General features: G+C 44.2%; 3 protein-coding genes and 1 long non-coding RNA gene across 8 annotated transcripts in view; 3 read left to right on the top strand and 1 right to left on the bottom strand.

Annotated features, from left to right (window-relative positions):
- Positions 1 to 27684: 27684 nt before the first annotated feature.
- Positions 27685 to 51333, top strand: LOC133890078 (phospholipid-transporting ATPase 2). 5 transcript variants are annotated; one of them, XM_062330524.1, is made up of 26 exons: positions 27685 to 27844; positions 29095 to 29218; positions 30457 to 30670; positions 30902 to 31018; positions 32356 to 32448; positions 32532 to 32706; positions 34471 to 34637; positions 41566 to 41670; positions 42225 to 42322; positions 42414 to 42556; positions 42928 to 43024; positions 43116 to 43225; positions 43307 to 43471; positions 43742 to 43896; positions 43974 to 44054; positions 44150 to 44270; positions 44907 to 45013; positions 46407 to 46538; positions 47298 to 47451; positions 48782 to 48899; positions 49030 to 49203; positions 49340 to 49391; positions 50053 to 50180; positions 50275 to 50425; positions 50510 to 50666; positions 51194 to 51333. In XM_062330524.1, exons 2-26 carry the CDS (start codon positions 29097 to 29099, stop codon positions 51238 to 51240), a joined length of 3183 nt encoding a protein of 1060 aa, XP_062186508.1. In that variant the 5' UTR covers positions 27685 to 27844; positions 29095 to 29096; the 3' UTR covers positions 51241 to 51333. The 5 variants fall into 5 exon arrangements, with proteins under 5 accessions (XP_062186508.1, XP_062186505.1, XP_062186506.1 ...); XM_062330521.1 differs by lacking the exon at positions 51194 to 51333 and having other exon boundaries at positions 27687 to 27844; positions 50510 to 51062; XM_062330522.1 differs by lacking the exon at positions 51194 to 51333 and having other exon boundaries at positions 27687 to 27844; positions 29027 to 29218; positions 50510 to 51062.
- On the bottom strand, positions 51324 to 54001 carry LOC133890079 (uncharacterized). Its single transcript, XR_009903990.1, has 3 exons — positions 53739 to 54001; positions 52269 to 53139; positions 51324 to 51500 (listed from the first exon to the last, which is right to left on the bottom strand). It is a non-coding gene; the product is annotated as an uncharacterized LOC133890079 (long non-coding RNA).
- An 8631-nt stretch (positions 54002 to 62632) lies between these two features.
- LOC133890976 (GDSL esterase/lipase At4g10955-like) lies at positions 62633 to 64155 on the top strand. The gene is made up of 2 exons (XM_062331643.1): positions 62633 to 63077; positions 63214 to 64155. The coding sequence occupies exons 1-2, from the start codon at positions 63010 to 63012 to the stop codon at positions 63932 to 63934; spliced, it is 789 nt and encodes a 262-aa protein (XP_062187627.1). The 5' UTR covers positions 62633 to 63009; the 3' UTR covers positions 63935 to 64155.
- A 7624-nt stretch (positions 64156 to 71779) lies between these two features.
- Positions 71780 to 72089, top strand: part of LOC133891036 (protein EFFECTOR OF TRANSCRIPTION 2-like) — a 3428-nt gene continuing 3118 nt past the window's right edge. The window contains exon 1 of the mRNA XM_062331725.1: positions 71780 to 71987. Coding sequence (XP_062187709.1) covers positions 71904 to 71987 — 84 coding nt within the window. The 5' untranslated portion in view covers positions 71780 to 71903. The remainder of the gene's footprint in view (positions 71988 to 72089) is intronic.

Below are 72089 nucleotides of genomic sequence, written 5' to 3'. Positions count from 1 at the left end.
ATTCAGCTGAACATAGGCAGATCCTGTGTCCATATTCGTGTTTCGAACACAGCTAACCTTTCGTGTCAACCAGTCTGCAGCCTGTGTCTACCTGTCGGGCCTAGAACACATATAGAGAGGTCGTATCGCTACCATACAGAAACTACACTGCATGATCGCTCTTGTGTTCTTTCCCTTTTGGGCTGAACTAGGATCTGATCGCAGGAAATTGCACCGCAAGTGGCCTTCAGAATAGCAGAGAGATCCGATCCGCAAGAAAAGCAGCAGTGAGCTGTATTCATACTGCAAGCGTATCTGCCTCCGTATGTATTCAACTCGTGCTCATGGAGGCGACATGGGGCAGTATAATGTCTCGAAGATGAAGCTGCAAACGCGACGAAATTCTCATACTTTGTACGCTTCCGTAGCGTACATGCCCATATCATGAACTGCGCTGTTTGCACCCGGTATGGCACGAAAATCCCACTGCACATGCCATGTACGTATTTTCAGTACATCCTGGCACCCAGCAAACAGAATTTTCCGCCCAATTATTATCCGCGTGCCCTGGCTAGCTTCCATATCCAATTTGGATTGGCACAAAAGATCTCCAAACCAACAAACAGGAATGAGAAAAAGACCCTGATCAAGAAACGCAACGCAAGCAGGGCCGGTCCGGAGAGGGGTTGAGCGGTGCGACCGCTTCGGATCACTAAAATCTAAATGCTTTATATGTATATGTATACTGTGTATATCGGTCTAAAAGAAAATTAAAAAAATTAGATCTGAACGATTTATATTTAATAATAAGATCTTATTTTTAATCTCGTTCCGAACCACCAAAATATCAGAACCGGACCGATCACCAAGCAAAGTTCGGAACATACGAGCTGGCGTATTAACGTTTTGCCAGAATCAAGTGCATCGACCTCAATTTGATGAAAACTAAGACAGCTTTGGGGTCCAATCATGGCGAGAATCTCGCGAGTGGATTCACCCCACCGGCCTTTTTCAGGAACTTTTTCTGAATGCAGTCCACGCATCGCCGACCGATGCGGCACTAGCTTCGGCTGCCAATCTGCCATCGATGCCCATGCACGCCGCGAGCTTCTGTTTTGAATCGATCCAAGCCCAACGCGGAGGCCGAAGTACGGCGACACCATCATCATCGCGCGCTTGTCCCGGCGCCCGACGCAATCATGCCAGCCCATATAATAACACTGCAGCCGAACCGCGCGTCTTTTTCCATCGTTTTGTCTTCTCCGCTCCCCCGTTCGCCGATGTTCAACGACATCATCCACCAGCTTTTCCTCCCGCCGGCCGGAGACCCGCGGCGGTGGGGGCTAAAGAACCGCACGGTTTACTAAAGCTCTTGCGCATGCATCACCTGTTCTGAAAAATATCTTAGTCCACAAATAATACTAAGAGATACTATCAAGAGTTTCTTCAGAGCTCGTGCTCAGGATTTGTTGCAGAAGCTAAAATTTTCAGAGATAGTGAACCCTCCGACCATCGCCTCTTGATATAGAGGAAGAAGCTAGTCTTCGAAAGGAATATCAGCAAAAGAAGAATACTAAATGCAACTGGTCTGATACAAAGTGACCGATAATTAATGCAGGTGTAAGTGGTGGCCACAGTGACATCCCAGCGCAAGTGCGAGCCGAACTGACACATTAGACAGTGCAGCGCAGTAATAGGTGACCGGCTGAGTAACACGTCCTTATGACCAATTGCACCACTATAATGTCATAGTACATAATATCTTCTAACTATAGATAAATACATTTTACCTGGACCCATGTTGTACGATTTGATCAGTCTTAGGTCCCTGTGGTATAGTAATAATTTATATCGCTATCTCGGTAAGGACGTACTTGCACATTTACACCCTGAACGATGCTATAAATACAGACTTATAGCCATCAGGTCAGGGGACCAATCTTTTTTACTATCAACACGTTTTTGGTTCTTCTTGCTCTCACTTTTCTCCAAGTTTAAGTTTCCTCTCTAGAAGAGACTCTGGCTACATTTTATTCATGGAAGATATCTTCTCTTCCGTCAACAACACGTTCGTCCGTATGGAGCTGAACATAGAAGTACAAGGGAGGTAGGACACCACCAAAGACCACCAAGGTGTTAACCTAAGTAACCGTTTCCATCGCCGTACCCATGCAAACGTATGCATGGTAGCTACGACCAAACACACCATGCGCACCCACTAGTCCCGCAGCTGGACAGAACGGTGACCATCCGGCCACCACCAACCCAACAACTTGGGTTGGCACAGAGGCCCAAGCTGGCGTGGGGACGTTCCAACAATGGCGTAGCGAAGACCCCATCACACCCCAGGGGGTTACGGCCGAGGCTGTAGCCAGACAGGCTGCCCTCCAATGGTTCTGGGCATTTGAGCCCAAAGGCACTCATGTATGGGCTCGGCCCCGAGACGCCTCCTGTGATGACGCCTAGGGCACCTTTGTCGAGCTAGTGTGCTCTGAGAGCATGGTCACCTAACGGCCCTGACGGCCTCCCCGCGGGGAAGCAGGCTCTGGGGAGACCACCGATCCCAAGGGCACAGATCTCGCCGACATCCTTGGCACTGACCACAAGCTCCAGAACCACCAGAAGGGTACTGGTGCATCTTGCACGGACCCAAACATGGCCACAATACATACAGTTGCCAAACCCTCATAGCTTTCCGGGAGGATTACCTCAAGAGACAGACGAGACATTCGGCAAGGGAAAAAGCTTGCGACATGCGACCTAGGGGTTGTAAGCCTATAGCGGGCCGCCAGGTGGGCGATCGGGCCTTACCAAGCCCCTCTCGACCCGTCATGAGGACTGAGTTGCGAAAAAGCCCTAGCCATAAGCAGAGTCCGGCAAGCCTCCAACGTAGGGGCCCCGCCTAAGCATCTGGATCGATTGGGGCCCACCCAGGCAACAGCCCACCCACATGCTCCCTCACCCGTGCCTCTCTCGTGCTCAACCGGCCAAAGAAGCAAGGAGCTGCTAACCCCTTTCTCCCTCTCAAGCTCTCTCTCTTCCTCCCTCAAATTCGAGCTTAAGAGAAGGAGTGGAGGTAAGCATGTGGTACAATTGCGATCACGAGCTCATAAGCTATCTATTCCTCTAATTCATTTTCGTTTTTCCGAAGGATTCGAGCCGATTTTGTTGTCTTTTGGTGTTCTTGGTTGAAGCTCAAGGAACACCGGAGTTCTTCAATTTTCCACCATTTCGTCCTTCTCTCGGCGGTTCCCAACCTCAGCAAAGCACCTTGGGTACATCCTCTAGGCTTCTCATGGCTTGGATACGCATTTGGTTGGTCAAAATCCGAAGTTAGAGCTAGGTGGTGAAGTTTGTGTATTTTTTAAGACCTAATTTGAGGATTTGGATAAATTTGAGTTAGGAATTGAGTTTATAGGTTAGGTAGTGAGTTCTAGGACCTTTGAATTAGCTCTAAAATGTTTTCTTTTGGTATGAAGTTCGCAAATCATTTTGGCCAAGTTTTTCCCCACTCAAACGGGCTGTTCTGAAGCTACCAGGAGAATCCGGGTTAACCGGAAGAGTCCGGGGAACTCCCAGCCGAAAAATAACAAAGGACCCCTCCCGGAAGGGTCATCCGGAGACTCCAGTACCCGGAGTATCCGGGTTGACTGTTCATCAGCTTTTTTCTTTTGTGCTGATAACTTGTAAAATTCATAGTAAATTATTCGTAGCTCCAAAAATTATGAAACCAATTTTGTTGGTTTCATAATAACCTCATATACCCATTAAAAATATCCCTAGAAATTAAATAGTTAATTAAATTTCTGAGATGAATTAATTAGGTTAAGGCTTCTTTAATTCGCTACTAATTCTTTACAAGTCCAAAATGAATGAAACCAATTTTCTAGTCTCCTTATGACTTGCTCTAACTAGAAAAAATGTTTTCATGCTTTATATGGCATATTTTATGGCAATTCATCATATGCATATTATAGCATGCATTATTGCATTTCACTCATGCTCATCATTACGTGCGCTTTTCTTTAGTGAAGAAGGAGCCGGAGCATGATACGACTGTGGATTTCTACGAGTGTTGCTTAGGCAATTATAGGCAGCCACCTGAGCAGCAAGGCAAGAAACTAAGTATATTGCACTTTTTGTTCAATTGAATAAAGTCTAAAATTGATAAGCTATGCCTTATGTATGTTTGCATGGTTACTAAGTCAGTGTCGAGTTGGTGGGGTAGAACCTATGTTAAATTGCATATCCTTATCCTTATAGCCTTGGTAGCTTGATCGATGTCTAAGAGTCTCTAGACATGCTTAGCAATGCATAGGTCAATGGTAGAAGTTGAACGATGGCGCATCTATTGTTCGCGAGCGTAGGGCTCACTTATGGATACAAATGCTTAATGATGTTGAGATGGTTGGATGAGCGGTGAGTATGAGGCGAGATGTGAGCGGTGTTAGGGGTGTTTTCTGCTACGGAGGAAAGTCCTGGTGGCAGTCCGGGAGAGGAATCCGGACACCGTAGACCGCTTGCATCGTTTAAGGCCGTCCGTCGGTGCCGTTGGCTTTAGCACTTACCTTACTCACCACATGCCGATCTAATGGTAAGACGAGTCGAATACCTCTGTAGCTGTGATCATTTAGGCCTGAACATCGACGGTGTGAGCGAGCGGGCTTGTAGAGGCGCTAGTTTGCTCCGGGAGTAGTTCTAGCACCTTCGTGCCGAGCGATGCTTGTTTCAAATGGTTGGAGCTTATTGGGAAAGATTGTCACGAGTACTCCCTTGTGTGCACTTTAGCGGGTGGCACAAGCCGCATAGTCCTCATGTCGTGTGGGTAAAGGAGTATCCCCTGCAGGGTATAAAAACATTTCAAAATACCGCGCTCTCGGTCATGAGCATGTGATTGTTTCATCCGCACCAGCCATAGAGTTTTCGCTTGTGGTTGATGGTTGAGTTGGTCTTTGTTACATGTATGTTCATAATGGTTCTAATTACTTATGTTCAGTTGGTTTTTGCAGGGTAGAATTATGTTTTATTGGTTAAATTAGTTGCTCACACCTATATGTCTAGGTTGCTTATCGCTTATGTTTAACTTAACTATGTGGCTTTTTTCTTACTAATGGCTCAATGCATAATCCTTGGAGTCGAGCTATGTATGTGTGCTCTCTATGGTTTAAATCTTGCGAGTACCTTCGTACTCATGCCTACGTTTTTAGGTGTTGCTGGTGAGGAAGAGCCGGTGTTTGACTACTTCGTGCCTGCCGATCAGGGTGGTGGGCAAGAGTAGTGCATCCTACTCTCGGAGGTCGTGATTTTGGGGTGAAGCCTAAGGCATGTGGCTACACTCTCTTTTGTTGTATAGGTTTATATTTCCGCTGCGTAGATATTGTTACCTTTTGATGTAAATTATTGGAAATAGTTGCATGCTTAAGAGCTTGTAATATAACTTTAATTACGTTCTCTTTCTTAAGCTATGTTGTGATGCTAAATTTTGGAAGGCATGTGTTCCGATATTGGGCACAAAACACGTGCCGAGACTACCAGGATGATGTTCTGTTTAATCATCGAGGTTGTGATTATGAATAATGATCCTTCTGGTGATTAATTAGAATATTATTTGGACGGTTCCTCACACCTACCTACCACCGGGGCATTTTGATCCATTTTTCACTCTGTCCATCGAACGATCATGACACCTTCACGACTTAGCTTCGCCTCGATGCTTGGTTCCCGATGATGCCACGTGCACTCCATCCCTCCACAGTTTTAAGGCCAAACCACAAAACCACCTCGCACGCTTCTCAAAGCGTGACTTACTGTTGCTTGTTTTGACCTCAAGCTAATATCCCGATGTTGATACGTGCACTCCGTCTTGCGATCATGACCGACGGCAAGTCTCTCCCGCTCCTGATCCCTTGGACCACCTTGTTACTTACACCAGCATCCACTTTGCTTGACTTTATTAACACACCATTTTCATCCTTCTGTCTATGCTTTGCTTGACCTCCATGTGCACAGCTAGGATTATCCTTGACTCTGCCTGGCCTCATCGATCGTCCATCACTAAGCACCTAGCTTGTCCCCGATCATCCCATCGCCAGCTGTCAAGTTGCATCCATCACTTGTATAATATTAGACAAACAAACACTTATCTCTTATTCCATTATAGATTAATTCATAATCAAAATTCTTAGTTAAATCACATCTTAGAGAAATCTTGAACGCCAGTTGGTCCCGCGTGCACACCTCCTGAGCGTTGAACCATCCGGCATGTGCAACTCTTCAGACCATGCAATCTGAAATTCTCTCTGCAGAAAATACTTCGACATGCTCACCAACCCATCGCCGAAACATCCGGCGAGCACAACTTTACCAGACCTAAGTTTTGCAACCTCTCTGCAAGAAATACTCTAACGATCTCTCCGGCGTTCATATCCAGCATCGTTGGACCATCTAGTGAGCACTTGGCCCACCAAAGCTAACTTGCAAGCTCTCTGCAAGAAATACTTTGTGTTCATATATCTTAATCACCAGATCATCCAGTGTGCATTTGAGTTTTTGTTTCTAAGTTGCATTACTCCGGCGTGTACTTGTGTGAACACCAGACTATCCGGTGCATTCATTTTTCACAGCATCGAATCATCCAGCGTGCACAATATTCCTGAACTCTTAAATGTTGACTCCAATTCTCCTGCAACTTTGGTTAGTCAAGATCAACATTGCAGTATACAAACATGTCTATGCAATTTCAATAATCATCAAATTAAATTAACACGCATGTCAATCACTCATCACATATAAACCAATGCTAATTTTAACTTGGTTTCTCAAGTTGGTCTCTGGAAGGAATATCAGCAAAAGAAGAACACCAAATGCAACTGACCTGACACGAAGTGATCGATAGTTAATGCTGGTGCAAGTGGTGGTCACCCTGATATCCCATCGCACGTGGGAGCCGGACTGACACCTTGGACAGTGCGGCGCCGCAATAGGTAACCGGCTAAGTACCACACCCTTACGACCAATTACACCACTGTAATATCATAGTAGATAATATCTTCTAATTATGGGTAAATATATTCTACCTAGACCCATGTTGTGTGATTCGACCGGTCCTAGACTGGTATAGTGGTAGTTTGTATCGCTATCTCTGTAAGAACATACTGATATATTTACACCCTGAACGATACTATAAATACAAACTCATAGTCATCAGACTAGAGGACCCATCTTTTTAACTATCAACACGTTTTTTCTCTCCTTCCTCTTTACTTTTTCTTCAAATTTGAACCTTCTCTCTAGAAAAGACTCTCGCCACACTTTACTTGTAAAAAACATCTTCTCTTTCATCAACATCACCTATCAGGGTTAAAAAACCATCGGTAACCGCCCAAAAATCGCGGTTACCGACCTTCTCGGTTCGGTCCGGTTTCAGAAACCGAACAGTAACCGAAATTTGAATTTAAAAAATTCAAAAAAATAAAACAAATTCAAAAAAATCTTTAAAAAAACTAGACACAATTCTAAGACCTTCTGTGAAAAAACTTTTCAAAAATAATGTTGTTTGCATCATATTCTATAGGGAGAAAGTTTGAAAAAAATGAAAAAAATTGAAACGTGCGGCTCAGTTATTAACTCACGTTAAGAAAAAGTTTAACATGCAAACACATATTTTTCTTGTATAAAAAGTATTTTAAGAGAATCTTTAAAATTGATTTCACTTTATTTAGAGTTTTATTAAATTCTCTATGATTTTTACAAAGTTCACAAGCATAAAGTGACTATGTTAAGAAACAGTACTGTAATTAACTTTTTCATGTCTACTATTATTTTTTCTACGTAAATCATAGTATAAATAAGCTAATGAAAGTGGTTTCACTAATTTTTGAGGTTTGATGGGTCAGTTATGAATTAATCTAGTCGCAACATATTTACACAATCATGCATGTTACAATAACTAATTTATGAGTTCATGTATTTTTAAAAGACATAGGATCATGTAAGAAGACTAACAAAATTAGTTTCATGATTTTTGGATTAGCAAAGAATAAACTATGCATTTAACTTGGTTTAACAAATACAATTTCTCACAAAAAATTTTGAAATTTTTTATGAGTATAAATACTTGTATCATGTAGATCATGTTACAAGGAAGCCAACAAAATTTGTTTCACTTGATTTGAAGCTCAGATGAATTAGTTATTGATTTTACAAGGTTGAGCCCTTTTTTGGATTTTTTTGTTGAACTGCGCTGAAATTCGATAAAACCGCTCGATAAATCGAGAAAACCGAGCGGTTACCGACCCAAACCGCTCGGTAACTGACCAATTCAAAAATGCGAGAAAATCGCTCGGTAACCGACCCAAACCGTTTGGTAACCGACCAAAACCGAGCGGTTACCGAACAACTAAAATCGTAATTTTTTTCCAAAATTCAAATTTTGCCAAATGAATTTTCTCCGAATTTTTTTGAATTTTTGACCGGTAACCGCGGTTATCGCGCATTTTCGGTTACCGCCCGGTTGGTAAATTGAACCTTGCCTATGGTCACACAAAATTTGCCGTCTGATTAATCACAGCCTGGATCGACTGGAAAAGAGTGATCAGTAGTCCTTGCAAAATGGGACAGCACAGCATGCCCTCCATTTTTATGCTCCCTGTCTTCTCCGTTGTGCCATGGTCCAAGATATAGAAGATGGGCCATGTCAAGCTAGCCATCCATCCATACAGGGCAGCCACACACGTTGTGACTTGTGAGTGAGATCCAGCTCAAAGCTGCGTGCTGCTACCTGAGCATTCCTTCGCCCCCCCCCCCCACCACCTGCAGGGCAGAGTTTTAAATGCATTATTTCCATTGTAGGCAAACAAGATCAAGAACAGTGAGCTAGAAAAAGAAAGAAGAGGAGCAAAAAGAACAGAACATGTGTCATTCCGTTTGCATCCCTGTGCTCATTTCGTCTACAGATAACAAAACAAAAGACAAGTCTTGAATCTTGATGTCATGGGAACGCCTCCATATGGCCGGTCACTAGCACAATGGATTACTGTTTTAAGGCGTGCCATGCTTGAGATGTTGATTTTGTGATTTCTGAATGCCTGCTCTGTAATGAAATTTCAGCAGCAGGAGTGCAGGACTAGTCCATCGATCCGACAGCAGGGTTCGGTCTGTGAGGAAGGATGCTTCGCTTTCATTGTGCTGTCTGTAGGTTGTCTCACTTTTAAGTGGTTTCTACAGTTCATGTATTGCCTGGAAAAGTAGGATAATTTGTACTCTTAAAGCGGCAAAGGTTCTACGGAAAGAACTGCCAATTGCACTCTGCTACGACGTATGGAGCTGTTCGCATATCTTCTTCCTTCAGTGGCTCCAGTTACTTCGCCACAAATCTTGTCCATTCCTATGTCCTAACATTCATTGGTAGCTTTGCACACAACAAAATGAAATTGTGGCTGATATGTAACCTTGTGCATGATGCAAGCATCAGAACACAATAAAACCTCGTAAGCTGTAATCTTCTGGCCATGCAAATAAGCATATCCAAAGAAGCCTCCATGATATCTGAAACATAGAACACGGGCGAATCTTCTGGCCGGCTCATTGTTCTGAAATATAGTGGCGCCAAGGCCTCCGCACACGGTTCGCGTGCTCGTCCGGATGGCATGTTCTCTCTGAAAACTGCTCCACTGCCGCACTGCATCGTTGTCTCCGAAACGATGCTCATGTGAAGACTTGCAGGAACTGTGAAAATGCCGCGCGTTTACGGCACGCTAATGTCTGAAACCGTGCCATTTGGGCAATGCAACGCTGAAGTTAGAGGGCTGTTTTGGCTGGCTGTGGTGCTTGCCCAGCTCTGGTTGCACGAAACGAAACGGTGGGGGTTTCGCATTCTTCGCTAAGAATTGCGGTGCGGGCCGGGAAAAGGCCCAGCTCAGCCGTCTGGCCGTGGAGCGCTGATTTTTTTTATATTTTAAATTTTCAAAATTTGTAAATTTAGACATTCGTTTGAATAAAATAGCATGAATAGATATCTGTTATCCTTCTAATGGGCGATATATTTTAAAAAATAAATATGTCACCCTTCTAATAGGTGACCTGTTAAAAAAATACACCATTCTATTGTTCTCAAAATTCAAAATATTATGTAAATAGTCATGAAAATTTCTGAAAAAATTACGGTGCAGAGGATGCTAACATCTAGCTCTCACAAAAAATTTAGCTCAAAAAGTTGCTTCTACAATGAGAAACAAAAAAGATATGTCATCCGTTGGAAGAACGATAGACGCTTGTAGTTGCTACTTTTTCAAAGGGGCACATAAAATTGCTAAATTTGATTTTTTAAAAAGAAATAGTGGAGCGCTTAGGCTCCACTCGGCTTCCCGGCCTTCCTTTGTGTCCTATCTCAGCCCCGGTGCTTGAAAACGGTAGAACTCTCTGAAGTTCTTAAGCTAAAATAAAGTTATTATGCACTATTTTAGTGAATCAAGATGAGTCCCTAAAGTTTCAAGAATTTTTGGAACTGAAGGTTTGTTAAATAGACATTAGTTTATGTTGGCTTTGGAGTTTAGATCGGGCTGATGATCAAAAGTCTTATACCCCACGTGCGTGTGAGCTCGTGAATGTGCAGGTGACTATGGTGCAGAGCGAAACCATGTGGGGCCCATAGTGTGATTACCCTTCCTATTCTTTTTTCCCCTTAGCTTTATCTTTAATAGTCCATCTCCTTCCCTAACGCCTCCTGAGCTCCTAGGTATTGTCGATTCCATGGCAAAGCGTTGCCCGCAAGTCGGATCCAGACTCCTCGCCGTTGGAGCTCGTTTGGGGCCCGTTCCATGTTGTGCGGACTTGTGCTGCCTATTAGCACATGCTCACGTGAGGCTCTCGAATCAGCAGCAATGGCAAAGAGAACAACTTGGAGAAGAAGAAGAAGGAGACAAAAGAAGACAGAGACAGAGTTGGAGGGAGGACAAAGGTGTGATTAGGCAGTATAAGTCATTACAATAATCATCATGCCCCCCTCAATACAGTTCTTGAGTATTTATATAGATGACTCTCACCTACACCCATTCTGGCCCACACAGCTTGATGTTGGGCTTGACTACTCGCAAGCTTCTCCTCGGCCCATTCACCTCCAGCTGATCCTTCCTTGTCTGACTGGTAACAGGAAATGGCTTTGTCTTCCCAGCCTCCCTAACAATCCCCCTTTCTTGAAATCATGCTTGTCCCCAAGCAGGCGCATAAGGAAATTGTTGCCTCAATGCTTCCAGATTCTCCCAAGTAGCAAGGGACTCTAGCAAATTGGACCATTTGATTAGTACTTGAGTCACCGATTGGACTCCTTTTGTGATCAACCGCTTCTACAGAATTTGCTCAGGCACCTGCAAGTCATCCAGATGAGGAGAATGACAGGAGTTACCTGTTGGTGTAGCCCCATAGCCTCCTTCAATTGAGATACATGAAAGATTGGATGAATAGAGCTTGAAGCAGGTAGCAACAACTTGTATGCCACTGATCCAATGCGAGCAGCACTTGAAAGGGACCAAAGAACTTGAAAGTAAGCTTATGATTAGCCCTATGTGCTAAAGAAGATTGGACATAAGGTTGCAGTTTCAGAAACACCCAATCTCCTATTGCAAAGGTCCGTTCTGAACGATTTTTATTAGCCTGCTTCTTCATGCGCATTTGAGACCTTAGTAGATGATGATGAATCAATCTGGTCATTACACATCTATCCTCAAGCCACAGATTCAGATCAGGTACATCAGAAGAATCTGTAGTTGTAATGCCAAAATGTCTGGGAGTATAGCCATATAACACTTCAAATGGTGATCAGCCTAAAGTTGAGTGAAAACTAGTATTATACCAGTATTCAGCCAATGCCAAGCAGTGAATCCATTGCTTAGGACATGCATGAACAAAGCAATGAAGAAAGCTTTCCATATACCGATTAACTCTTTCAGGCTGGCCGTCAGATTGGGGACAGTATGAAGTAGACATTCTCAATTGCACATCAGCCTATCTCTATCAGATATGATAGACATAAGCATACCATGAAGTTTGTATATGTTGTTCAAAAATATCACCACGGATGCAGTTGTGAATGGATGACATAATGACAGGAAATGTGCATACTTAGAGAATTTATCCACAACAACAAGAAAAGTGTTGGCAGTTCCTGACCTGGGTAGGCCTTCAACAAAATCCAATGAAATGATATGCTAGGATGCAATATGAACAGGCAAGGGTTGTAACAACCCAGGCAGCTTGCATCTATCAAGCTTAGCTTGTTGACAAATAATGCAAGAGGACACAAAAGCATGAACACCAGATTTCATAACCCTCCATGCAAATAACTGTTTCAACTTCCTATACATGACATGAACACCAGAATGCCCTCCCCCAAAGCACTAGAATGAGAAGCTGCAATAATTTGGTCTGCATGTTAGTATTGGATCCTACCCAGATTCTGTCCTTATACCTCAAGAGTCCATTAATAAAGGTGAAATGAGGAACAACTGTAGAAGATACTGCCAATTTGGAGATCAACTATTTTGCATGATCATCAACTTGATAACTGTCAATCACTTGGTCCAACCATTGAGGTGTGTAGGAAGAAATGGATAAATAGGTGAGCTGCTCAAGAGGCCTTCGTGACAATGCATAAACCACTCTATTATCTGACCCTTTCTTGTACACTATTTTATATTGGAGACCGAAGAGCTTAGTGAATACTTTATTTTGTCAAGGTGTATTCAACCTTTGATCAGAAAGGTGGACGAAGCTTTTCTGATCAGTATAGATGATAAATCCAGCATGTTGTTAGTATGCTCTCCAATGGTCTATAGCAATCAAGATAGCTAAGTATTCTTTTTCATAGGTTGATAATCTAGCAGTTTTGGGCCCCAAAGCCTTGCTAATATAAGCTAGAGGATGTCCATTTTGCATCAAAATAGCACCCACTCCATTTGTAGAAGCATCAGTTTCAATACAAAAGGACTTGGAGAAATCTAGAAGGGCTAAAACTGGAGCTTGACTAAGAGCAGTCTTCAAGGTCTGAAATGATACAGTATGATCTTGTGTCCAAATGAACATCATATTCTTCTTTAAGAGACTTGTCAATGGCTTACTAATGATTCCAAAATGCTTAACAAACTTTCTATAGTAGCCTATCGATCCTAAAAAACTTCTAACTTCCTTAACATTGGTAGGAATTGGCCAATCTACAATTGTAGCAATTTTGGTAGGATCAATAGCCACACCTTCAGCACTAATAATATGTCCAAGGTAGACAATAGATCTTTTGGCAAAAGAGCATTTAGAAAATTTCACCTTCCAGTGATCTTGGGCCAGAATTTGTAACACCAGCTTCAAGTGTAGGACATGTTCTTCATATGTGGTACTATAAACCAATATATCATCAAAAAAAAAATCAAGACACATTTTCTAAGAAGAGGAGCTAGTGAAGCATTCCTAGCTTTTTGAAATGTGGTAGGGGCTCCAGACAACCCAAAAGCCATCACTCTAAATTCATAACGCCCTCCATGAGTTTGAAAAGCAGCTTTGAATTCCTCTCCAGGTTGCAGTCTGATCTGATGATACCCAACTCGCAAATCAAGACTTGAAAACCAACCAGCATGAACTAATCCATCTAATAGTTCATCAATAATTGGGACTGGGTATTTGCCTTTAACAGTAAGAGCATTCAAGTGCCTATAATGAACACAAAATTGCCAAGTCTTATCCTTCTTCTTGACTAACAGGACAGGTGAAGAAAATGGGTTGTTGCTTGACTGAATAACTCCATTGTGCAACATTTCAGATACATGTTTGTCTATTTCATCTTTGATGGCTGGTGCAAACCTATAGGGTCGAACAGACACAGGTCTAGCTCCTGGAATCAATGGAATAGTATGATCAAAGACCCTAGGAGGTGGCAACTCAAAGGGTGAAGCAAAAACTTCAGCAAATTCGGTGACTAAGGACTCAATCTCTGGTGGCAATTGGTTTATAGTAGTGTTGGACTCCACAGATTCTACATTACATAACTGAACTATAGTTCCTTCAGGTAATTCAGGAATAATGTCTTGAAATAGCACTATATAGCCTTGGTAAGGAATGAACATCCATTTAAGACCCTAATGGACCTTCATAGGACTACAAGATTCTAACCAATCCATACATAGGATTAAATCATAGCATGGTAATGCAAGGATCTTTAAATTGGACTGGAAAGCAAACTACTGCACATACCAGGTAGCATTGCAGTATTGAGAATCACACACAAGTGTATTTTTGATGAAAGAAAATGTCTCCCACCAACAAAGTTCGGCGAGAGCCAACCCACTGGAAAGGTTCAAGCTTGGATAAGAAGTCGAGAGAAAAAGGATGCTCAGAGTGATGATCGACAGAGATCTCCCCTGGCACGATGGCCATGGGTTAGTATTTATATTGCCATTCAGAGTGTAAGTGTACAAACATACCCCTACAGGGTTGGTAGAGATTCAAGTCTTTATTGTACAGCCAGGACATAGGGTTAGCCCTATAAAACATTGCTATGACTAGTTGCATTGATTATCCTGGCAAGTGGCCCTAGGCGCACAGAGCTTAGCCGGTCACCTATTATGGCGCCTCTTTGACCCGTGTGTCAAGTCAATCACTGATTAGACTATCATTAAATGCCGATCACTACATGGCAAGTAGAGGATGACTGGTGGGCCCCCCTCTGGCTGATCTTTCTAGAGGGCCAAGGGCTCCCCAAGGCTTCGGGTCTCAACGACCTGGGCCCACAAGCTCCGAAAGCCTAGGTCTCCGATCCGACTCGGAAGCCAGGGGGCTTCGGAGGGCTCCAAGGCTAGTGGCCCACCTACATAGGCTGGCGGAGCTAGGGCGTCGGGGGTCCTTGATGGTGACCCCCCAACAAAAACCCCTCGCGAGAGTCGCCAGCGGAGCGGTTGACATCGCGGTCTTTTGGAACAGGGTCTCTAGAGATCCTTAGCTCCGTTGTTGAGGGGGCCATGGACTTCTGGCTATTTTTGAATCGATTGAGTGCCGTTCCAGCAGTCGAGCCGAATGCCTAACATCACCTGCGAGAAAGGGCATTTAATGTACCATGTGGTTAATGGTGCAATAGTGGGACACGTGGTGCCTCGACGGTAGAGGTTCGTGGAGAGCGGTTCTGCCTACCCATGATCGTGGGTGAAAGGATGGGACATGCACACATGCCCCGAGGAGGCAACAACTCCTCCTCAGGTATATAAGGTCAGGATCTCAGCCGAACGACATCCTTATATGGCACCCTTGCTCTTTTCCGCCCTTGCTCTTGTGATCTACAACCACTGGTCCTACCGCTCCCAGCCTCCATTGCCAATGAGTGCTCCTTGCCGCACTTAAGAACCTTATGACTCGCTCTGGTGCGGATGACGGGGCCAGTTCCTCTATTGCTGCTGGTGGTGTGCGCCTACCGATGGGAACCATGGTGGTGGTGAATTGTCCGCCATTGCCCAGGCCGCCACCAGGTGTGGCACTAGCAAGAAGTATCCTCTTCAAACCAACGAGCTATGGGCATCAACCGTCACTGAGGCCGAGCTCAACCGTATGGTTGAAGAGGGAAAAACCCTTCCAGATCCGTCACTCATGGTACCGGGGGAGGAGGCGATTCCGGTACGGTGGGACCATAAGACCGTGGTCTTCGAGGCCTTCTTCGACGTGAGCCTCGACTTCCTAGCCATGCCGCTCCTCTAGGGGGTGCTCCGTCACTTCTATGTGGAGCTCCCCTAACTCTTAGCAAATACTATTACCCGCTTGGCCATCTTCGAATGGGCCATGCAGGCAGAGGGCTGTGAGGAGCGAGTAGATCTTTTCGCCGCTATCCACGAAGCAAGCTGCCAACCCAAACTTCGGACGAAGGGCAAGGAGATGAAGGCCCTCAACTTCTACAGTGTGAAATTCCAGCCCCGGCCAGAGTACCAGAATGCCTTCCCGACGAAGGCCGTCAACGATCGGTGGTACACCGAGTGGCTGAAGAGGTGGTTCTACTACAACGTAGGCCTTGGATCTCCCCTCCACTCTACCAACCAGGAAATTCATTACATCTAGACCCCAGTGGTGGACCTTCTTGAGGCCCAACTTACCTCAACGGTGGCGCTTCTTCGAAGGGTGGCCCTAAGAATTAGGACGCGTTATCTTGCATCGGATTTCATGATGCTATGCATTTGACCCCTTCAGGCAAATTGGGACCGCACCTTCGAGCAGGGTGAGGAGGACGAGCCTAACATGTACTCCAAGCCCACCATCACTTCTGGTGAGTCCTCCCCTTTGTTTAGCATCGAATCGACATATGTGAGACATCTTTTACTTTTAGACATATGCCTTACACTGGATCACGCAGCTGAGATCATGGATAGATTTCTCGACTAACCATCTATTTCCGAGCGGGACCAGTGTCTGGAGCTGGTTGGGAGCTGAGAGCAGCACAACCGTGTCTGCTCCTGCCTCGGGATGTCGGCTCTGGCATGGGCAGACCTGGCAGAGTCCCGGGTCACTAAAAAGCAAGGGCTAGGGGCCTCAAGTGCCACAACCTCCGCAATCCTCGTGATCCCCCTTCGGACTTGACCCCCAGCTCGCTCCGTAGCCTCGTGCGCAAGCTTGGTGATCAAGTCTTCCGATGCGAAGTCGGTTGGGATGAAGCATAGGAAACATGCTGAGGACATCGGAGACATGGGCGGTACGACTGAGGATGAGTCCCTGGCCAAGGGAGGCGTCCTAGGGAAGGCTTCGGAAATCCTGAACCCGGTAGGCCCTACCCAAGGCGGAGGAGGGCGCAAGGCCTCCCTTGATGACTATGTGGTGTAGGGGATCGCTGACCCCTTCGATGATGAGGATGTCACAGGGCCCGTTACTGTGATGATCGGTGGCATGAGTAAGGCATCATTGCCCCTTTTTTATCCCACTACGCTAGCACGTAAGGATCATGACTTTTGTGTTCATTTGGTTACAAGGACTGCTGAAACAGACCCGACCTTGGCCTCCACTCGAGAGGTATTAGCTCCCCCAGAGGACATGCCACCTCCTTTGGAGGTACTCGAGGTAGCCACTCTAGAGGCGATGGCTTTGCCGCCTCGGAGTGCCACTCTGGACCTTGAGCTGGCCCTCGTGGCTGGTGCCGATGGAGCTGGACCCTCCATGGGGGATGCCCCAGCAATCCTGGAGCAGGCCTTGAACTTCGAGGCCCTGACTCCGGATGACTTCGTACTCCATTCGGAGGTGTTGAATGCCTTTGCCTCCACTTCATCTCTTCTTAGGAGCGGGAAGATCGAATTGTCCCTGACTTGGAGACCTCAGGAGGAGGTGGCGGCACATCTAGAAGCGGTATCATGGAAGGTATGTTTCGGGATGATGCCTTTCTAGTTCCAACTTTAGGGCTGTTAGCATAATCTTTTATCCACTATGCTTCATAGCAATTGCTCCTAGCAAATGTGCTAAGATGTTCGCAACTATAGGCCCTCGCGATAGCCTAAGACATAGCTCAGGAGGAAGCGGCAGGGCTCCGCCGCGCCCTAGAGGAGGCCATGAGGCAAGCAGAGGCTGTAGAGGGTCATCTGCAGGAGGAGACGATGCGCTAGGAGCATGCAAAGGCCACGGCTCGGGATGCTGCCAAAGCCCACCAGATTGCGGAGGCATCTATCGACATGGCAATCGTGGGACGTGTGGCCGCCGAGGGCGAAGCCAGGGACCTCCGCATCGCGATGGCCACAGCCCAGCAATAGCGGTGGGAAGCCTGAGCGACGGAGGAGGCACTGTACGTGGGGCGCCAAGGGCTCCCATGGGGGGAACCATGACGCTCCGCTGGCTCCTAGATACCGCGGGGATGACGGCCATCGTTGACGAGGCCTTTGCTAACTTGAGTGTCCAGGTGGCCTCGGTTGTTTCAGTTGTCGCTGTTGCACTACGCTGGACTCCGCCAGTTCGAAGCGCTAGAGCAGCCAGCTGTAGACTCTGTGGTTGAAGGCCTTCGGCCCATGGCGCCTCCGGCGGAGACTCACGCCGCTTTGGATGGCTTCCTCCTGGGGCTATGGGCAGAGCACGACCGACCCGAGGGGCTCCATGTTCGGACACCTCTGTGGGAGGTCAAACTCTGCGCCTGGATTTCTCCCTAGGCGCACCGCCGCCTCCTCTTCTGGACATTGCTCAGTGAGACCAGCTTCTGCGTGCGGGCGACGCTCCGCGGAATTGACCTTCTGAGGTGTATCACTGAGTAGGCTTTTTTGTTTCCCTTCTTTTCCTGCGGGGGGCTGGAGGCTCAATGTGTTGACTTCAGCCTTCCTGCTCCATGTATCTTGACTTGTTCATTGAACTTTGCGGAGCTATGCGTCCTTCATGCTTATATCCAATTATATGTGTGTTATGCTAGAATGTGTGCACCACATGGCTAACCCTTGAGCAGGATTTGCGCATATAGGTTTGCAACACGCAGCAAGCAGGACTTTCCTGAGTGCTAGGGCTGCCACTTCTAGTGGAGGGCCCAGCTTGTCTTGATCACCCAGGCCTGCGCTACGTCCCCTGCAAAGGGACTGCTTCGTCCTACCTCATGATTCCCATGGGCGTGTGGACCTAGAGGTGGCCGCTGATATTTTGGTCAAGGAAGAGCTAGAGGACTCCTCCGTAGGGATCGATGAGTGGTGGAGGTTTTTGAGGCCACAGGCCCGCGTGACTCTCGATTCTTTGTCCTCTAATGGAACCCCGACGGATCGGTGCCATTGGACATCCTTAAGGACATCATGGCCTAGATCAAGATGGAAGATGAGGAAGTCAGCGAGGAGTCATCATTGTCGAGGGAATAGGACTTTACAGCCTTCGACTCTTACCCCTTCCAAGCGGAACCCATATCTCCTTAGGCTCAGGGAGACTCGATCTTCGTAAGGAGGTCTTCGCACTGGGGGTACCCACGCTGTCGCTCCATATGCTGCTACGGTCGTGGGGCTGACGACTCCGATGATTAAAGACGGTCCTTTGTATCTCATGGTACTTTGGGAGGCGTGATGGCTTAGCTCGCTTGTTAGGACTGGATTGATTGTAAGGTGCAAGACCGAGTATAGTTTTGTACTCATCATGTACAAATAACATTATTGTACGTCGACTTTGCCTCCTGTCTTGCCTTTTAATTTTGCTCGTACCGACGCTCCAAAAGCTTCCCCTTTCCCGGCCCCCTCGCATGCTGCAGCCGAAGTGTGAGACTATATGGACGCTTAGGTGCGAATTGGTTCACATGCCTTGGTTTAGGGGCTTGACGTTGCCAGTGGCATAGGGTGTGTACCTCGACGCGATCGAAACCTGAGGCTCGCGACGGTGGAGGGCCGAAACCTGAGGCTCATGACGACGGAGGGGTATTGGGAGTGTCTTAAGGTCGGACAGGTGTGCCTTCAGGGCCTCGAAGGTGCCCTGGCACTCCGTCGTCCACTTGAATGGCTTAGAGCCCCTTAGTGCTTTGAAGAATGAAAGGTTATGTTTGGCGGACTTGGTGAGGAAATGGTTGAGGGCTGCGAGGTGGCCAACCAGGCGCTAGACCCCCTTTGCATCGGTGGGGGTGCCATTTCTACAATGGCACAGATCTTGCAGGGGTTGGCCTCGATGCCACTCCTGGAGATGAGGTACCCTAGCAACCTTCCAACTTTGGCACCGAAGATACACTTCTCCAGGTTGAGCCACACACCGGTGGTCTAGAGGCTATTGAAGGTTTCTTTAAGGTCAGCAACGTGGTTGACTTGGAGCTTGATTTTTACGATGATGTCATCAACGTAGGCTTCCACATTGCGGCCTACCTGTTGTTCCATAATTTTGCGTACTAGGTGGGAGAAGGTGGCTCCAGCATTACGGAGGCCAAAGGACATCCGAATGTAGCAGTATACCCCAAAGGGGGTAATGATGCTGGTTTTGCCTTCATCTTCCGTGGCCATCCATACTTGGTGGTATCCGGAGTATGCATCTAGGAAACTCAACAACTCGCAGCCGACGGTGGAGTCCACTAGCTGGTCTATGCGGGGGAGCAAGTATGGGTCTCGGGGGTAGACTTTGTTGAGCACTGCAAAATTGATGCACATGTGTCACTTCCTATTAGGCTTCTTGACCAGAAAGGGGTTCGATAGCCACGTCGAGTGGATGACCTCCCGGATGACGCCAGCTTTCAGCAGCTTCTGGACTTCCTCCTTCATGGCCTCCGCCCGTCCGGAGGATAGCTTGTGGAGCCCTTGGCATACATGCTGGGCTTGTGGGTCGACTCGAAGGACATCCTTGATGATGCAGCGGTCGACTCGGAGGGCATGCTTGATGATGCAGCGGTTGACTCCGAAGAGGTCATGTGAATTCCATGCAAAAACATCGACTTTAGCCCGTAGGATGGCTAGGAGCTAGGCTTCCTGCTCCAGAGCGAGGTTTGTCCCAATCTGAAAGGTTCAATAGAGATTCCCTATGCCCAACGGGACGTGCTTGATGTCCCCCTCTGGCTGGGGCTTTAGAAGGCCACAGTGCTTGAGGCACGTTGGAGGGGGGGCTTCGAGGAGCCCTTTGGACACATTATGCACGTGGCAGCTATCGAGTGGGGTAGAGTGCCCGTATTCGATGCATCTAGCCAAGTGTTGATCGCCGTGGATGGAGATCAGCCCTTGGGGTCCATGCAACTTTATGCAGAGGTAATTGTGATGGGAGACCACTATGAATTTATTCAGGGTGTAGCAAAAATGACCCTATTAGGCCAGGATTGTGATTTTGATGATTAATGACAACATAGTCATTATGACTAACATGTTTGTTAAGAATATATGTTAGTAGGTCTTATGGATTCAATACAAGAAGAAGCCACCGAAACCGAGACAAAGTATGGTTAAATTGGATAAGACCTAGAGAAAATGACCTCACCAGATGATCCGACGCTGGACAAGTTTGTACACACCGAAGCTTTATGTCCAGATGTAGTTGACCTCATCGGATAGTCCAGTGTTAAGCAAGTTCAACACACTAGATGAAGTTGACCTCATCGGACCCCTGGCTGGTTGACACCTCATCGAAAGGCCCCTCGGGGGCCTTTCTGGGTCGTCGGGGTACCGAGTGCTCGGGGGTACTGTTCATATCCCCGAGCACTCTCTCCCGAGAATGCCTATCCTTGTCTTCGGGGTGCCGGATGCTCGGGGGTACTGTTCACCTCCCCGAGCACTCTTGCATGGACCCTCGGGGAACCGAGTGCTTGGGGGCTGCCGCGTGCAGCCCCGAGCACTCTTGTACGGATCATCGGGGAACTGAGTGCTCGGGGGCCACCGCTCGCAGCCCCGAGCACTCTCTCCCGGAACTTAGCTCTTCTGATCGTCGGGGGACTAGGGTGCTCGGGGGTGACCGGACACCTCCCTGAGCACTTTCTTCCCGGTACTTAGATTCCGTGGATCACCGGGGTACTGCGGTACTCGGGGGCCACCGACCGTGGCCCCGAGCGCCTTCTCCCGGGACTTGATCTTTCCTCATCCTACAGGAGAGACCTCGCGGGATGGCGCCATGTGGCGGATGGCTGGCTTGGCCTCGGGATTCAGGGACCCCTGGTTCCTGATACACCAACAATCGCCATCGATCACGCTCGCGTCACCCTCTGGTCCTTCGTTCACTAACGAAGATCGCATGCAATGATGAGTATGAAAGAGATGCAATGAAAATACTATAAAATTTTAATGAGGATGTGGTACTAGGTAATGAACATAATGCAGCAAGAAACACTCGAATTTAAATACGTAAGCTCATGGTAAAAAGGATTTATTTAAGGTCTGTCCAAAACAGATCTTAATTAACCTAGCTATCAAGACTAAATAAGCTTCAACAATTTAAATAACACTTTCATACCAAAGTACATTTTTGCTAGATAGCACTGGTCGTAATGATGGCATTAGTTAACTGTGATTTAATTAAGCTGAAATATATTTAAATCATTAATTAAATATCAGAAAGTATTTATTGAGTTCCAACATTTTTAAAATGTAGTTCATACTCATACGAAGCTAACGCAACTGGTATCATGATTTTTAGAGTTTGTATCAATTAACTATGAAATATACAAGCTATCAGGACAAAAAGAAAAGTCCTGATGAACAGTAAAATATGGAGTCTCCGGGTGAACTCGGACTCTCCAGGCTCCGGAGTCTCCAAGTGAACCTCCGGGTAGGGGTTCTTAGGTATTTTTAGTTAAAATCACCCAGAACCTCCAAGTTTACTCGGATAGTCCGTGTTCTGACAACAGAACGTGAGTTTTTCGACGATTCTTTGGCCGATTTGACTTGCATGTCAAAATCTAAGCCACCTAAACATGTAAAGGCACTGAATTATTGGTTCTACACCTAATTTACTCACTCTACACACTCGATTCATTAGCTCAACTCTATCTAATCATTTCTTCTAACTTTAATGCCTCAAAAACACATGGTTGCGTCACCATTCTTCGACTGCAGCTCCAAATTCGAAATCCACCATTCCAAAATATGCATTTTTAGCAAGAAAACCTAGGAGACTTACCCAAGGTGTTTAGCCAAGGTTTGTGGCCATAAATTTGGAGAAGAATCGAAGTAAAGCTTGGAGAAAGGAAGACCAAAGGGCTGCTGAAATTTCACAATAGATGGGGTGACGAATTTTGATTAGAAAACCTTCAAACCTTCATGCATGTGATAAAAAATTAGAGGGATGGAGAGATAGAGAGGAGGCGATTTTAGTAATAATACATGCATACCTCAAATCCAAGTGCTTAGGGTGAGAGTTGGGTGGAGAGTGAGAGAGTTTGAGTGGGGGAGGGAGGGAGCAGCAGCTCCTGTTGCTGTTTGGGCGTGGGGGAGAGGAGAGGAGAGTGAGGGAGCTGAGGTGGAGGGGTGGGGTTGCTGCCCAAGTGAGGGAGAGGGTGTGGGGCTGGTCAAAATGGGTCCCACGAGTAAGAGAGAACAAAAATTCAGCTGAAAAACAAATCTTTCTCTCCCTAATCTAATAGCCCAAAGATTAGAACTCTAGTGTTTCCCACATTCTCACGAATTCTAACATCGGCCATTTTTTTAAAAAATATATGAAACAAGTAACAAGCCACCATATGAAATTCAATAAATTCACAGTGCTTAACACATAAACATGATGCTTATAATGCTAATGACATGATTAGGGAAATTTGGGACGTGACAACTGTACTGCTACTGAAGGGCCTCCGAACTGGTAGGGCCCCTAGCGTCTGCCACAACGGGGGTCACGTCCGGATCGGCGATGGCAGTGGGGCGCTCATTCTGCCCAGCTGGGGGTTGGCATCGGCATAACACGAGCTTGGTCGTGACCACCATGTGGATTTTTGCACAAGCGTGGCAGCAGAGCTAGCCGCTTAGGCCGCCGCCTTGATAGTCTTCTTCTTTTTTGGCATCCTACCTCTTCTAGCGCTTCTACAAGTCCCTTCCCAAAGACGGCGCCAGTTGTTAGTAAAAGAAAATATCTCCCACAAACAAAGTTCGGCGAGAGCCAACCCATTGGAAAGGCTCAAGCTTGAAGAACAAGTCAAGAGGAAAAGGATGCATAGAGTGATGATCAAAAGAGATCTCCCCTGGCACGATGGCCATGTGTCAGTATTTATATTGTCATCCAGAGTGTAAGTGTACAAGTATACCCCTACAGGGTTGGTAGAGATTCAAGTCTTCACTATACAACCAGGACATATGGCCGACCCCGTAAAATATTGCTATGACTAGTTGCAATGATTGTCCCGATAAGTGGCCCTGGGGGCATAGAGCGTAGCCGGTCGCCTATTATAGCGCCGCTCTGACCCGTGTGTCAAGTCGGTCACTGATTAGACCATCATTAAATGTTGATCATTTCGTGGCAAGTAGAGGACGGCCGATGAGCCCCCTCTGGCTGATCTTTCTGGAGGGCCAAGGGCTCCCCCAAGGCTTTGGGGGTCGGTGGCCTCCACGGGTCCGCGGGCTCCAGAAGCCTAGGTCTCCAAGCTGACTTCGGAGCCTGGGGCTCCGGAGGACTTTGAGGCTAGTGGCCCATGGATATAGGCTGGCAGAGCCAGGGGTGTCGGGGGTCCTTGATGGTGACCTCTAACATGTATCACCATTAGCCACTCTAACCTGAATTGTATTCGGTAGTGGAGAAATACCAAAAAGTTGAGTAGCCACTTGAGAACTGAGAAAGGTATGCGAACTTGAGAACTCCCAGAATCAACCAAAATGAGTATGTCCAGCTGTTGAATCTTGCCCATGAAATGCATTGTGCGTGGACCTTCACCCCGTTGCAGAGCCTCCTTCGAGATAGCCATAAAGATATGATCCTCAGGCTACAAGTCCACTGATGCAAAAAGAATTTTCAACATCTTCCAATTGAAACAAGTCCCATAACTCCTGCACTACATGCAATTGCACAACATTGGAACACATATGGTCTATATTCCACTTTTCTCCACAAGTATGGCACAACCCCTTAGCACGATGATAATTTCTCAATGCTATCAAATTCTCGTTAGCATGAGTAGCTCTGGCAATCTCAAGATCAGAAGTATCAGATGGTGGAGGTAGAGGAAACTGTTTGTCATGCCACGGAGGAGGAGGTAGCGGTAGAGGATTTTTGGAAAACTGCTTGGCCTGCTCATAAGGATTCGGTTTCCTAAAATCACGACGCCTGCCTTGCTCCGCCACTTCTTCCTACAACAAGGCAAAAGTGCAAGCAGTATCCAAATCGAAAGGGTGTTGAATAGCTACTAATGCTTTGATGTCATCCTTCAAGCCATCAACAAAGCGCATAGTATAATAAAGAGGATCGGTAACATAATGATAGGCTTCTAATTGATCAACCAACTAAGGAAACTTATCAACATATTCTATTACCGAGGCAGTCGGCTTAATGTGAAACATTTGCAGAATTAAGGATTCATGCTGATCTCTACCAACGCATTCACAGATCATGGTACACAAGTCATGCCAAGTAGTCGTCAAAATGTGACGCTCTGCTGACTGCAACCACCTAGCCGCTGTGCTCGTGAAGTGCATAGTGGTAAGTTTAATCCATAACGAAGGATCAACCGAATATGGCTCAAAATAACTCTCACGTCTACTTTGCCACAATTTGGGATTCTCACCGTGAAATTGAGGAAAATGAACTTTAGGCAAATTACCCCCAACACCCACAGATTGGAAAAATGGACCCATGGAATGACCAATTGATTACGATTGCAGCATAGAGTTGAATCTAGGCGGAAGAGGAGATATGGATTCAGATGCACCCTTGATTGGGAGGTGTGAGAGGGTAGTCACGGACCCAAACACATGCTCCCGGTGGAATTGCTCGTTGCGGTGCCCATCGGGGTTGTCGGCTGTTTTCCTGGCAGATGAGGTAGCCACAGCCGACTCAGGTCGCGTGAGGAGGCTGGCCATCTCCACCGTTGGTTCACGCACCATGCGCTCACAATACTTGTTCAATTTGTCAATCTCCAACTTGACATCACTGACAGTGGACTCGATCTAGGGCTTCCACGCTTCGAACGGGGCCATCATAACCTCAAGGGCGACGATGCGCTCATCCTTCATCTGCTCCATCTCATTGAAGTGCTTCTCCCACTTGGCATCGATGTCCTTGAAGCGCTTGTCGAGTTCGTTGAGGAGGAGCTTCATCGATGGATCCATGGCACCATGTTTGCATTGGAAACATGTATAGTGGTCATGGGACTCCAGGATCGTGAATCTGATACCAATTGTTAGCACACGCTCATGCAAGGCTCTCGAATCAATGGCAATGGCAGAGAACAACTTGGAGAAGAAGAAGGAGATAGAAGAAGATAGCGACAGAGTTGGAGGGAGGACGGAGGTGTGATTAGGCAGTAGAAGTCATTACAATAATACAGTTCTTGAGTATTACTCACACCTACACCCATTTCGGCCCACACAACTTGCTGTTGGGCTTGACTACTCGTGAGCTTCTCCTTGGCCCATTTTCCTCCAGCTGATCCTTCCTTGTCTAACTGGTAACAGGAAGTGGAGCTGTCTTCCCAGCCTCCCTGACACTGCCACCCCATAGTTGGATGATGGCGAGCCTGTGACCCCTCGTTGTGTCCACCGAAGGAGGAGTTCGCACTGCCACCGCTGCTGCTGGTGACAAACCTAACCTTATTTTTGAACTAAAACTTTGTTTAGATGAAACTTTTTATGTAAAACTTTTTTTTATGAAACTTTTTTGCCAACTTGATTTTTTAGTTTGATTTGGATTTTTTCCCACTTGAAACTTTTTCAACTTGATTTGGAACATTTTCTTAACTTGAAACTTCTTTATCGACTTGACACTTTTCCAAGTTTTTTTTTGTTTCAAGATGAACATGGATGGACTCAGGTTGGAACTTCTTTCTTTTTTTTTCCCCAGATGAACGAACTCATTTACTTCAACCGGAATTGGAGGGCGTTGTTTCCGTAAAGAGACACGTGGGACATGTTTTTGCGCTCTAGTGAACTCACTTGAGCTAATTACGTAGCGTTTGGTTTCTCGAACCATGTTTAATATGTATGGGAAGTTTACCCAAATGGGATGGTACAGATAGAATATGTTAACTGAATAAGATGATACATATTTTTGTTTGATTAGTTGTATGAGATTGTACAAGATCATGTTTGGTTGGATGAATCATATGGTTATGGTAACCTCTTCACTACCTTTGGTAACTTCACCTCCCTCATCATCAAATAGATCAAAGACATAATACTCTATCCCAAAACAAAATCGATACATTTGATGATCTGTTACAAGATTAAAGAACTATATGCACCACATATAACTGAAGCAGCAATAGAGGTATAAACCCGACGATCTCAAAGAGCTACTAATCCAGTATTACACATACCACATCAGGATGCAAAATATTCACATCATCCTGGTGGAAGACGTGGTTGTAGCCGCAGAGGATGCGCATGGCGCGGCCAAGCTCCATGATGTTGAGGTAGATCCGATCGTTTCGCAGATTGGGAAGAGAGTAGAGGCCACTCGACTGCCATCAAGGGTCAGCAGCTTGCCCAGCTCCTTATTGTTCCACGGATCGGGGAAAAAAAAACGAGACCATTCATTCACCATGGGGATTCAAAACATGAGATCCTATCGGAGCAGGGACAGGGAGGGACGACGCGGCGAGTCCACGCGGGGTGTCAAAATGGTCGGAGACCTTACCTCACGAAAACCAATGGCAGCAGGCTTATGCTCTGGTGGTGGTGGCCTTCTGCGCCAGGCAGGCGGCGAGGTCTCCTTCTTGCCGGCGACTGTGACACCGTTCAGGATGGTGGTGGCGGCGTCCTTTTGGCCAGCGGTGATACCTATGACTCAGGTGGCGACACAACACTTGATGGAGAGGGAGAGCGATGCAAAATGGGACACAACAGGTGACAGGAACACCTCGTGTGGAGGTGGTTCCTCCTTGATGGAGTGGTATGGCCGATTTTATCGAACGAGTCGGTGCAACATCTAACGAGAATATTTTAGGTATATGTACAAACTCCATCCAAAATAAGATGGTACAATGCAACAAACCAAACGCCGGACGCACTCCCATCCGAAACCACTTCATACATGCACTGGTTAATACAACCAACCAAACAATGTGAGCCCGGCTGTGGCTGCTAACGGGTTGGCTGGTTTGGGTTCAGCGTGAGAATAGTTCGGTTCGGGTTGGGTTCAACCCGTGGGCACAAATGGGTTTGCTAGTAAACGGCTTCGTCTCGACCCGTCAACCAAGCGTTCCTCTCGACCTCTGCTCCCTGAGAACCCGACTCGTCGCCGGTCCGCTTAGATCTGGAGAAGGACCATCGCCCCGAGCGCGCCTCCTGCTCTACCCGCCACCTCCGCGCCGCTGTAGGTGAGGCGCTCGCCGCTTCTTTCCCTCTCGCCTGATCTGCACGATTCCACTGCAATCCTCGCTCGAGCGCACTTGTGGATGTGTCCGTAGGCGCTTGATCGTGGTATTGATTTGTGATTCCCTCTCGAACTCACGTGGGGATCGGTCCATAGGCGCTTGCTCGTGGAATTGATCCTTGAATAGTCAGTAACTGAGATGGATTTGGTCTTACCAGATGGTTTGTTAGTTGTTGGCGTTTAAACGATTGGCTCTTGGGAAATGCCTGAGTGGGTTACTCGAGCTGTAGTGGTTTTCCGATGGAGACTTAGAGGAAGGGTCCTGTGGGAGCATGTGGAATGGTTGCTGGTGCTTGACATGCCAAGCTCGTTGTTTGCTTGCTTTCTGTTCATTTGCAAGGCGCATACGTTATTGGGTGTTTATTGCATTGTGCTTCTCTGCTTCGTCTCAGGGAAAGTAGTGCTTTCATCAGTTCTGGTGATCACGTTGTTGCAGGATTAATGGGTTACTATAAGACATTGGAATGTATTGATGCTTGAATAAACCGCGTAAGTTTTACTTGAGCTCAAAGGGTTTACATGTGGTTCTAGTTGGATTCTTCTGATGGAGTTATCAGAACTCAGAAGATCATCTTAACGCATTAGTAGTTGCTATGGTATATCATGTTCTGTGTGGTTACTCATTTGCTTCTGAAACTGGAATTAAACACACTAGTGGTCCCTAAACTTGTGCCGTAGTTACCCACCTTCCTGTTGGCGATGTTGAAGAAATGACTTGTTTGGTATTTTTACCAGCTTTATATGTACACAGATGTTTTGAATGGCCAGCCATCCTGATGCCTCACCATGTTCTTCTCTGAATGACTCCGATATCCATTTCTCTTAGTAGTTACAAGCTTACATGATTCGTGGGCCCCAACCTTTCCCCTAGCCTTTGTTAAATGATGTGGAAATTTGTAATTTTATTTTGCAAGCCATTGGCATATCAGAATTTATAATACTTATTTTGGAGTGTTATAATTCTTACTACGACCAGTTCTTCAAAACTGAAGGAAATACACATTCATCGTATGACATTGCATACTTGAATTTTAATCCACAATTGATGGCTTACCTATATTAATGCTGATTCACATGTAGCTCCCATCTCGCTGTCATTCTTTTGCTGATATTTATTTCTTAGCAGGCTTGCTCAGCTGAGCTCACCTGGACAATAAAGTTGGAGATATCATAACGTGCATGGTTATTTTTCAGGAATGAAGCGTTTTGTCTACATAAATGACGAGTCTTACCAGAATGACTACTGTGATAACCGGATTTCTAATACTAAGTACACCTTATTGAACTTCTTGCCGAAAAATCTATGGGAGCAATTCAGGTTTGTGACCCGTCACATTCATTCTATTTTGTGATTGAAAGTAAGGTACATTATTATACATCGAGAAGCCCCAGTGGCAATGACTGTGATGATTCAATTGTCCGCATGTCTTAGTTGCACCTCCGAAAGACAATATTCAATAGATGAAACTCAGGTGGTGTATAGGCTTAAGTCGTTCGTTCAATTGAAATACTGGAATTGTTTGTTTTGGTTTTCTGTGTATTTGGGATGTGTCTGCTGCTGCTTGTTGGTGTGTGATCTTATAATTTTCTTTGGTTCATCAATGTTCGAGCTGGAGTCTTTAGCCCCTGTTGTATTTTGACACACATAATTTTGCTCAAGGACACTATGTTTGTTAGATGTTTTTCATGTTAAAGGATGTTCAGCAGTGATACCCGCACACACTAGTCCAATTTTTTTTATCCGTGTCAACATACTGGGATGCGTGTCAGATGCTCCCGCCAGTATTATTCTTTCCTGGCTGGGAAGCAGGGAAAGAGAAGCAATATATCTATCTTGAAACATGGAAGGCAGGGGGGAGAGAGATGGGAAAGTGAGGGGCAGAGAGGGGAAGCGGGTGCCATACTTGGGAAGTGTGAGCGATGGACAGGGGTTGTCAGCTATCACAGCTTGTTACATGTAGTTGATATAGAAAGCAGCCCTTTTGTTCAACCCTTCGTTACTACTGTGTACAGTAGGTTTTGACAGTGATGTATAAATAGGATAAGTTTTGGGATCTTCTTTGGCTGTGTTCCTTCAACATTCTACTTAGTTTTAAGTAATGTGGATGTTATTTTGCAATTAGAAATAATGTATATATGAAGAAAATTCCCAAATCAAGTTTTTCTGAGCTTGGCAAATTGGAAGCTTGGATCCGTGTTTGATTCAGACACCTGAGTTCATGTCGAAGTACTGTTGATAGTTACTTAGTGATGCTACATTGCTTCTCACTTACATAATTGTGATCATAGGATGTTACATTAGCTAGATGTTTTTCATGTAAAAGGATGTTCTGTGCTGTCACATTGCGTCTTTTTAGTTGGCCAGTCATGGTTTGATCCCCCCACCCAAAACTGTCATCATTGTTTCACTAGGAAGCATTTGTTATAGATATAAATTATGTTCCTTTTGACTTTTAAAACCATATGATTTGGAGCATGTTAGACCATACTGGTGTAATTGCATAAGTTAATTGGTAAGAATAGAAGAGTTACTACTTGTTTCTTTTGGTGTTTCAGGCGCTTCATGAATCAATATTTCTTGTTGATAGCTTGTCTGCAGCTATGGTCACTTATCACTCCTGTCAATCCTGCAAGCACATGGGGCCCACTTATAATTATCTTTGCAGTTTCCGCGACAAAAGAGGCATGGGATGACTATAACAGATATATTTCAGACAAACAAGCAAATGAAAAAGAAGTGTGGATTGTTATGAATGGAGTCCGGAAACATGTATGTTCCTATGTCATCCTCTTCATTGCTTAATGTGCACATCTTCGGTCTTTGCAATATGCTCTTCAGCATTTTATTTGAAATGACAGATAAAGTCAAAAGTGTATCTGTATCCAAAAATTTAAATGTGAAAAATCTAGCAATATAACCACCTCATAAATGACCCTTTTTTTGGCACTTGCTAAAATTTTGAACCTGAGAATATGACTCTCTCCAGTTTCTGCAATACAGATTCAAGCACAAGATATCCGTGTTGGTAATATAGTTTGGATTCGAGAGAATGAAGAAGTACCATGTGATCTTGTTTTGTTAGGAACATCTGAACCACAAGGCACCTGTCACGTTGAGGTAAAAAGCTGCTGTACCCCCAGCACACCTTCTGTTTGTTTTGTGGTGTATGTGTATTGTTTGCTCAGGAGATACCTTTGCTGTATTGTCCATGTGACTAATCTTTAACTGCATTTAACTTGTGGATTAAAGTGAACGTCAGTGCATGGATAATTTCTTTTAGGGTGTGTTTGGTTGGAGGGATATCCCTGGATGGGAGATGGCCATTCAGTTTTTGGAGGTGTTTGGTTGGAGGGTAAGCTGGGATGGCCACTTAAGGGGAATATTCTTCTCAGATGCTGGTTGAACCCATCCCATAAAATTGGGCGGATGAAGCCATCCATATTCTGGATGAGCTTTATCTCTGCTGATGTGGCATATTCTGATTGGTTAGAGTAAATGCACTTTTTTGTTAGCACACTTGAAATGATATTATCTCCTAAACCGTTTATCGGATTTGCGATCCAGTTGTACCATTGTATTCATTGCAATTAAATTAACAAAACAAGATCTCACATGATTATATTTTGATGAAAAATTAAATATATGACAAGTGGATCCCACAAAATTTTGGCTAACCGCATCCAAGTTCTATCCGTCCAACCAAACAAAAAATTAGATTGCCCTATTCATGCTACCAAACAAAAAATTGGATTGTCCCATTCAACAAAACATAGATGGCCATATCCCATCCAACCTTGTCCTCCAACCAAACACACCTTTGGCGATCTCATCGTGTTTATCATTATTGTTATAGAGGGGTGTTTTGAATTCCCCCCCCCCCCCCACCTTCATTATGAGTTACTTTATATTTTACTTAGTTCTATTAGCATAGGAAACAAATGTTATTTTGGATATGGAGCTACTGAACTTATTAACTGGAAGTTCGAGTATATCTAATTTGTCTTTTTGCAGAATAGTTCTCTTTCTAGAGATATCTCAGTTCAGGTTGTACCCTGTCTGTAGATAGAACAGTTTTGAAATTATTGTTGACTTAAGTTTCAAATAAAGATCTTTATGTTCAGGCCAAATATTGGTAGGATAAATTTGCATTTATTTTTTAAGTTTTAAGTTTGAATTTTTGATTTTATAACCCAACTGATGAAACATTATTCCCAACATAATTATGGTTGGCTTGAAGACTGGAGGGCCTTCCTGCAAATTTTATCTACCAACTTCTATTATTTCACTAGACATACCTTGAGTATTGTTTTCCCTTATCGAGGGCATTGTAATATTTTCCAATTTAATTATTATCCAGAATTAGTGCTTCATATATATATATATATATATATATATATATATATATATATATATATATTATCCTCCCATACCTTTTATTCTAATTATGTTTGTAGACAGCTGCTCTTGATGGGGAAATTGATTTGAAGACAAGAGTAATTCCACCACCATGTGTAGGATTGGAGTTTGAGCAGTTGCACAAAATAAAGGTTTAGATAATTTCTTTCCTGTTTTTTTTTTCCAGTTCCGCTTTCATCTAATTTCTCATTACCTGTATCCATTAATGAAACAGGGTGTGATCGAGTGCCCGATGCCAGATAAGGACATCAGAAGATTTGATGCAAACATCCGCCTGTTTCCTCCATTTATTGATAACGACATTTGTCCATTGACTATTAATAACACATTGCTGCAGTCATGCTACTTGAGAAATACAGAATGGGCTTGTGGAGTGGCGGTTTATACAGGTAATTGTTCACACACTATTATGGTCTTTTGTTTGAGGAGTGGGTTGATCCTAGGCTCCAAACATCAATTCATTTGTTTTTTTTTTTTCCGTTTGGTTTGAGGCATTGAATGAGTAAATATCACCATCTAATTTCTTGTAACCATAAGGCTAATACAAAAGGGGATGAATCGACATGGAATGATGTTATGGGCATAAGGCCCATACGCGGCCCAGCAGCCTAGGAAGGTGACGGCCATCCCTAGGGCAGCCGTCACCAGCCCCTTCATGCCACCATATAGCAGCCGCATGCTGTCGACGTCTCCAAGTCAGCTCCACCAACTTCAACGACAAGTTATCTTTAATTAGGAATGTCATTTGTAATTTAGGAAAGGATAGGATCATATCTAAAGATCCCATCTATAGTTTACTTAAGGGTCATGTTAGCTCCCTCTATATAATGAGAAGGGGTGTATCATGGTTCGGCAAGTAATAGAAAGGCTTAGTCCCTAAACTATCAACTCCAGCCTTCTCTCTCTCTCTCTCTCTCTCTCTCTCTCTCTCTCTCTCTCTCTCCCTCGTGCACCGTGCCTCCCTACACACGCTGTTGCCCTGCCCTAGTTGCTGCTCTAGCACCAGCCGCCGGCCTCCTCCTCTTCCCTCACCAATAAAAGGCTAACAAATGACCACTTGATAGGAATGGTAGTAAAATATCATCTCACTATCAATGCAAACAATGCCATTGTCGAGAATGTTAATTAAATTGAAAACATAGATTTGGATAACGTTACAATTTATCATGCTTGTGAATGGGCACCTATCAGTGTCTAGTGTCTAGTTCTTCATTTCCGTTTGAAATTGGTTTGCATTTTACCTTGTAGTTGCAGAAGTGCAGTAACCTAACAGCGCAACAGGTTTGAACGTGGACCGTATTTATGTGAGCTATGGATTGTTGTCCAACTCACGAAGAATTTTATAATGCATAAGACCCTACAAATCTGATTTTGCGAGCCCCTCTTGTTGTTTGACAGTGTTCAATTATGCCCCATCACTACTAAAAATTGTCCAATTTGGCCGTTCCAACTGATATATCTAATTATTATGATCTGGGTATTAATTTGAGCCAATGAGGATTGATAGCTGAAATCTGATTAGTTAATTGAATATTACCTGTACTTGCTAACGTTCTATAGAGGAAACTTTCACACAATTGACATAAAACAGTAAAATGTCAACAAAAAAAGTATGTAGAAAGAACTCAAATGTATTATTTTTGTACTCTTATACACGTTACACTCTGTAGAGTTCCAATAATCGTTTATTGTTCTGTGTTCTGTCTTTAGTAGTCCACAAATAGTTTATTCGACTTACTAATTTGTTAATCTTGTAATAATGAAGGGTCTTTGTACTGTTTTACACAAATAGTTTAGTCAAAGGGCTTGAACCTGAACTTAAAGGGCTTGATTGCACATTGATGAAAAGTAAAGGGGCTTAACTTGACAAAATTGTACCTTAGGGCCTTGACCGCACAAATTGAAATAGTTTGAGGGCTTAGGTAAAAATAATGCTGTTTAGCCTTATAACAATTATGTAGAACACATTATTATTAGATCTTTCTGTTCACAGACTTCTCTTACAAATCTAGTTTCAATGGCGCTGTGGTAATTTGTAGAGCAAGTGGGGAACGGTTTTTTTTAGTACTGTCCTTTCTACATATGAATCAGATTTTTGAGACACATCTGAGTTTGGCAGGGGACTGATCATTAATGTAATCTCCACTTTCCAGGCAACGAAACTAAGTTGGGAATGAGTAGTGGTGTCCCAGAGCCCAAGCTTACTGCTATGGATGCAATGATCGATAAGCTTACTGGTGCAATATTCTTATTTCAACTCACAGTTGTTGTTGTTCTTGGGTCTGCAGGCAATGTTTGGAAGGATACTGAAGCTCACAAGGTAGTTTTGTTTGTAACTTCTCACGGTTGTTCTATGTATCAGCTCTACTGTTACTTGCTAGGGACTTGCAAAGATGAAGTATCTTGCAAGATGTAGATGTCTTGTCACTAACTACTATAAAACTATTTGATCCAATTTAATAAGTCTCTTTTCAGAAGTTCCAATTTTTGCCATTTGAGGATTTATAGGTAATAAAAAGATGGGTCCAACTAGGAGGAACTAGGTAATTTTGGATTAAGAAAAAATAAGCACCCAAATTCGAGCCGAAAAGGACTTGGTCCTTGGTGGTGGGGGCGTACACCCACACCTCTCACTATCTAAGCTAGGCTCAGTTCCTTGAGAGTTGGCTTTTCCCCCTCTATGGTATACTACTCTTTCCTTGTGGCCTTCAGTCCAAGTAATGTTTCCCGAATGTGCTCTGTGAATTACCAAGATATCTATGAGTCATGGAACTTAACCGTAAGGTTTGGCAATAAAATGCTAACCTCCTCTTCCAAGGCGCTGGCCTCTATGTCTCCCTCGACGCCGCTAACCCAAACGCTCCTACCGGCGGGAAGGTCGAAGGATATGCGTTGGTGGGACACCAGCCCTTCCACCCCCAGGTCCGGTAGCCCTTCCTATCGGGATGTGGTGATATCCTCGGACGCGTTGGCGGTGGAACCGACTCAGGAGGTGGTCCCGATAACATCGGAGCCACTGGTCATCAATCATCATCCGCGTCGCCCTCGTATGCGCTGGGTTCCACGGCCCGTCAAGCCTCCTGTCGCTGTCCGCTTTGAGATACATCGGGCCTCCGAGGTGAGGCTTAGTCCAGATGCGGATGGGTGACAGTTCGTGGATGACCCGTGTTCCAGGAGAAAGCGTCCCTGTCCATCACGCTGGCCGTGCGTTCCAGTACCGGAAGACCTCCGAGGCAAATGTTTTAACTGTTTTTCGATGGCGCACTGCGCAGCTCAGTGCCGGCAACAGCCTCGCTGCTTGGCGCTAGGGCATCATTCTTATGGGTGCCCGAAGTTGCGCGATGGTTCGGGTCCGTCTCCGGCGGCTGCCCTGCCGGGTGCTTCGTCTCAGCCTACCTGGCGGTGGCGCTCGGTTTGGCACCACTTGTCTCTCTCGAAGCCCGTAGCCGCGGAGGCTTCTGTAGTCCAAGCCCTTACGTTGGCCGCTCCTGAGGATGGTGGCTTGGCCTCTGACGATGCCACTTCAGGGGATGGCCATGACAGCAGTGACAAGTGTCGGCGCCGTCGTCCTCGGAGGTGGCACTCCTCTAGTGCTGGGAATCCAGGCTCGCCACGTCGGTCGAAGGATGGCGATGGTCGTGGTTCTCGTCTGCCTTCTCCAGCGCGCTAGGAGGCCGCGGTGTCGTTGGTGATGACTAATGGTTCTAACCCTAGGTGGTGCTGCATTCTGGAGCGCTCTGAGAACATTGTGTGTGCAGAGGAAGACTTGTGTCGTGCTGTTTTCATTTCAGTGATCAGCAACAGGCCTAAAGTTACGTCGCAGGAAGTGGTGACCAAGATCGCCAAAAAATTCAGCTGAGAAGTTGCATTCATGCACATTCATTGTTCTCATCCGGAAGACTTCCTGCTCATCCTCCCCGATGAGTCGATAGTAGACCTCGTCCTCAATGGAGGGCAACCGATCCGCACCCCGTTCTTCAGGCTGCACACAAAGCGGTGGTCGCATCAGGCCCATTCCACCGACAGGGCCCTTCCTTTCATGGTGGGGCTAGAACTCCACAGCGTTCCGGAACATGCCTGGGAGTTGGCAACGGCAAAGCAGTTGCTCAACCCTTTCTGTTGGATCTAGCAGCTCCATCCGGCCACAGTGGCTTGAACGGACTTGTCGTCCTTTCGCCTTTCAGCATAGTGTTTTCGGCTTGACGTCTTCTCGCCGCAGAAGGATCTGATCATCGTTGAGCCACCGGTTGCCATGACGATCAAGGGTTCGGTTGAGAAGAGGGTGCTGGTCTACCCAGTGGACATTTGTGTGACAGAGGTGATCCAATTCGATCCCAGCATTCCGGACTCCGCACTACCTTCCGATGGCGATGACAATGGTAGCAGCAAACGGCGCCGGCGACATTCTGCGAGGAACCCCTTGCACGCCTTAGCATCTATAGGGGGTTCCCCATGCGCGGTGATAGATGTTTTGTTCGACGATCCCGTCATTGATGGCGCCCCGATGGCCATGACTGGTGCTTATTAGGATGATCCGATTCAATGTGTTGCGAGCTCGGTGCTGGGGCGTGACGACTCTAGGCGTCGTGATCCCGTTTTCCCAAGCAGCACCCTTTACATGCTGCAACACCTGAAGCACCACGCGCGGAGGAGGGTATTGTTGTACCTGCTGCAAGCCGCGCGAGCCTCGAGGCGGACCCTGGTCCGTTGGACTACATGGAATCCTCAGCCCCAGTCGCAGTTCTGAAGATTGTTGCGGCAACTGCTGGGTTGGCACCTGGGGCTGCCTCGTTGACACCTGTGGGGCCCCTCCCGAAGTCCACCACGAAGTCCACCTCGGGGTCAGGGATGGCTGCAGCTGACTCTAGGACGCCCTAGGCTGAGCAGCGGCCTTGCACCCCATGCAGACGGGGTGTGGGCTCGTCACTCGCGCCAGCCTCGTTACAACGCGTCTTCTCAGAGCCATCCACGCTCGAGGCACGAGTTCAGCATGTGACAACCACGAGGGGCTCTCAGGTTCAACGGGGGAGGATCACACCTGAGACATTCATCGCCAATATCTTGAAGCCCATCTTGGTAGTGTTCTCCCCTCCAGCCATGCCTAAGAGAAGGAAGAAGACCTTGCTGGTTGATTTCGTCCCTAGACGGAGCGATCGCATCGCGAACTAGCGCCAAGGTGTCCTGTCGGCCACCTAGGCGTCGACGCAAGTAATGCGCACTCTAGGTTTCCTGGGTGAGCAGGAGCAAATCAATCCTGAAGCACTGGAGGAGTATGATCGGGCCTTCAATGCGCCGCTTAGCCATGCACACATCACGGCTGGGCTGCACCGCCGGAAGAACAAGCGCGTCCGGTTGAGCTCATAATCGTCGCATAACTGGAGTCCTTTGTGGCATAACCGGTCGCTCTTTCTTCGCCTTTTAATGGATTTATCCAACATCTTGATTTGGAACGCTCGCGGTCTCAACTCTAATGCGCGGAGAGATGTTGTTCGAGGGGTGGTTAATGATTGTCGTCTTGATATCATGTGTTTACAAGAAACAAAGCTGGCATATATATCTAACTGGGATGCCATTTCCATCTTGGGTTCTGACTTTGATAACTTTGTGTTTCTCTCGGCAGATGAAACAACGGGCGGAATTCTCATGGCTTGTAAAGGACACGTTCTTGAGGTCAAGGCTCACCGGGTCGATCGTCACTTCGTTAGCATCTGTATTAAGCAATCGGAGCAGCAGAGTTGGTGGCTTACGGGCGTGTATGGTCCCTAACGGGACAACGAGAAAATAGCTTTCTTGCAGAAGCTTAGAGAGGTCAGAGATCATTGCATTGCCCCATGGGCTGGTGTTGGAGACTTCAATTTAATCTATCAATCCGAGGACAAGAACAATTCGAACATCAACAAGGCAATGTTGGGACGTTTCCGTCGTTTCGTGGATGAGCTTGAGATGAAAGAAGTGCCTTTGATTGGTTGTCGCTACATGTGGTCTAATGAGCGAGAGGCTCCCACACTTGTCAAGTTAGATCGTGTTTTGTGTACCCCGGATTGGGATATGTTATTCCCCGATTGTCTCCAAAGCCATGCCACTGAGATGTTAGATCACTGCCCTCGCATCCTTGGGTTCAGGGACGGGGTTAAGGGGAAAAGAAGATTTCATTTTGAGAGCTTTTGGCCGCAGCTACCTGGGTTCCATGAGGTGGTGGCAGCGTCATGGGAGGAAACAGTAGATGCTCCATGCCCCCTCGAGCGCTTCTCCTTTAAGCTTAAGCGGTTGTCCAAAGCATTACAATCATGGAGCCACCGGCAAGTTGGGCACATCAAGAAACAATTGCAGCTTGCTAAAGAGATTCTACATCGTTTCAAGATTGCGCAAGATTCTCGCTGTCTCTCTCCAGATGAAAAGTGGCTGCGTGGTGAGTTGAAGCGGCAGTGTCTAGGGCTTGCCTCCCTCGAACAAACCATGGCTCGGCTCCGTTCCCGCAACAGTTGGCTGCAAGAAGGGGATGCTAACACCTCTTTCTTTCGTCTCTAGGCTGTCTACAGAAAAAAGAAAAAAATCATTGCTAAGCTTCGGCACGGGGAGCACATTGTGACTTCACAGGAGGACAAACTCCGGGTCATTCATGAGTTTTATGATGGGCTGTTAGGGATTGCCGTTCCACTCTCAATCTTGATTTCTTCCACAGAGTCGATGGATTTATCTACGTTGGATGTGCCTTTTTTCTGAAGATGAAGTGTGGGATACAATAAAACATTTGCCGACGGACAAGGCCCCAGGTCCCGATAGCTATACCGGTCGGTTCTATCGTTGTTGTTGGGAGACGATCAAGGCTGATCTGATGGCAACTCTGTTAGTGTTGCATCAAGGAGATAGGCGCAAATTAGGGTTACTTAATGCTACCTTCTTGACCCTCCTTCCAAAGAAAGCTAATGCCATTGAAGCAAAGGACTTTAGACCAATAAGTCTCATCCATAGTTTCGCTAATTGGTTGTGAAGCTCATGGCTAACCGTCTTGCCCCTCGTCTATCTTCCTTGGTATCTCCAAATCAAAGTGCTTTCGTCTGAGGTCGTTGTATACACGACAACATTGTATTGGTTCAACAAACAGTGAAGCTCCTCCATCGACAAAAGAAACCACGGCTGCTCCTAAAGCTTGATATCTCAAAGGCTTTCGACTCGGTTTCGTGGTCTTTTCTTTTGGAGGTGCTGCGCTTCTTGGGGTTTGACCGGCTTTGGTGTAACCTCATTTCCCACCTTCTCTCCTCGGTTACCACCCGGGTTTTACTTAATGGAGAGCCTGGTGAGGTGATCAAGAACCGTCGTGGACTTCGCCAGGGGGATCCCCTTTTGCCCATGCTGTTTATTATTGTGATGGACGCGTTGAATAGCATGATCACAAAGGCGGGCGAGTTGGGGCTGTTCAAACCACTCTCTAACAGAGCTCCTAGGCACATGCTATCCCTTTATGCGGACGATGTGGTACTCTTTATTCAACCGACACAAGAGGAGATGAGTCTCGCTAAGTCCATGCTCGAGCTCTTTGGTAATGCATCTGGCCTTCATACCAATCTACAGAAAAGTTCGGTTATCTCCATTCAATGTGACACGAGTGAGATGGATATCATTGAGGCTGTTCTCCCTTGCCCCACGGCTACTTTCCCTCGTCAGTACCTTGGCTTGCCATTGTTGGACAGAAAGCTGCTCCGAACTGCTACCTTTAATCGAGAAGGTAGTGGACATGTTGCTAGGATGGAAGGCAGCTTTCCTCAACAAAGTTGGAAGGACAATTCTGGTTCGTATGGTGCTCACATCCATCCTCATTTATGTGCTCATTGCTATAGACATTCTGAAATGGGTTGTTCGGGCAATTGATAAGAGAAGAAGGGCCTTCCTGTGGAAGGGATGTGATAAGGCGAATGGTGGCAATTGTCTTGTGACATGGGATAAAGTATGTCGGCCTCTTGATCTTGGAGGACTTGGGATTCATAATTTGGAGATCCTAGGCTGGGCTCTACGCATGAGGTGGTTGTGGTTCCAAAAGACGGATCCGGATTGTCCTTGCATGGCCTGCAGCTATCTTTCCATGCTAACACGTTGGCCATGTTCGCTATTCGAAAACAACTTAGATTGGGAACGGAGAAAATACTTTATTCTAGACTAACTGGTGGATCCATGGCCAGTCCCTACTCGAGCTTGCTCCTTCATTGGTCGCAATAGTTCCTAAAAGAGCTTTGAACTGGCAAACAGTGGCACAGGCCATGCTAGACCATACTTGGATAAGGGATATTCATGGTGCACTTTCGGTAGACGTCATAGTGGATTATCTGCATCTTTGGGATATATTGGAGGAGGTGGTGCTGAGCCCCGATATGGAAGATATCCACATTTGGAAGCATACTTCATCTAGTCAGTTTTCATCTAAATCGGCATACATGGCTTACTTTACTGGTGACGTAACTTTCGAACCTTGGAAGCGGTTGTGGCGTTCGTGGGCACCATTACGGTGCAATTTTTTTCTATGGCTGGCTATTCGCAATCGTTGCTGGACATCGGATCGATTGGCACGTCGAGGGTTGTCTCATCCGGACCGGTGTCCCCTCTGTGGTCAAGAAGATGAAATAGCCTAGCATATCTTGACTGATTGTGTTCTAGCGAAGGAAGTTTGGTTTGAGCTTCTCTCCCATGTGAACTTGCAGCACCTTGCACCATCCAGGGAGCATACCATATTCTAAGAATGGTGGCGTTGGGCACATCGTCGAGTGGAGAAATGCTGCAGGAAGGGATTCGGTTCTCTCATCATCCTTGGGGCATGGTGGTTGTGGAAACACCGCAACGACTGTGTATTCAATGGGCAAGCCCCTCTGTCGTAGGTTGTCATTCGTGAAATTAAAGAAGAAATCCCACTCTGGTGTACTGCAGGTGCCAAAGGCTTAGCTGAGCTTTGGCATAACTAGAGTGTGTCCTCTGTGTATGCACGCGCGTTTGTGTGTTGGTTCTCCCCCTTGGGAGGAATCATTGTATGGGTCCGTTATTTCTCTATCTAATACAAAGATCCACAGCTCTCCTGCGTGTTCTAGAAATAAAATGCTAACCTCCTAGGAATTATACATTTGATCTCTTGATTGTTCAGGACGCTAATCCACTTGACAAAACCTCAGAAATCTTGTTAGCTGCATTATACATGACCACATTGATATTACAGGACTTCTATGTTTTGCTGATCATCGAATATTTTTATTTTCTCCTTGCAGCAATGGTACGTCAAGTATGATTATGATGAGCCATGGTATCAGATTTTGGTTATACCTCTGCGGTTTGAACTGTTGTGTTCTATTATGATTCCCATTTCGATAAAGGTGTGTCTTATGTGTCTTGCAGTTCACATGGTTCTGATATAAGTCCACCTCATGTGACCGTGCAGCTTTTCCTCAGACATCTTCTTGGCATATATTTCTACCATCAACCTCTTTAAAATATGATGTTGCAATGTCGAATTTGATTGGTGCAAAAAAAATTCTCGCAATTGCATACTTGCATTTGCATGACTCCGTAAACACTTATTGCTCCTATAAATATTCTGGATGTTTGGTGCCTCTAGCCTATCGGCACCGCCCCCACAGATACTTTTAGTACTGTTTAAACTGATTTTAATTTAAACTATTGAAGCCCTTGATTATTTCAGCATAGTTCTATGGACCACATCTCCTTGTATGGTGTGTATGTTCGTAATTTTTTTAAATTTTCTTCTGTTGGTAGCTGTGTTACATGTTCCTTTTCTCCATTTGGCAATGCCGCAATGCTAGAAGGAAACACCAGGTGGTAGATACATACCATTTTTACTTACATTAAGTGCTGCTTTGGTCAGATCCATGTCAGTGAAGCTCTGAAGACGATTTATGCATCTTTGTAGGTTTCTTTGGACTTTGTCAAAAGTTTATATGCAAAGTTCATAGATTGGGACGAGGAGATGTATGACCTGGAAAACAATACACCTGCCCATGCAGCAAAGTAAGCAATAACGCACATGTCTATTGAAAAGCAGAAGGACAATTGTCCTTTTTTTCTTTTCTAAATCCAACCTCCTCACAATAACTTTCAGCACAGCAATTAGTGAAGACTTGGGACAGGTTGAATATATTTTGACAGATAAAACTGGGACACTGACTGAGAACAAGATGATCTTCAGGAAGTGCTGTGTTGGGGATACCTTTTATGGGAATGAATGCGGAGATGCGCTCAGAGGTCATATTTAATCCCGCTTAAGTATTTCTTCTTGATTCTGTTGTTAATAATCGCAAAAGCTAGGATCCTTGTGTGCTCTCTCATTAATTTCTCAGAAAAAAAGATAATATTGTGAGTTTTGCTACCTTCGTTGACAGCTTCCATCTTTCAAAAACATTAAATCATTAATCGTGTCACAAAAATTTTTGGTTTCTTTTTGCTAGCTTTCATTGATCCTTCTTGCAAGTTTTTTTCGTCTTCTAAATTTCCTTTTCTGTTACCCGTCCTTCTGCTTTTAATACCAATGCAGTCTTGATTTTGTAAGATGTGGAATTACTTAATGTTGTTCCAAGTTCATAATTATGTTGACTAATCTGTTTATATATGTTTAGATGTTGAACTGCTGAATGCCATCGCCAATGGTTCTCCTCATGTCATTAAGTTTTTGACAGTCATGACACTCTGCAATACAGTTATTCCTATAAAAAGGTTATACCTTCATTCTTCTGTCAGTTACGCCCTACATCTTGTATTCATTCTTTTTACCATTGATCCTTGACCTTTCTACTATGGATTCCAGTCCTAGCGGATCAATTTTGTATAAAGCTCAGTCCCAGGATGAGGATGCTCTTGTTAATGCGGCTGCAAATTTGCATATGGTTCTTGTCAGCAAAAATGGAAATAATGCAGGCAGGTTTCCTGGCTTCTAAATTTATGTGTTTCATTTTGTATAGTTGTGTTAACTAAATAATTATACATCTACTGAAGCAGAAATTCACTTCAACCGGCGAATGATTCAGTATGAGATACTTGACATCCTAGAGTTCACATCTGATCGGAAAAGAATGTCTGTTGTCGTATTGGATTGTCAGAGTGGAAAGATTATCCTCTTGTCCAAAGGTGCAGATGAAGCAATTCTTCCTTGTGCTTATTCTGGTAATCACCATAATTATTAAGCATAGCATTTTTTCATTATTATTTAAATATCTTAAACTTAGCATTAATGTTGCACTTTATTTTATTCTCATTTTGTGACATACAATTTAGTTATAACTTCTACTTTAGAAGTAAGAAATGGCTGCTCATATTTTACCTGTGCTGTCTTGACTGTGGGTACTCGCAAAGCAGAACATAGAAAACTTTGTCAATGCAACTCAATCGATGACCTGTGTTTGACCCGAAGATCTCATGATAGTTCATTTTCAGGACGGCAGACAAAGACGTTTCTTGATGCAGTTGACAAATATGCTCAGCTGGGGTTGCGCACACTCTGCTTTGGATGGCGTGAGCTGGAATCAGAGGAATACACTGAATGGTCTCGATCATTTAAGGAGGCAAATAGTGCATTAAATGACAGGGAGGTAATTATCATATTTATTTATCTAGTCAATCCAATATATTTCATAAAAATTTATTCTGCGACATTTGTTTTGCTCAGTGGAAAGTTGCTGAGGTTTGCGAAAAATTAGAACATAGTCTGGAGATTCTAGGCGTCAGTGCAATAGAAGATCGCCTCCAGGTTCTACCTTTGCCTTGATTTCATATCACGTAACAACACAGCATTGTTCTTTTTGATGTTCTCCGTTCCTGTCTTATATTTGGATATGTCCATAGGGCGGGGTACCAGAAACTATTGAAATACTGAGGCAGTCAGGAATCAACTTCTGGATGTTAACTGGGGATAAACAAAGCACTGCCATTCAAATCGCTCTTTTGTGCAACTTGATTTCTTCAGGTATCTGTATTTTTATGAACCAGTTTTTACAGTTCTACTTCATAGTAGTTCCATGTACAAAAGATAAGTAATGGGGGCAAAATGAAAAGGAGGATGACCTATGGGGAGGTTTATGTGTTTTCCTTTTCTTTGTTAATTGAGGAGACTCCTGACTTCTAAAGAAGTCTATTGTGTTAATCTTTTCTTAATTTTTACCTTTTTTAAAAAAAGAAGTAAATGATAATTATGAATAAGCTTGAAGGCACAGATAAGGTTTTTGATTGCACTAAATTGGGTACATGGCTTTAATTGCTTGAAAGTGCATTTGTGGAGGGAATTGGTTAAGTGTTACCTGGACACTCGTGTTTTTTTTTTTTTTTTTGCCAAATTAGACACCTCGAATCCGAGTCGGATTTCGACACCCGTGTCGGATTCCGAGTTGTATTTCGTATGTCCAAATTTTCTTTGCTGAATCGAACACCTGAATCTGAGTCGGATTTCGACACCCGTGTCCGTGTCCAGGTAACACAGATTCATTGAACCAGTGTCAACGGAGTAGCTCATCAAAAGTGCATACTGAAGGAGCCTCAGTGCAGTTTTTGCTTGGATAATGGAAATGAATGAAATACCATTTTAATTTTTTTTTATTGTCTGTAGAACCCAAAGGGCAGCTGTTGTATATCAATGGGAGAACTGAAGATGAAGTTGCTAGAAGCTTGGAAAGAGTTCTACGTACCATGCGGATAACATCATCAGAACCTAAGGTTAGTTAAATGTAGCTTTACAAGAGGGATTATGGCCTATTTGGTCCCTAAACCTCCATGTCTCATTTTGGTCCCTAAACTTTCATTTGTGTCTCACCTTGATCCCTTAAGTATGGGAAAGGCCAAACAGACCCTGAACTATGATCTTTTTTGGGGTAATTGGAGGAGTTGTCTAGTTGGCACTTGGCACACCTCGTGGCATGCTGATTCAGGCCTATACCATTTGCTGACTCAAAATCACAAAAAGACTAAAATGCCCTCTCTTCTAAGCCCATCACCTGCTGGAATGAGGCAGAGGCAACTGCAACATCTGTTGGTGACAGTTGGCATTAAGTCTCTTCACTAGCTATATCAAAAAGGGATTTCCATCTCTACTCCAGCACTGGTTTGGTGACCTTGACTACTCACCTTTATGTTATGGACAGAAAGTTTGGATTCAAATATCCGAGGAAAAAGAAGAAGAGGAGGTACTCCGTACTCAATCTCTCCTGGAATTGCAGTCGACTCAGATTCGGCTGGACCTACAGCCAACTAAAAATATGCATAGTACTTTCCTGGTTTGTTAGATTGATATCTCTGAGTCCTAGTCAGTTTGTTAGTTTCCTTCCTGTTTCCTAAGTTAGCTAGATGGCTCCTCTTATATAAAGGCAGCCTAACCATTGTTTAATGTATTAAGCAATAGTACAAGAAAAGGGCTTTGGTGGCCAACTTGGTTTAGATCAGAACCTCACATCGACGGAGAAGCCGTTGACCCGAGGGCGATCTGCCCTTATCGGTCTCCTCTCTTTTCCTCCAATACCATATTATTTACATCCAGGTGGTCCAGTGAGCTCCGGCTTGGTATCCTGACACCACATGCTTCAACTCTATGAATCTGTGCCACCATTAGCTTCTCTCAGATCTGTGCTACTGCCTGCTGCTGCTCCTTCCACTTCTGCTACAGGATGACATATTGGCTCCTTGTCAGCCTACCTCTCTGATCTTTGATGCGGTCATCGGTGAGACCCTGAGAGGGAAAAAGACAAGTTGTCAGTATGGTCGTTTGTTTCAATTCGTGGCAAGTTTTGTAAGCTTCCTTAAGCGAGTGAGTTTGTTTGGGTGTACTTGAACCACTCTTTTTTCCTCCCTTAATGCAATGATACACAGCTCTCCTACGTGTTCGAGAAAGAAAAAAAAGACAAGTTTCTTCAATGACTAGTTTAACCCTAAATATCACGATCAAAATGAACCATTTTTGATGGTTCAATGGCCAGTTGGTCCGTTGGACTGTTTTTAAAATATGCAATATTAAGATGAATGTGCAATTATCCTTTATGCCTTTATGGTGATATCAGCAACCTGAAGAAAGTTTGTATCTTGACTTGTGCAATGATGTAGTTTTTGCTTGGAACAGGAGTTGGCTTTTGTTGTGGATGGTTGGGCATTAGAGATTATTCTGACACACTACACCGAAGCTTTTACTGAATTAGCTGTTCTTTCAAAAACTGCATTATGCTGCCGTGTTACACCTTCACAGAAAGCACAGGTAATTCTTTGCCATTGACTTCTTTTTGCTTGTTTGAGCCAACTATATTCATCAGCATCAGTCATTTTGATGAACAAAGTAAGTTTAAATGTTAAATTGTGGTACAATAATTGTGATATCTATTTAAATTTTAGTATTAAAAGAGCAATATAGTAATATGGTTTTCAATCAAACACCTGTATACACAATTTACTAAGTTACTATATAAGGAGCCTAGCAAATAAAAGAAGAGACACGGTAATATGCTTTTTAACCTGTTATGAAAAGAGTCAAGTTAGTTTAGGCAAGTTATCTGGTCGGTTAGTATTAGGTAAGGTTAGAGAGTCTTAGGTGGTTATCTATTTCCTAGTTTCCTAAGTTGGCTAGATGGCACTTCTCATATAAAGGTAGCATAGTCCTTGTTAGAAGGGAATCAAGCAAGAAGAATTTAGAAAAGGGCTTTTGCCTAGATGGTTAGATCATAGCCTCTTCTCAGCGGGCGACACCCGACGATTAGAGGGAAATCTGCCCTTGGCGTCAATCAAAGCCTCTAGTCTACGGGAGAAGCCCCGGATTAGAGGGCAATCTGCCCTATATTACCCCTTGTATCCACTGTTCCTCTCGTTACCATAATATAATCGAACGCATGCATACACATACGGATATGGAAAAAACAGACACTAGACATGGATATCTACATGGGCCTTTGTTCTTTCCTAATCTTTTGTATTGCTTTGTTTCGCCTAGTATTGGTATTCACCCTAACACTCTTCTCTGTAGCTAGTGAAGCTTCTAAAATCATGTGACTATCGAACTTTGGCAATTGGTGATGGCGGGAATGATGTAAGGATGATACAACAAGCTGACATTGGTGTAGGAATTAGTGGTAGGGAAGGTCTTCAAGCTGCAAGAGCTGCTGACTATAGCATTGGCAGTAAGTACTTTACCTTTTGAATTTGTTCTTCTGTTACCACAATTCTTATGGTCACTACATTCTTTACTTCTGAAATTTACAGATTATCATAGTTTTTGTATATTAGGTGTAGTTGTGATAGTATCACTGTTCTTTGTTCTCGAGCTTTTGTACCAAATACCTGGTACATCACACTATTCAGTTATCGTTGCTGTGCACAAATATCTTCAAGTCGGTTATAAGTGAATCATCTGTGTCTCTGTTAAAGTCTATTGGGGAGTTTTGAAATATCAAAATAAAAATTAAAGCAAATGTTTTCATAGCCCAACAGTGACATCTTGGCTCTTCAGCAGACGACCAAAGTTGACTCCCTCCAATCGTGGATTGGGTGCGTTATTTATGTGGATTTCCACTAGGATTTTGCGGGGATTGAAAGGGTGACCTATGGATTGTGAAACTTAAGATGACTATAATAATCAATTGTCTCCACTCTCAACAAAAAAAGGAAAAAAAAAAGTCAGTCATAGAATGGTCTATATATTCTTCTAGAACAATTGTGAAGGCTCATGTAACTCTACCAGTCTCTTAGATAAGGTGTATGTACGATTTATCTTTTGGTGATTGGACAGTTTGTTCAGCATCAAATAAGTGGATAGAAGCATTTCGGAGTGTTTGGTCAGACGTTGCCGTAGGCTCATTGAGATATGAGTTCAGTTAATTTTAATGATATAGATACTTTTGGAATGATAGTGATATACTGATACGCGTTTCAGTTTTTTTTTTATGACTTCACATGTAAATTGAGCAGTGAATTCAAATATTATATATGTTCGTTTCTGGGGATACGTCATCTTATACTGTTTGTCCATTGAGGAGATTAATATTGTTGTGCGATATTTCCACACTCTACCCCCTACTTTAATGCCCTGAAAGATATTGAGCGGCTGTAGGCTTTTAGCGTGTCAGTCAATAAGGTATGTGTGGTTTTTCATTAAATTTTTCTAGGATTTAGTGCCCCATTGGTCTGTGCGTGCATTGGACTTGGACAAGTATTGTGAATGGGATGGAGCATCTGGCAAGTTAGTATTATATTAGACCCAAGAGGTCCGAGGTAGAGAACAGTGCAAATCTCTACAATGGAATATTTATGGTCACTAATAATTAATAAAGTTGTAGACCTGGGATTTGATTGTATATTGCTCCCTAATAAGTCATGTCTGAGAGTTCATAGTAGTTCCATAACCATGGTTTTGGAGTGAATTTGTGTGAATTCATATGTTGACTGTTTTGGTCCACCTTGCAAATTTACATCCTTTCTGACAACTGTTCTGCTTTTACTTTTACTTGGCAGAGTTCAGGTTCCTGAAAAGGCTGATTCTTGTCCATGGGCGGTACTCTTACAACCGTACTGCCTTTCTTTCACAGTATTCTTTCTACAAGTCATTGTTAATTTGCTTTATTCAGATACTGTAAGTCATAGAACTTCAGTAATTTTGCCTCACCATTTTTTTTTGGTTGAGCTATTACATAAGTGTTATAGTTGGGCAACTATATAGTGCGTGCTGCTCTTATTAATGTTCTCATGTTCTGTGCATGCAGTTTTTCTTTTCTTTCAGGCATTGCTGGAACTAGTTTATTCAACTCGGTTAGTTTGATGGCTTATAATGTTTTCTACACAAGCATTCCTGTTTTAACTACCATCCTGGACAAGGATTTATCTGAAAAGACAGTGATGCAAAACCCAGAGATATTACTTTATTGCCAAGCCGGAAGGTAAATTTATACCCCTTCGATATTGTTGTTAAAGGCTGGTATGTGATTTGTGTGATTTATTATTATCTGTTAGTAGACTACATATATTTTTTTATTACAGTTTGAATTTCTTTCAGTAATTCGGATTTCATTGCAGGCTTCTCAATCCAAGTACTTTTGCTGGTTGGTTTGGTCGATCATTGTATCATGTAAGTTCTTGTTTCTATATGACACCATCTTTGCTTATGGTGTGCAAATGGTAGTTTGCACATTTTCATTAGAAGAGCGTTCTTTCAACTTGCTCTTTTGATGTGTAAATCTGGATTTATATTGCGCTGAATTATATATTGTTTGTTAGATACAACCGAAACATCAGGATTCAACAAACCACCAAAAATTTGCCGAACAAATTGGATCTGTAAAAAACAGAGGGCATGTGGTTTTCTGGAACAGCACCTTATGGCTGGTTTCTGAGATCCAGAACCCTGGATTTAGCTGAATAAGCCATCGATTGGAGCTACCTAACGGTCTACCGCTCCCTATATCTCTCTGAATGGTCTTCAGTAGGGGTGAAAGTAGTACGGATAACTCCCGATCCGGATCTGAACCCTGGATTTAGCGGAATAAGCCACCGATAAGGATAGTCCTCACACTTCCATTTTAAAAAGTGTACCTCGTATGTTACTAGTTTTCTGCTTTGCCCGTTCATTAAATATCTCCACTAAGCCCGTTATGTATTCATTGACCTATACTAAAGCCGATCACTAATCGAGACAGCAGCTGCAGGTGTATTTGAAATGAATTGAAATCAGTATATTTGTTTTCATGTGACTGAAGTGAGTGTATTCTCTTTTCCTTGTTTGATTGTAGGCAATTGTTATTTTCTTGATAACCATCCATGCGTATGCTAATGAGAAAAGCGAGATGGAAGAGCTGTCAATGGTAGCCCTCTCAGGAAGCATTTGGCTGCAGGCATTTGTTGTGACATTGGAGATGAAGTATGAATTAGGAAAACTTGGATCATTATCCTCCTAACTTAGCAACTGCTACCATTTTTATTAGAGTGGCCCTTACCTGTCTTTTCACTTGCAGTTCTTTCACATTTGTTCAACTTCTGGCCATATGGGGAAACTGCATTGCCTTCTATGTCATTAACTTCTTTATCAGCAGTATACCTTCTTCTGGAATGTACACCATTATGTTCCGCCTTTGCAGACAACCATCATACTGGATAAGTCTGGTGGTAAGTTCTGTTACGTACTTTTGCTTCGATAAGGCCACATGTGCACTCGTCATTCGTCATGACTGTAAGATGTCTTTTTTTCAGCTAATCAGTGGAGTTGGAATGGGTCCTGTATTAGCTCTGAAATATTTCAGATATACATACAGACCTAGCGCTATTAACATTCTTCAGAAGGCTGAGCGTTCACGGGGCCCAATGTACACCCTGGTAAATCTGGAGTCTCAACTGAGATCGGACAAAGGTAATATGATGGTTCCCATTTCCACAACGCCAGTCAAGAACAAGAGCTCTGTTTATGAGCCTTTGCTTTCTGATTCACCTATGGCATCCAGGCGACCCCTTGCATCATCATCATTTGACATCTTTCAGCCAACACATTCCAGAACTTCTCACCCGAGAAACATAAAGGCCAATTAACTTTTTGTTGTTTTTCTACCACAGTTTACTGCCAATAGGAATACCAGAATGACAGACAAACAGTATCTATCAGCTGAATTTGATATGTTGTATAGTTCTGTTAGTGATTTGCAGATATGGCCCAGAAAAATTAAATTGGAAACAGACAGAAACCCTTTGTATTTTACTCTGAACTATCTATACCTGCTAGCAAAAAAGAAAAACAGTTCATAATTCTGCACCTTATTTTTGCTTTAGGGTTTATCTTGAATGTTTTTTAGACAAATATTACGCCTGGTCCCTACGTATTAGTTTGGAAAATGAATTAATTTTCCAATAAGTCTAATGTACAGAAAATAAATTATTTTGCAGTCTATCTGAAGAGATCTCCAATCATGGTGCGCTCTGGACATATCTAATCATACCTTTTAAGTTTTTTTGTATGAGATCTCACGCCTTTTAAGTCAGGCGTGAGATGTGAGATAAATATAGCTCAAAGATCTATACTGAACAATATAGAGCAAATTTAATCCATAATTAAACCATACTTCAATTTATTAGTTACATTACACATGTCAGCTTAGCTACCAACATGAACAAATGAGGCTACAACCGAATGTAGTGTGTGTGCTACTAAACCCCTTCCCTTTCATGATGGATAAGCCATGCTTATGCACACCTGGAATGATAAAGCAAGAGTGAGATACAAGATCTCAGCAAGCGAACACTTTAACAAGCTATTTAAACCATAAGATGTTAAGCATCAATTTAATACTTCAACCAGTATAAAAGATAATACATGATATGATCATTACTCGGCAAATTTGTTCTACAGAAAAATAAAATAAAGAGGTGCTTATTCAGATATAGGAATTAGGTGAATAAAAAAACAACTACAGAAAAAAAAAGAGGTACTTCTTCAGATATAGGAATTAGGTGATCATAAAAAAACAACTATGATGTAAGGTATTTATGAAAGAACTATTTATCTCATGTGACTTGGTATAAACAACATTCATAAAATTTAAGCTTCAAGACTTAAGTAGGACATGGAAGAAAACTCTCCATCAATGATATCATAAAATAAATTAAAACTACAAAGAACAATGAATATCAAATCCACAAGGATTACCCACTCATGACCACATACCATCTACAAGTAGTAGTCTTACTTTAATAGCTGCATACATTTCATCACCACAATATCAATTGTAAAAACTTCTGCAATGCAATATAGTGCATATGAATGCTATGCAATGCAGATCCGCGTACAAGTCCACAGTAACTTTACAATCCACAGGTTAAACTATATTGTATATGAACTTCTAAGAAGCATCATCCTTATAGACTTCCATGTCAACTTCAATGCAAAAATACTTCAATATAGATAAAGTTCAATGATTGCATATGCAAAGCAATGAAAATGATATGTTCACTGCTTGCATACCCGTCGTAGTATGTGGCTTAATGCTTGTTAGTCCATTGCCTTCATGCTCGATGAAGTATGAATCTGCATTGTACCCCTCCTCGAGTAACGTACGATATTGTATCAGTACGGTCGCGGCTATAAGACGGCGATATACCTTCAAATGCAAATTATTTCTCAAGAGCATTTCGAAATAGTCATATAACTTTCTTACTGACCTGATTTAAATGCACTCTAGAATAGTTATATGACTTAACCCACCGACTTGGCTTGGATGCACTTATTCATGACATGAATGCAAAGATGCATTAATATGCACTGCAATACTTCAAATACCGAAAGGTAAAAGTCATATAACATGATCTTCAACAATATACCTTGGAAAGAGAAATATAAACAATGTGTTCTTCACGTATATTCATCCTAACATAAATAAATACCTTATGGCCATATAGCGACATATTAAATATAAACTGAACAATAAACTTTATCATATAATCACATGAAAAACTTCTTCTATGTAAGGCATCAATAAGGCAACTAATCCTCTTATGCTAACCCATGATTAACTTCTTTCATATTAAACATGTATAAGTCATCAAGAACTTCATCCCCTTACCAGTTATGAGAAATATAGAAATAACCCTAAGTTATGATCTTCGGTTGCTCATCTAACTCAAAGCTACCATCTACCTAAGTACATCCTACCTCTTAGACATGTTTTAAACAACAAATTCTTCATTAATTCAAATCACTAAGCATAATTATATGTACTGCATTTTTAGAGCGTAGATAGTAAAAAGAAAAGTTAAAGTTGTAGCACAACTGTTACATTCACTTATCTTTATCGACGAATATGATGAACGCTAATTGGGTCCCGAAGTAGCACCACCTGTACAAATACATTTTCAGTATGTAACAGCACAAAAAACATACACAAATCAAATATTCGCCTCCCACGCCCAGAAACCCACGAACATGGCATACCGCCAAAACTGAAAATTCAGTCATACCTTAGCAAGTTTGCTTCACAAGTCTAATTTGATGGACCACAACTGGAGTTCTACTTAACCAAAAATTACGTTCTTTATCAATATGGAAAGCATAAGAAAACCACTACAACTTTTTTCACATTGGAGAAACTGGTTCGGCCTCTAAAGTGGTCAAAAGCTAAATAGATCTATTACTGTCCCGCACCACATCAGAACTTGAGCCAACTTAAAAACCCATAACTCTAAAACCACTTGGGCTAAAATTGTGAAATTTCACGAGCATAGAGATCTCTGAATCCACCACAACTTTTGTATTACCAAGTTTTAGAGGAAAAATCATCTTGGCCACGAAAACATCACCGAACAGAAACTGCCCGTTCTGAAATTCCAGGAAACACATGCTGCGCATATCGACGATTCCTCCAACTAAACGCCTCTAAAACGACGGGCTAAACATCAAATCTCAGACAAACGGATGGGGAAATACTCAAATCCATACCTTGGAGCACCACAGTGAGAATCCATAGGGAATCCCCTTCTTCCTTGTTGCCTTCCCCTTCCTCCTCCTCCCTCCTCATGCCCAGCAACAGCAACAACAATGGGTGAGCCTTCAGGGGCAAGGGGAGCAGGAAGTGGTTCCTCTTACGTTCATGTCAGAGGGACATGGTCACTGACGTGTGGGGCCTACGTGGTCACTGAGAGTGGCTCCACGCGTCAAGCAATTACGTCAGGTGAGTCTCATCCGGGGGAGCAGCAGGGAGTGTGGCGTCTAGTAGGGTGAGGGAGAGAAAGAGAGAGCCTCCGGGAGAGGATAAGGATGACGTTTTTTTCTCTCTTTTTTAATTATCTCGACCATCTAAACTTTTTTGTGCGAATCTCCATGGTCCGAGGTTCAAAAACTGCAAATGAGTAGTCAAATAGAATGGATTCGACGAGCTCTACGCATCCACGGTCTCCGATCGCCCATACAAGCTACGGATGAAAAGTCCATTGTTTACTTTTTTCTTTAAAGCACCCGGTGAACCCCTAGTTTCACAAATTATTAGGACATTACATTATCCCCTCCTTCAAAAGAATCTGTCCCGAATTCATCCATCCTGAAACAAAAGCACAACAGAGAAGAACACAACTGGATCACAATACTCCGAACATACCCAACTCAAAGAGTTCGAGGTACCGCACAAGGTACTACTACTTGGAAACACGAGATGCTTCCCGCTCAGACTGATTCATTCAAGAAACGCATACATCTTGAAAGCAATCTACTATAGGACACGCTTAGAAGGTCCCCAAGCTACGCTCTGGGCGCACAAATCTCTAAGGCCCGGCTCCACCATGATCAGCCGAAGCTTGATCCCAAACTCTTGGTCTCGAAGACACTCCCTTAGCAAAGAGATAAGAAACACTAAGCACTCTTCTCATGGACTTCGGCGAGTTTGCTCGTAAGTACGTACTGCCACAGAAACCTCAACGCAAAGGGCTATACTCCACCGCGGTGCCAACTGGTACGACAACCAAATGGCCAGATTATGGTGTGCTACTGCAATTTTTTCCCTTTGCTTTCCCGCGTTTTCTTCATTGTTTTCTACATGTGACTGTCAAGCAAGTTGGGATGGTTATACTGATATCTCAGTTGCACACGAATTTTGCTTTCCGGTGGTGCAGCTTACGCAACTAAAGGTTAAGTTCCATCTGTGCAAATCGATTTCCGCTGACTTCATTGAGAAGCATTGGGCAAGGAAAAAAAAGGTAACCACCCCAAATGCTGAGGGCTAGTTTACGGTGTCTAGTTAGTTTTCCCTCATGGAGTTATGTTCTGGGATCCGTACGGTTAAACTTTCTAAATTTTGCTGTTTTTTTAGCTAGTAGTTGAACTTGTCCAAGCGAAAAAAGTAGGATATGTTTGGTTGGTGCCTAATGCTACAACTACTTTGGCATTATAAATTCTTGGCGGCAAAAACGATTACCATAACTATAGCAAAGTTAAGCACAAATACAGAGCACCACGTAGGCTGTAGGGATAAGATTTTGCCAAGCATAGTTGTGGTATCGACCAAATGCCTGCTAGAGATGTATGTAACTTCTAAATTTAGGCGTAAGCAATGATAGGCATCAGACCGAACGTCCTTTAGATCGGATATATGAAAAAACAACTAAGAAATGGCATAAACATACAAATCTACATGTAAGGATGCACACAAGGCTTTGATGTTTGAGGTTGAGGCAGTTGAAGGTCGGCAGTGGAGAACGGAGCTGGTCAAATGGGTGGCACGACACGGCCCAGCCCAAGCACAATCGAGGCACAGCCTGTTAAAGCACAATCAGCCTATTGTGCCATCCTGACCCATGGGCCAGGTTGTGGCCCAAGCAGGACCCACAGCACGATTGGCCTGGTGGGCCGGAGGTAGCTCGTTAGGCACGTGAGACCTGAAATTGCAATGGCCGCCGCAGTCAGCAAAGACTCCATGCTCCCGGCCAACTCTAGCACCTGCAAATCAGAGGAGAAAGGGGACCGGGGAGAGCTCTGGCGGCAACTGCTCTGCACCCAGCAACAACTGGGGAAAGGAGAGGGAAATGTTGCGTTGATCCAGATTTGCCTTCATCACACCGATCCAAATTGTCAAATCGGACGAAGCTGATCTAGATCATCAGAGCAAACGAATCGGATTGGCGCTGGGGGAGGGGCAGGAGGTGCCTGTTGTCTGGTGGGAGCTTGGGAGAGAGAGGGGTGTAGGGGGAGAGAGAGAGATGGGTGTGGAAGAGAGAGCCTGAGAGGGGTGAGAGACAGAGTGAGAGGTTGACTCAAGTGATGGGTCATTGGGCCATGTAGTGTCGGGCCAAGGTCAATCTTATCGTGCCGGGCCGGGTAAGCCCACCATGTCGAGGCGTCGGTCCTGACATGATCTAATGGATCGTGATGTGTTGGCCCGAGCATGACCGACATCGGACCTGCCATGCCTAGGCTATGCCTATAGTAGCAAACCTCTTGTTGGCCTATTTAGTCAGCTCTGCTACTCTGGTGGAGAAGACATTGTGCTTTTCCAAGGCGGATGGTGAACAAGCCTCACCCCTCCTTCCAATTGTTCGCCTTCGTGGCCAATGCTTATTTAACTTCGACTTTGGTCAGCACCACCACTGGCTTCTACCGTATGGATTTGCCTCATTTGCTCTGCTCGTCCTTTCTCACTACAGGTTGATGCTCTTTTCTATGGCATGCAACTATTCATCATTGTGCCTGCGGCGGCATGATGCCTTTCATGGCATGGCCCACCTCAACAATGATTGTGTTAGGGTGGAGCTTCTTTTTTTTTTTTTTGATAGGGTGGGAGGGGGCTTGTTGGAGGTGGAAGTCATGAGTGTGGGTGGGGGAGGGATGAAAATGAACGGAATAAATTTCATCCTGTTTTGATCCATTTTTTACATTTTTCATTATTTTGGTGACTTATATTGGAAATTATGATGAAAACGGTTTTATTCTTTTCTAGATCATATTGTCGTATCCCGTTTTTAATCGAGTATTTTCCGTCAGGATGCTCGTTTTCCAATTAAGATCAAACTTCACAAATTATAATGTAGCATACATGCAAGTTCAGCCGACCAGCCCAAACATCACCCCTATCCCAAACTCCACCCAAACTCCGGTGGCCCAGTCTCAATTGGCTATCAAGTTACCAATGTCATCCAAGCTCATGCGCTTGCACCACCTTTAACCTTAGTCTTTGTGTGATTGTATGTTGTGTCGAGTACTCAAGTTATAACATGGTGCCTATTGTTCAGTTGAGACTTATGTTATTGTTTTGTCTATCTGTTTATGGTATGAAATATTTTTTGTTTGTGTGAATTAATTATGTATCACGTCGATGCATGAAGTTATGGTTCTACGGGTCGGTGTTCCTATTTGAAGTATCGGTTCCCGACTGATACCAACGTGTTTCCATTCGGATGGGTTCATCTTTTATACCGACATTCTTGAGTTCATACATATTTTCAATTTTTTTCATTTTCGATTCAGTTTTGTGAAAATGAAAACAGTAATTTTTCTTTTTTTTACCATTCATGTCCGTTTTCATCCTATGTGGGGCTACCACAGAGGTAGGCAAGTATCCGCAATCAAATGAAGCATGCAATGATCAATCTTAAAATGATGACATGGCCAAATGAGAGAAATTTTATAAATGAGCCACGATCCGTGGGATCTAACAGGTTGTATTTGGTGAAGGCAAGATTGACGGCTATTAGGTTGACGTGGCCGCATAATTTTCATCGAAACCCAGTCGAATGACTCCCGTCGACTCAGGTCTCCCTTGACTCGGTTACTGAATTGAAGCCATGTTATCCTCGGCCAAGCACCGTCAATATTCTCCTGCACATATTCCTCGCAAAAAATAATATTATCACTACACATCTGAGGATAAACAGGAACAACTATTGGACATGGATCTCACCTTTGTTCACTTTATCTTTCCAGCACTTCATAGCTGCCTACTAGACGATTGATTATGTTCCTGCTTTGTCTTAGCTTACTCAGGTACCCGATCCTTCCTACCAGTTTCAAGCTTCTAGCTAGTTTTGCTTTCTACCATGCTTGCCTGCTATCCATTTCTGTTAATTTCTCCGGTCATAGATATGGTGGAACGGAATAAGCATCGACTACCTTGATTCCCATGTCACAAACATCACGTCCAACCATGTCATACGTTCATACTGATTCTTCCTCACCACTTTGAACACAAAAAGGCACCAGATGTTAAAACAAGGCATCAATTATCACGTCAGAAAATTGACGTCAACGATCACTACTACACTAGCCGAACTGTGAACTGGATTACTGGAGTCTACTAAAATAAACTAGTTTATCTTTGGTTCAAATCACAATTACTGGATTTGTGATCATGCTATTATTTAATGTCCAAGACCAACTAGTGATGTTCACAAACACAAGCTGCTCATGCAAGGAAAAGATCGGTTTGTTGACCGAATACGGCTGCCCAAACCCAGCCCGATCTCGTGCTGCCCGGTCACGTTCAATCTGTGATTTTCAACCTGGGCTAGGTACATTTCAGACAGTAGTTCTGTTAACCAAATCCAGCGCGAAATAGCAACCGGGCATGTGAAGTAGGACCTAGATCGGGTTGAGTTTAAGCTGGGTCAGGCTTTTCTTGGTGGGACTAATTTTCCGAAACTTGTAGCAACCATAATCCAATGGCAAAATCATCCTTAATTGACCAGCATAAGTGGGGTCTAGTCAACAAATGCATGAGATAAGTCTCATATGATGTTTATCGGGTTGTCCAAGCTCTGGTTTGCGAACTTGACTGTCATATGTTTGGAGAAAAAAAAGGTTCAGGGCTTGTTCAGGCTTGGTCGAGCTCCAAACGAGCTGAGCTCGAGCCCGAATCCAAGCTCATGAGCCTAACGAGCTCAAGCTTGAATAGTGTGATTAAGACTCGACTTATTATTCCATACATGTTTCTCTCTCAAATTTTCAGACTGAGATCGAGCTCACTCGAGCCTTGGCCTAAACTCAAGCTTTGGTCAAGATTTTATAGAATGTTTTACATTGAAGTGCAACTATGTACCTTTATCGAGCCGAGTTGAGCCTGATAAGCTTTGACCGACTCGACCTCAAGCTCAACTTTAAGCTTCAATGCAACTTAGGCTCGACTCGAGCCTATATCAGCCTCGAGTCCGTGTCCATTCTTAGAATATGTTTTGCCGGTGTCTGTTTTTGAAAAATAAATTACAAAGGTCAAAGTTGGAAAAAAGAATATGTTTGGCGAGATCTAATTTTGAAAAGTAAATTTAATAAAAGGCCAAAATAGATGGAATCATCCTTGAACGCAGGTAGGGGCGGAGCTCCAACTAGGGCCACTAGGGTCGTGGCCCCCAAAATCCTCGAGTACCCCATGTAGTTTTCCGGGCCATCTCATTTGCTCAGCCCAATTCGACCCTAGGCCTTGGGAAAATTCGTCGCACGAACATGTCGGTCTCACTCGATCCCTCTCCCTCTTAGTCTCACTCTCGCTCTGCACCTCTGTCGCTCTCATCTTGTGCCTATGCAGCCATTCACATAAGCTCCAAACCCTAGTCGTTGGGCGGCGGCCGCAGTCCTGCCTTGCGCCCTCATTGCGACAAGAAGGGACCAGTGACTCCAACTCTTCAAGGATCAGGCAACTGGCAAGGGGGTGACGGGTCATGCCCCTGTGTTGTTGGCAGATGCGCCCTAGCCTAGCAGTTGTGGTGGCAGGCTGATGGCTTGAGCTAGTCTTGGGCAGCGTGAGAGGCCAGCAACAACAGCCAGCAGGTCATCACCATCACATGCTCAAGGCCATTCTAACAGGTCGCCGCTACCTGCTCAGGTATTGTTGCTCTTTCTCCAATTCTCCCCATCCGACTATCCTTAATCTCTTATCCAATAGGTAACAATACAATTCGATTGAACTTGGAATCTGATTTGATTCATTTTGCATCTTGTACCGGACTGATTTTGTAGTTGTAGTACATTTGTTCTAGAATTGTATAATGAAGAGGGCAAAGGCATTGACAAGCTTTGTGCTTGTGCCTTTGAATCAATGAATCTTTTATTCGATCAATCGATTTGTTCTGCCTTGTGCTTTGGTGCTTGTGCCATGCGCCCGTGCCTCCAGTAGACAGTATGTCTTGAACTCCTAATACTAATGTTGATTGCTAATTGCTAGCTGATGAATGCTATCACGCTAATGCTGCACTACTGCCTGTTGGGCGCCTTTGCCCTTTGATAGTTCAATTTAATATGTCTTATACTGTTGTGCTTCTGCTCCTGCAATCGCTACAGGAACTTGTGAGGGCCTCAAACAGATAGTCTTTGTTCAACACAACAACAAAATGCATAGCAAAAATCTCACTGGTAGGCATATTCTTATAATTGCCATATTCTTTTGTAGGCATATACTTCAATTTGTTGTGGAGATTTTTGATGAATTGCAGAATTGATTATTGATTTGAGAACAAAATGGAGACTGAAGCTCAGTTCTAATTTTAGAATGTATGCCTCAAATCTTACTTGGAAGATATAGTATAGAATTCTAAATTATAAAACATTATACTGTTATTTTTTTACATATTTACTGCTACAGTAAAAGCCGTTTAGACGCTCAGATAGTGGCCCTAGTCTTGTTGATCGCATAGCTCCGTCACTGAACGCAGGTAGATATCCGTGCCGTGTAGATGTCCCACACCAACGCCAACCGGAAGCAGCTACAGCTTCTTTGTCGTGGGCACGCAGTGATCAACAGCGGTCAGTGATGGCAGGGCAAATGAAATGCCCGTCGTCGATCGGTGATACAAACGTCATCACTGCTCGCGTCAGCAGCGCCACGCAAGCCAGACCCACGCACGCCTGCATGCGATGACACGACGGCCGACGCGGTTCCATGCATGCACGATTGCATGGCCCATGCTGCCTCGCCGATGGCGCTCGACAACATACGCCTCTGCTCTGCAAATCCATTAGGCCGAACCGAGCATGCACCTAGCTACCTGATCAGGGCACGATGGCAGCTACTGCGGAGGAGCGGTGGAGATCATATTGGAGGTTACATAGTGCTAGGACCAGCAACTTTGTTGTATTACTTCCACAGGGGCAGTGTCCCGTCCTAACTGAGATTGGCATAGCTTCTGTGACGACGACCGGCTCCGGCCCTGAGTTGAATTAGTTGATTCGTACCTTGAAATTTCATTGAACTTCAATTTAACCCGATATATCTCGGCAGAAATACAACTGTCTCTTGGAGATCTATATATAAAAAAAAGATTGTTAGAGAAAGCGGCAACCTTGCGCGCCAGCTGCTCAGGCTTGACAGGGCAAAATCATTTGTCCAAGCCAATGAAAAGGTAACTCCGTATAGGGGTATAGACACATAAGTTATCTCATTTGTTTATCTCTTTTATCTGATATTTATTCATCTATTGATTCTTTTATATATTTATAATTTTTTTACTTATATCTTTAATATAAATAAACAGTCCTAATAGCAGATACGTAGCAAGACTTAGTAGAATTTTCCCTCGCCAAGCCAACCGTCCCACCGGCTCGATCCGGCTCAGCCCCCAAACTGGCTCGCTCGCCCAAACGGACCCCAGGCATGTATCTCGCACATCAACATCCACCTGTGAGCAAAGAGAAAAGCGAGAAAAGCGCGGCATCAGTGCGAACGAATCGACACGCGGAACCAAAGATCGGATTAACAACGCTCGTCGCGCAGAAATTCCCTGATTAGTGCAAAACGTGGGTTACCAGGACCCAGAGCGAACAGATTCCCCGATTAGTAGTGTAGAACGTGCCCAAATGACCCGCGAGCGCTCGCCGGATCGCGGATAATCCTCCGAAAATGCTGTTGCACACGCGCTGCAAAACTCCTCTCCCGACAGGCCTCCCACCTTCTATTTTTGAAAAAAAAAATCAGAAAACTTGTTTGGATAACTTAAGCCCGGAAAATTTGTTTGGATACCTCCATAGGCCTCGCACCTTTCATTTTTGAAAAATAAAATCAGAAAACTTATCCGAATAATTTGGTTCGGAAAATTTATTCGGAATTTTTTTTAAAAAAAATAGAAAAACGTGTGAGGAATTTTTTTTTCCAAAAATAGAAAGTTGAGAGCTAATCGAAAAAGTTGTGAAGTTTACTCTGACACGCACCCGTGAAATAGCACAGCCTAATCCTCCGGTGCGCGTGTTGTCCAATCGACGCCGGGCTAGACAATCTGCCATATGCTCGCTGCCTAGGGATGGCAACAGGTATGCCCCTGCCAGGTTTTGCTAGAACGGATCCGAATCCGAAACCCGACTCGTCAAACCCGACCCGAACCCGAAATCAATATCGGGCGCAAAACCACCCCCGCCTCCGGCCTCGATGGGGATCCGAAACCTGACGGGGTAACCTGAAACCCGGCAGTGTGACGGCGGCGGGTCGGGGCGGGGCGGGGCGGGCAAGCGGGGTGGGGCGGGGCGGAGCAGGCGGGCGTGGGCGCTGGGTGAGCGGGGTTTCGGATGACACCTACGGATGAAAAAACAGACTCAAATCCGAACCCAACCCGAGGTAAGACTCCGATCCGATTCGACCCGATAATTTCACGGGATTTTTTTTTCAACTAAACCCGTTCCCGTCAGATCTGAAACCCGCCGGACCGATTCTACAGGGAAATTGCCAACCTTATCGCTGCCTCACAGGCACAATGATTCGTTCCTTAGTCAGGTCACATCCGAGGACGAGTTATCAGCTACCCACACATCCGTGCTGCATGCTATGGTAGCCGCTGCGCGCGAGGAGCATGGTCCAGGTCCAGGGCCTGGCCGCGACGAATATATGCTCCCACAAAGCGCGCAACGCCTGCGATCGACGTGGTCCATCCGCGCTCCCAGCTTTGCAGGCTGGAGGCAACTACTCGCTCGCTCGGCTGGCAGCCACGGGCAGCACGGTGCCATCCACCCGCGCCCGATCGAGATCTCCCTGTTCGATTCAGTCTAAGTCCTCGAACTGGAAAGGAGGGGACGACCTTTGATCGAGCTTTGTTCTTCCGCGTCGCCTTTATTCCGCCATTGAAAAAAAAAAGCGCAAAGCTTTGCTCCATTAGCTACGCAAATTCGGCGTAATCTTGCGCCACCTGCCACCGGGAGTATATATTTCCCGTCTCCCCAGATGGGCCTTCCTTCCCTACGACACCAATTGCAAGTGCAACACGCAGAGGCAGAGCGTTAAGCGAGGAGTGGTTGACTACTTAGCTTGGTTGCCATGGCAATGGCGGCGCATGGGAACTTGTCCTGCTCTACTACATGGAGAGAGCTCATGAACACGAGCTGGTGAGTGCTCGATCCCTATGCGGTTGATCTCTTGTTAATCGCCAGATTCTTGCAGCTCTGGACTGCTTCTTCTTTCTTGTGCATGCCAAGAAATGTTTGTGCTGATGTGTGCATTGCGTTCTTGTTGTTGTTGCAGGAGGGACGACGACTACAGGAGGATGGTGATGGCGTGCCTGATCGAGGCGGTGTACCTGCTGGAGCTGGAGCGGCAGGAGCGCCGGGACGCGTCGGCGGTGGCGCAGCAGTGGTGGAAGCCATTCCAGTACCGCCTGGCGCACGAGCTGGTGGACGAGCGCGACGGATCCGTGTTCGGCGCCATCTTCGAGCGGGACCACCACCCGCACGACGGCGACGTGGGCGGCAGGCCGGGCGGCGCCCCGAACGCGGTGATCGCGTTCCGGGGCACGCTGCTGCGCGCGCCGACCATCCGCCGCGACGTCGAGGACGAGCTCCGCCTGCTCGCCCGCAACAGCCTCCGCGGCTCGGCGCGGCTGGCCCGCGCGGTGCAGGCGCTGCGGGCGACCATCGACCAGTTCGGGTCCGAGAACGTGTGCATCTGCGGCCACTCCCTGGGCGCCGGTTTCGCACGGCAGGTCGGCAGGATGCTCATGTCCTCGCCGCGGAGGCAGCCGCAGCAGCAGCAGCAGGCAGCGCTGGAGTTCCACCTCTTCAACGCGCCATACCTCTCGCTGCCCATGGGCGTGAGGAGCGTCGTCAAGACAGTGGGCTGCCTGCTCAAGGCGCTCCGCTCCGGCGTGGCCACCGTCGGCAGGTGGCACGGCAAGGCGCTCCGGAACGTGGCCTATGCCAACTGCATACTCGGCTACACCAGGCTCGAGAGCGGCAGGAGGTTGTGAGATCGAATCCGATGGATCGTCGCTGACTTGAATCGCTGAACAGAACTGTACCTACGCGAGTCCTGTATGATCGTCACCTTGTAGTATTCAATTCTAGGAAAACGAATAAGCATTGCACGGCTTTGCCTGCATGCTTGCTTTGTAGTACCACGTACGAAAAAAATTGGTTGTTCATGTATTTGCCCAGTTGCCCTGCCTGCATATAAATCAATTATTGAAAACTGGATGAAGATGCCTGAAAAATAACTGGAAGAAATCATGGGGAAAGTATAATGAGAACGATATCTCGTTCACCAACGATTCGACGGGATTGGTTTGTAGCGTTTTGCCCTACTTTATTCGACGAATACTAAAGCAGGTCTCCACGCTCACCACTTGATCGGCTTTGAATCCAATCTGATCACAACTTGTCGCGGCTTTGCCGGGATAGGCAAGTACGTAGGGTGAGGGCCCGGGAAGGAAATTCTATAATATCCTTCATCCAAAGATTTTTATAAGATTCTGATACATACCATACTTGTTTGATCCAATAGTTGACACGTGTAACTGAGAGGAAAGAGATGATACGTGTCATACACCAGAGAGGGTCTTTCATTGAGATCGGATCTCAAAGAATTTCCTTCCGAGTGACCGAGCGACAGATGGGTGTAGGGGCCACGTCTGTTTTTCATATTTGTGGGACATGGTGATGTGTTCTCGCTATTTTTTAGCTTTACAAACAATGGCGGAGGTAGGATTAAATTTGAAGTATGATGGAGTTGTTAAGTATTAACAATAATATATAACTAACAAGATCATCCACGTTAATATCGTGGTTAGCCTCGGTGCAATATTTTATCATAATAACTTTTGATTAATATATTTTATATAGACTCTTTATTTAGGTATTTGATTTTTATCTAAGAAAATATTTGATATGGATCCTTCTTTTTTCTATTCTAGCCTCAATTTTAATTATTATTTATTTTATTTTATTTGAACTCCTTATTTAGATATTTTGCTTCTCAAACTGTATGAAAATTGAATTGCTAATTTTTTATAATTTAGAATTTAGCTATTTATTAGTCATATTTGATATAGACTATTTGATTTAATCTAAATCATTAGATGTTTATAACAATAAGTGGTCTAGATCCTTCTCTTCTTTTTCAATTAACATGATAATGTTTTGACCTTAAGAGCGAACATAATAGCTCCTTTTAACACTTAAATAATAATATAATAGATATAAAATCAAAATAGTCCATATAGATGGTAAGGCCTCAATGCCACATGGCCAGCAAAATCGAGCTATATGGCCGGCCATACCTCGCCATATTGGTGCCTCTGCCACTATTTACAAACATCTTACATTGAAGATAATTAGTGGGACTAGTATTTTCAAATTGGATGTACTAGCTAAAAAAATTGTTCGATAACTATAAATATTAAACAATAATAAGATCAAAGTACAAATTGTTCATGAAACGAGTTCGTTTGGTTCTTGCGTTACTCAGTAATAAATGGTATTGGAAATATTGGTAGCGAGCAATTGATTAAGGAACCGCCAAGAAAACAAGTTCAATTTCCCAAGCCACATCAGATGATGCGGTGCTGGAGTCGCAACCATATAGATTTCATAAGGACGTTGTTCGTTACATTCTGTAGATGTTGAACAGAACATGAATCATGATTCAATATGAGTAGGAATTAAATTAAACGTGACAAGTCCATGACAACCTTCACCATTACCTAACATATTTACCCCCCCCCCCCCACTCCAACCCCAAAAAAGATATTCAGGAAACATTCGAGGTTCATGCTCGGGATGCAACATCTAACCAGTCTTGCATCTAACATCTCAACAACCCAATTATGTCAATCCCCTTGTCAGGAATAGAAAGAGCACACACACAAACACGTGATCGAGGTATAAATGCTATCCTCATTTTGCATCAAGCAATTATCAATTCAACACTGACATGTCAGTGATAGAAACTTAGAAAGAGCAAACACAAGCACCTGATCTTGGTACAGATGCTATTCTCATCTTGCATCAAGCAATCAACACTGAGAAGACAACAAGTTATCCACACCTTCAGAGCCACGGGAGCGAGCTCTGTATGGGCGCGGGTGCCGCCGCGCCGGCCGCGAGATGGAGGGCGGCGGCACAGCGAGAGCGAGAGCGAGCGCAGCACGCGCTGGCCGCGCCCTGCCACACTAGCGCCGCCCCGTCGAGCCGTGCTTGCGCCGGCGCCGGCTCCGCCGCCGCCCACCATCTCGATTCTCACTCGTGCGTGCAGCGTGCGTATACCGTTTGGGACTTATTTTTGGCCACCAGCCAACAAGAGAATAAGACATATAGTAATTTTTTAACACAAAATTTTGGATGCATATTTGTACACCTATGACCCCACGTGAGCCCGCTCCTGTTGAAGATGTGTGGACGTACGTAGCCCCATGTTCTCGTTTCTGGTTTTCTTTGTGCGTGTGTGCAACTTCACTGCGATTTCCTTGAACCTCAGTTGAATTTTGAATTTGGTTTCAAGTTCCTTGATACTATATGTTGGAACACATGGAACTTTGAAAATTAGGTTGAAACTTGGGTGGGGCTCTTCCTTCTTTTTTTGGAAACTCGGTCCGAAACTTACGACTTGTTCTTAATATTCAATTTCAAACATCTTCGAGAACAGGAGTTTCGCCGAAAACACCAGGAACTATCCAGAACGGTCTTGGAAACTTTGGATTGATACTGCCATACCGTTGGAACGGGAGACCCGTGGTCGCCCGCATCTTTGACACGAGCGTTCAGATAAAAGATAACACGTCTTAGATCGGACTGACTCCGTCGGTGAGCACTTCACTGAGCAAGCGAGTAAGTGGCTACGCTGCATGCGCTCACATGCGACGCACACACGAAGAGGGAATGGAAGGAAGAGCAGCTTCCTGCATAAGACAGTGGAAGACCGTGCAGAGAAGCGCGACGAAGCAACCGGCAAGTCCGCAACCAGTGACCCGCGTGGCCGGCCGGTGGCGGTGGTGGCAACCGCGGACGCGGCACGCGCATTTCCACGGCGGGAATGCAGGTCAGCAGTGGCGGTCCAAGATTCACAGAATAAGTATCTAAACTTTTAAAAAAAAACAGAAAATATCATATATTTACAATAGGATAACTGAAATATACAGATTGTTCATGGTAGCGACGTCTTAACTAATTTAGAAAAAAATATAAAATAATTAAGAAAACTATAATTCAACTTAGCATTTCTTTATGGCTTAAAAACATCCAATAATATCATTATACTTGTATAAAAAAAAGTTATGCTCTAGAAACGTAACTAGTCAATCATTCAAAAGCTAATCCTCCATCCAATTTTTTAGCTTATTCTTTACATAATTTTTTGAAGAAAATACACTCTCAACACTAGTTATTGCTAGTGGAAGAATCGGCACCAATTTAAGAAGCTTATACACTATTCCATAACGTGTGTTCTTTTTTGTTTCAACAAGTATAATGGAAAACTCAGCAAGATTTTTCACTTTTCTAAATCTTTCATTTCTACGTATATTAGTAATAAAATGTGTAAGTTAAAGGGAAGATGCATTAACTCCGTGCTTGAGAAATCTTTAGGATAGAACTGAGCAAGCATAATCAAGTTGTCTTTATCATAAGCAGCAAATAAATTAGCTGGATTGAATGATGCCATACAAAAAAGCAAATCCATGTTTACCTCATCAAACTTGTCATTGAGCTCTCGAAGTTATCTATCAATAGCACTTAAAAATATGTGAACATGAAAATGATGTAGATTCTTGATTTTTAAAAATAACCTCTTGTCTCTTCCAACATGCATGCAGAAACCATCCATGCTAACAACTTTGATACCATGCTTCATTAAAAAAAATGACTTCTTTAAAAAAAAGTTTCCCAACCATCATCTTCAACAACTACAATTGAGTTTTTTCCATATAAATTAAATCAATTACATTAAGAACATCTTGATCCCTCTTTTACAAAGCATTACTTAAGTCATCTATGTAGCCAAATATAGTTAGCAACAAGTATGATATGAAAACAAACTCAAATGATTTAAATGTTGTCAATATAGTTTGAGCTTGTATAGCCTCTGTGCCTTGAGAGTTATCTTTTCCAATCTTTATGAGAACACTCTGAATTGAAGGATACAAAGCAATAACATGCATAAAAATTTTATAGTGAGATCTCTAACGAGTATCTCCTGGCCTACTAATCTCATCTCTTGATTCAAACCCTTTTCAGTTTCAACGTCACCCAAATCTAATTCCTTTATAATTCTTTGAGCTTGAGCTATTTGAAGCATTTGTGTCTTTTTACAAGAATTATCAATAACAGTCAACAAATATTTGAGTTGCTCAAAGAACCAAACACTGACGGACCTAGGATTCGCAGAATGGGTATTCAATTTTTTTTAAAAAATATATGTTTAACAGAAAATGTCACAAATTTACCATAGCATAATTGAAGTACACAAATTATTCATGATAGCGACATCTTAGCTAATTTAAATAAACTACAAAATAATTAAGGAAACTATAATTCAACTCGGCGTTTCTTTATGGCTTAGAAAGACTCGATGATATCATTATTCTTGACTTAAAAAAAGTCACACTCTAAAAATATAACTAGGCAATCATTCAAAAGCTGGTCCACCATCCGATTTCTTAACTTATTCTTCACATAATTTATTAGAGAAAATACACTCTCAACACTAATTGTTGCTATTGAAAGAATCAACACTAATTTAATAAGCTTGTACACGATCCCATAATATATGTTCTTCTTTGTTTCAACGAGTATAATAAAACAATCGATTTTTCACTTTTTAAAATCTTTCATCTCTAGACAGAGAAGCGCGACGAAGCAACCGGCAAGTCCGCAACCGGTGAACCGCGTGGCCGGCCGGTGGCGGTGGTGGCAACCTTGGACGCGGCACGCTCGTTTCCACGGCGGGAATGGAGGTCACTAAATCAGGACGGCAACGAGGGTTGCCTATGTTGGGTGGGTGCGTGCCGTGCCGTGCCGTCTGCACGTTCCAGGGAGACAGGCAGGTGCCACCGCTCCTCCTGCCCTGCCCCAGAATAGATTGCACCGGTGAAAGGGAAGGAAAAAAAACGCAGGTGCTGCAAGGGTGACATGGAGTGGCAAACAGCTAAGGAGAGCCAGAAAATGCAAACAGCGAGACAGGTGAAACTTAACAGCTGCGTTCTTGCTTGTTGCAGAACCTGCATCCCCTTTTTTTGGGTTTCTCTCCGTCTAGAAATTCTTATCGGCTCTGAAATCCTCTTCTGTTCTCTCTCATTCCGTTTTTTCATCCCATCGCGAGCCGTCGACGTACGAAACATGCAGCATCGGAATAGCTTTCACCGCAACGGCGGACAAGGTAACCACGCATTTCAAGCTTGTTTCGGCTCCTCCTCCTCCTCCTTTTTCGCGTTGATGAAAAGAAACATCTTTTCATCGAATTCTCTTCCCAAACTCCAGCGATTTCGCCGAAGGCGATGACGCCTCCGTCGGCGGCGCCGTGCGAGCCGCCGGAACCTCCGATGCCCAGATGCGGCTTCGTCGCAGGATTGTAAGTGAGGCACACATTTGCCACGACGGAATTAAGTAATTGATTCAATGTGGCAAAGAAACAGGGGACTTCATTCTCATGCATGACAGCTGATTTCTTATGCATGTGATGCAGTTTCATGGCGCTGTGTTGTTGCTGCCTAGTCGACGAAATGCTGATGTGACACGAGTGCCTTACATGTACATTTTACCAGCTAATATTACTTGTACATTGTTATATCAATTTGCTCCAGAATTAGGATTCATTCATTTCCATCTCAGCAGCGTTTTTTTGTACGATCAGAATATATGTTCTCAAAAATCTGAACACCTCTCACGTGCGAACGGTTACAAAATGGTGTGAGAGGTGCATGATACAGTTTTACCATGACAACTACAAAATTCATGTTGGCACGAAAACAAATATTCAGCAGAAAGAAATGTCGAACACATAAAGGCAATAGATTTATTGAAAAGTGAATGAACAAAGGATGGAGGGTGAAAAAAAAAAAGATGTCAATTAGCGCGAAATTGACCGCATGCATTCTTGAACAGGTCACAAAAGAGTGTCGTTTTGGGTTTGTGTTCAGTCAATGCTATCGAGGATTTATACACGATTGTCATTGTTCGTAATATGAAAATAGGGATACATATGTAGTCGTCGAAGAGTATTGCAAAGAGGGACACTGATTTATACAGGTTCAAGCATCTAAGTTAGATAGTAGCTCTACGTCCTGTCTTGCTTTGATTATTCTCGGGATCTAGAGTATGAATGGGTTTGTGTACGGATCTAATCCTAAGAACTAGACAGATTACTCCGTATTCCTACTGCTAAGATCTAGTCGGATGATGATTGATGCTGCTGTGGATCTTTGATGGGTGTTGGTATTCTACCCGACTAGACCTGCTTTGGGAGTTCGCAACTTCGAAGATCTGAAAACACAAATTGCTATCATCCTTGATTTGGCTTCTTCTTGCTCTGCTTGAATGTGCCCATCTACCCTCCTTTTATGGTAAGAGAACTCGAGCGTGACCTACCTAGCTCTTCTAGGTGTAATCTTTTCAGATCGATAGACTCAAAATATCTAGGATTCCAACCGAATAAGAGATAGTTTCCCGATACAATTATCTTCCTTGTATTTTATCTCTATACCCTTACTCCATAGTGACTACGACTAGCCACAGATCAAGTAGGATACGTACGATCGTCATATACATCATTGTCGTATACATCTTATAGATATATGGTGTTTATAGAATTAATAATAACAACAACAACAACAACAACAATAATCATATATCCTCATCAAATACGTTTAAACTTTGAATATCAATATTTTGGTTGTATTTTTAAAAATGGTATAACTAGATTTATTTTGAAAAGTAGTTTCAAAATATCTTTCCCTCTGTTTTTTTACAAGGCATATTAGGATTAAAAAAGTCAATTTTCTTAAACTTTGACTAAAAAATTACTCAAACTATATATATATATATATATATAGTGTACAACAGTTGGAGCAATAGATTCACACTTTATAGATCTTTTAATAAATATTGATTTTGTAACAATTGGTAATATATTGTAAGAGAATTTAATGATCAATATTTTTTTAAGATTTATTCAAATCCTAATATGTCCTAAAAAAGAAACCGATAGAGTATAATTTTGTTATATTTTGAATATATGTTATACTATTAATTAGTGATAAATAATATATTAATCATTGTATCGATATTCAAAACAATACTTTTTCACGACTGGACTAAGGTCAGCTCCAACAGAGCTCTCAAAGCAATGTGTCAGCATCACTTTTGCACTTTTTACTGATCAGGAGCAAGCATTTTCAGAAACTCTAGTTTCCTAATGCTACAGGGATGAGGGGAGGAGAGAAGTACCTCAAATTTAAAGTACTCTCTTATTCACTCATCATGTTCATATATATTGGCATGTGGGTCTGAAAGGAGGAAGAGAGTAATAAAAGGTAGAAAATAGAGTATGTGCTGAAGATATAAAAAATAAAATATATTATAACAGTATTATGTGATATTAAATAGTATTATAAAAAATAAAATTTTGAAATATGTACTGAAGATAACATAAGATTACATACGGGAAGTGTTAGTGTAACCGTCCGTTTGGCAAAGAAAAGTGGTCCACCCAAAGCCTGAAAGCCGCGAGCGCGCCTCGACTATTGGCTGCCGGAACCCAATAGAGCCCGGGTTGGGTTCAAACCCAACCGTGCGAACATTCGCACGGCACGGCCCGCCCAGGCCAACCAAATCAGAGATTTTCAAAACACGACACGAGCCCGCTCCCGGCGGCGATGCCGGTGATGCGGCAGCGGCGGCGCTGAGCCCGCCTGCCGCCGTGGGAGCAGATCCTGCAGAGGCGGCCGAGCGATGCCCGCGACCTCAGCTGCCTGCAGGCTGAAGCGGGAGAACTGCCCCCAAACCAAGCACGACTCCCTCTTCTCTCCATGGAAGGTGCGAACTCCGTGTCTCCTTACTCCCCTTCTTCTCGACATCTGCTCCTGTCGCCACCGCGAGCTGGCTGAGCGGGAAAACGCAGCACACGGGATCTGGCTC

The sequence above is a fragment of the Phragmites australis genome, chromosome 14 (genome assembly GCF_958298935.1).
Source record: "Phragmites australis chromosome 14, lpPhrAust1.1, whole genome shotgun sequence".
In the NCBI taxonomy this organism is placed as follows: domain Eukaryota; kingdom Viridiplantae; phylum Streptophyta; class Magnoliopsida; order Poales; family Poaceae; genus Phragmites; species Phragmites australis.
Note: the sequence above shows the minus strand (reverse complement) of the source record. Positions and strands in the feature narration are given on the sequence as shown.

Coding starts and splice junctions, on each gene's coding strand:
- LOC133890078 (XM_062330521.1), top strand. CDS start 29,097: ATGAAGCGTTTTGTCTACATAAATGACGAGTCTTACCAGAATGACTAC. Junction 30,671..30,901: donor TGAATGGAGTCCGGAAACAT/GTATGTTCCTAT, acceptor TCTGCAATACAG/ATTCAAGCACAAGATATCCG. Junction 32,449..32,531: donor AGCAGTTGCACAAAATAAAG/GTTTAGATAATT, acceptor TTAATGAAACAG/GGTGTGATCGAGTGCCCGAT.
- LOC133890976 (XM_062331643.1), top strand. CDS start 63,010: ATGGCAATGGCGGCGCATGGGAACTTGTCCTGCTCTACTACATGGAGA. Junction 63,078..63,213: donor GAGCTCATGAACACGAGCTG/GTGAGTGCTCGA, acceptor TTGTTGTTGCAG/GAGGGACGACGACTACAGGA.